This window comes from Macrotis lagotis, chromosome X, assembly GCF_037893015.1.
Source record: "Macrotis lagotis isolate mMagLag1 chromosome X, bilby.v1.9.chrom.fasta, whole genome shotgun sequence".
Classification (NCBI taxonomy): Eukaryota; Metazoa; Chordata; class Mammalia; order Peramelemorphia; family Peramelidae; genus Macrotis; species Macrotis lagotis.
The window spans coordinates 522,138,632-522,210,720 of record NC_133666.1 but is presented as its reverse complement, the minus strand read 5'-3'; the positions used below and the strand labels follow the sequence as shown (position 1 = coordinate 522,210,720).

Sequence of the window (72,089 nt, the reverse complement as noted above, 5' to 3'; positions counted from 1 at the left end):
CAATGGCAACATTGGAAAAATATGGAAGCAACTTTTGTGATGGACTTATCATAAAGAATGTGATCCACCCATGACAGAGTTGTTGGTGTTGGAACAAAGACTGAAGCACATTTTTTGTTATTATTATTTGGGGGAGGGTGCAGGGCAAGTGGGGCTGGGTGGCCTGCCTGGGGCCACATAGCAGGGTGATCTTTGGGTGTCTGGGGCTGGATTTGGACCCAGGTGCTCCTGGCTCAAGGGCCAATGCTCTGTCTGCCACCCAGCCACCCCTACTATTATTACTATTTTATTTTATTTTGGGTCTTTTTTCCCCCTTCTTATTAATTTTTGCAGGGCAGTGGGGATCAGGTGGCTTGCATGTCACATGGCTAGGTGATTGTTGAGTTAGGAGGCTGGATATGGACTCAGGTACTCGGGTGCTCGTGGCTCCAGGGCTGGTGCTTCATCCATTGCGCCACCTGGCTACACTTACAATTATTACTATTATTTTTTTAATTTTAATTTTTTTTCTCTCCCCTTTACTTTTTTCGCCCAAGCAAGTCTATCTATATTCATGGGGGGGAGGGGTATTTTGTTTACTTGTAAACAAGAATATTTTATTAATGTAAAAAAAATTTGTACAAAATGAGAAAAAAAGTAAATAAAAAAAAAGAAATCATGAGGGATAGGATTTCAGAAAAGCCTGGAAAGACTTGCATGAATTAATGAGGAATAAAACGAACAGAACCAGAAGAACATAGCAGTCAATAATCAAAAACGATCTTTTTATAAAAGATTTTATTTATTTTGAATTTTACAATTTTTCCCCCTAAGCTTGCTTCCCTCCCCCCACAGAAGGCAGTCTATTAGTTTTTACATTGTTTCCATGATATGCATTGATCTAAGTTGGATGTGATGAGAGAGAAATCATATCCTTAAGGAAGAAAAATAAAGTATAAGAGATGGCAAAATTACATAATAAGATAACAGGGTTTTTTTTAATTAAAGGTAATAGTCTTTGGACTTTGTTCAAGCTTCACAATTCTTTCTCTGGATACAAATACAGATACAGATACACAAATACCCCAAAATTATGCCTGATTGTTGCAGAAAGACAATTTTAAAAGACTTGTGATGGAAAATATCATTCATATCCAGGAAAAAACTGGAATTTAAATTAAGACCAAAGCTTATTATCTTCAATTTTTAAAAGTTCTCTTATGTATTGTCATTTTTCTCTCTCTAATGATTTCAAATTTGTTTCTTTTTCTCACAACATAATCAATATGAATCTATGTTTAGCATTGTTAGAAATGTAGAGCCTATATTACTTTGCTTTCTGTCGGGGGAGGGAGGAAGGGAGAAAAATGTAAAACTCAAAACCTTGCAAAAAAAAATGATTGTTGCATGCAGTTGGAAAAACAAATTTAAAAAAATCATGAGTGGCCAGACTTCAGAAAAACCTGAAATTATTTGTATGAATTGATGCTGAGTGAAGTGAGCAGAACCAGGACATTGTACACATCAACAGCAACATCTTAAGATGATCAACTGTGATGCACATAGCTCCTCTCAGCAGTACAGTGATTCAAGGACAATCCTGAGAGACATGCTATGGAAAATGCCATCCAAACCCAGAGAAAAAACTATGAAATTTGAATGCAAAGCAAAATGTTCACTTTATAAAATTTCTTTTATGTTCTTTCTTTCTTTCTCATGGTTTTCTCCCCTTAATTCGAATTCTTCTTTTATAATATAACTATATGGAACTATACTAAACACATGTATATGAACAACCTACATCAAATTGCTAGCTATCATGGGGAAAAGGAAGGAAAGTAAAGTGGTAGAAAAATGTGGAATTCAAAAATTTGTAAATATATTTTTGCATTTATTTGAAAAAATAAACTTTAAAAATGTTAATTACCTGATTAACTGATAGAGCTTGCTTATGCTGATGCATTCAGAGTGAGTTCTGCTTACTTGTGATTAGAACTATTCCAGTCCTGACAGAGTTCACCTATTACTAATTGAACATCACATGTGCTATGTCCTTGTCAGGAAACCAAGGTTCAGGTGAATGTTACAACCTGGTTAATGGTTCTCCTTGACTTAAAATCCATCAATAGGTTATATTGCAGCTTCCTCATCTAAACATCTATGTGGCACATTGTATAGAGTATCAGGAAGATCTGAGTTGGAGATTGCCTTAGACACCTGCTAGCAGTGGACAAGTCATTCAAGCTGTTTGTCTTAGTTTCCTCATCTATAAAAATGGAAAAAATAGAGACTCCTACCTTATAGGGCTATGATGAAAAGCAAATGAGATAACATATGTATAGTATTTTGCATGTAAAGGTCATGTTCTTCTTCTTCTTCTTCCTTCTTCCTTTTTCTTCCTTTTTAGATGAAGAAATCCCTCCTAGTTACCAACAACTACTGGAAAGCAATAGCTGAAATAATATCTTTCTACTGACTTTCAGTAAATAAAATGCCATCAAGCAATATTCACAGCTTTCCAACTGTTCTCACTAAGCCTTCAGAGGTTCAGAATTTCAGTAAAATACCAGACAAACCATCATGAGATTGAGAGGGAAAAATTATGCTATTTCTTCCTAAAAGTTTACAGTGGAGTCAAAAAGAGAAAGTAAAATGATCAAATATACAAGTGGAAAAGGAAAATGCTTGAATAAAAATGGAAAATATTCAGATTGATGATAATAGCTAGTGTTTGTGTCAACAACTAGTTGGCCATTTATTTCTAGGCCATAATGTCTTGGCAAATGATCATGCTATGTGGAGTGGAATATTATATTATATGGACTGCTCCCCCTTATCTAGAAGACTCATTATTATGCAGTGAAATAAAATTAAAGGGACCCAATAGAATTTGCTTTTCACAAAGCCCACTTTTCTCCTCTTTTTGTTAGTCTTGTTTTAAAAGTTCTTATCTGAAATCTTCTAGCTTTCCCTGAGAAGGAAGTTTTCAAGGTTGGTGATTTTCTCTTAAGAAAACAAACATGAGTGACAACACAGAGGCAATGTGACTTATTACAGTGCTGGGCTTAGAGTTTGAAAAGACTGGTCTTCAAATTCTCACTGTAGCACCAGCTGTGTGAAATGTGAACCAACTGTTTTACCTCTCTGAGCCTCTGTTGGATGGGAATAAGAAAAATAATAGTCCCCTTTTCACAGGATTGTTATGATACTCACATGAGATGATATAGATAAAGAATTGTGCTGTTAAATCAGTCAGGCAATAAGCATTTGTTAAGTTCTTGCTAAGGACAATGCATTCTGCTAAGCTGGTGGGGATACAAAAGAGCTTCCATTCAAATGGGAGAGACAACGTACAAAAATTGTACACAGAGAAGATATGTGGGATTAAAGTGCCACATAAATATTGGTTATTATACATAGTCCATGAATTTTACAAATTAACAGAAAACATGTTGCTTGAACTGGAGGCATGTCAATTCAGTCCTCTAAGTTCCAAGATCCTTATCCATAAAATGAAGTTGGTTGGGCTTAGTGATGTCTAAGTTCTATGATCTTATGAGTCAGAGGTGACCCTGACATCTTGAAGATATGGCCGTGCAACATCATCTTTGCTTGGTCTGATCAAGCTGAAAGGCTTCAAAATATGGACAATGCCATAGCCTCTGTGTATTAGAAATGCTAAACATGTTCATAAAGGCCACAGCATTCTAGACTGAGTCAGATTAAAGTGTTATTGGGAAATAGTTAACTAAATTTTAGAACATAGATAATGTTAATATGTAGTTTTCTAAGTCAATATGGGGCCCACAGGGATCCTTTTATATGGTTTAGTGACCCCATTTCTAGTTGAGTTTCATACTACTACTATATATTATGCAAATCATCAGCTTTCCAAAGGTCCAAAACTAGAAGATAACATCTGTTACAGATCCTTCAGTCTAGAGATTAAAAAAATATATATTATATACTGATATATCAAATGTTTCATAAATAGTTTCATGCTGGGTATGATGAGATGGAAAGGATGACATATCCAGGTCCTGATTATTGCAAATAATGGATCATTAAAGTGATTGACTGTTTTTGAAACCATATTAAAATTATTTGGGAAAATCTAACAAAATAAATAAAACAAAATAAAACATGAATGATACTAATATATAGTTTTCTAAGTCAATATAAGACCAGTAGGGAAGCTTACTTATAGATTAGTGACTTTTTTCCTATTTGAGTCTGATAGGTAGCAATTGGTCATGGAATACGTAAGTTTAGAATTAGTTGTGTGACTGTTTCTTTGGAGGAAACTATCATCTTTCTAGTCATTCAGATGTACAACCTCAATTATCTTCAATACTGACGTCTGTCTCTCCCTTCTCCTCCAATGGCCAGTCAGCTGCCAAGCCTTATCAATTCTACTTCCACAGGACCTGTTCTTCATTCATGTGAACTCACCAGTTAAGTTCAGATCCAATATAGGGGTAGTAGCTACGTGACCCAATGGATAGAGCACCGGCCCCGAAGTCAGGAGGACCTGAGTTCAAACCCGGCCTCAGACGCTTAATAATTACTTAGGTATGTGTCCTTGGGCAAGTCACTTAGCCCCATTGCCTTGTATAAACTTAAAAAAAAATAAAAGGAAAAAAGATCCCATATAGTTCTCACTTGAACTATTGCAATATTGCAATAGATTTCTAATTAGTGGCAGCTAGGTGGAATAATGGATAGAGTACTGAACCTGGAGTCAGGAAGACTTGAGTTCAAATCTAAACTCAGGTACTTTTAGCTATGTGATCTTGGACAAGTTATTTAATCTCTGCCTACCTTAATTTTCTTATTTGTAAAAATGAGAGTAATAATAGTACCTACCTCCCAGGGTTGTTGTGAGGATAAAATTAAATACCTGTAAAGTGTTTTACAAAATTTCAAGTCATATATAAATGCTAGCTTTTATTAGTTTTCTCACTTCAAGTTTCTCTGCTTTCTAATCCACCCTCCACATAATTATCATTAATATTTCCAGACCACAGATCTCAATCTCTCCTTTACTCAAGAATACTTAAATTATTTAAGGTACCCCCAAAATAAAACATCTTAAAGTATTTGTGTAGTATTAAAACTTTTACTTTCATGACTAAGGTTGTAAATTTGATAGAAATAATTCATTAAAAAATTTAATAGCTCAATTTCCCCCCCTCTCTTTTTCCTCTGCTCTTAGGGCAATGCCTGATACAAAGTAGGCACTTAGTAAATGTCTCTGCCTAACTAAAAGTTAATGGAATTAACAGCAGACAAGACTTTAATTCTGCATCTTCTAACAAGTAGCTTACTCCCCTATTTAATGCTTGTTACTTTTCATCTCAAAAAATAAAATATGGATAAAATATGAACTCTTTAGCTTGGTTTTTAATGCTCTTTGTAGTCTCATTGTGGTCTATACTTTTCCAGAATTTCTTTTTTCCACATTATTCCCCATTCCAGCCGAAATTATCTATTTGTGAAATCATGAACTTGATATTTCATCTTTCTCCTCCATTTTCTTGTGAAGGCTGTTCCACCCCCATCATCCTATGCCTCAAATGTACTTCCCTCTTCACTTTTATTTAGTAGATTCCTTAACTTGTTTCAAGGATCAATCCTTGGATTACCTCCCATGGAAGGTATCTTTAGTTGCTCCCTCTCTTCCCCCCTCAATTATCCTGTATTTAGTTACCTGTGAATGTATTGTATCTCTCTTGCAGAAGCATAAGGGACTGTTTTTCCTTTTTGATTTTGTATTTTCAGGTCCCATGATAGTCCTTTGCATACAATTAGCATGTGGAATTGAATTCTGTAAGTAGGCCATTGACTAGTTAGAGTGGCCATCTTGGAATCCAAGATTTTGGGTTTTGAATCCCATCTCTGTCACTTAAAGTGCCCTTTGTCATGTCATTTACCTCATCTAGACCTCAATTTCTTTATCTGTAAAATGAGAAGTTTAGACTCTAAGGTCCTTCCTAGTTCTAAATCTGTGATCTTGTGATCAGAGCAAACACAAAAATAAACACCAGATTAGAAGAAAGAAATAAAGATAAGAAGTGTGATGATCAAGAACATAGGACTTGGAATAGGAAGGCTCATATAAAATCCCGATACACTTATTGGTTGTGTGATTACAGAGAGGTCACTTAAATTTCTCTATGATATCATTTCCTAATATATCAAATCTGAATAATTTTGTAATATCTTCTTTGAAGGGTGATTATGAAGTGTTTTATAAAATTTCAAAACAATATATAAATGCAAATAATTATTATTTTAAGCTGTTGCATACCAACTCTGGCCCTAACACACTAAAAATGCCTTTGTCACAGGCATCAGTTAGAGTTATCTTAGGATATTTTTCTCCTATAGTCATTCATTGGGGCTCCAAATCCATTTAACTACATAACATCAAAAAATTTGCATAAAGGGATATTTACTTAAAAAATATAACAAGACCAAAATACAAATACTTTCCCCTGTACTTGAAATTAGACTCAAACTTAGCTCAGATCACATGTAGCATTGGTCCCACCAAACTCACATCCAAAGGAAGCAACATTGTCAGATGAGTTTTTATCTTAAAACCACTCGATTAAGGTCCTAAAGATAACTCCTTGCTTCTTAGGATATCAATTCTGCACTGGATATAAACCCAAAATCTGAAATGCAGGGAAAAATTCAGATAGAGACTCCATTTCCTTAATGGAGAATGAAAGAGAACCAATACAAAGGCTAAAGACCAAGACTCATTGCTCAGGGTCACATGGCCTCAGAGGGGGAAAAGTCCCCAAGACCATTCCCAGATGACATATAACCCATTAATAACATGAGAAAGACATCCCTGAAGTTTCCCACCTGGAACACAGCTAAAGATAATGAGGAAAAGAGACTAACTGAAGGTGTCTCAGGCATTTTGAAAATGCCCTCAATTCCAATTCCACAATCAACTGAAAAGGATTTTCCTAAACAGACTGAAATAAATAGCAGCATGCTTATACCTGCTCCACAATCTCTCCAAGGTATTTGGAGAGTGATGACATTCCTTGTCATCATAACTCTCCCCAAATCAGCCTCTTCAGTCACCCCCGTAAGGATGTTGAATTATTCTGCTCATGTACCAAATTCCCCTCCCCCAATAAAAATTTCATAACTATTGTTTCAACCATGATAGAAATTTGTAAAAAGAAATCAAAGGTAAATGAAATTTTCTTTTCACAGATTATAGGAGTTCAGTTCTGCTGGTTTTAGGGTGTAGTTTACTGTCCTGTACAAAGTACTTTTTCATCCCAAAGAATCATAGCATTATAGGTTTAAGGGAACGTTTATTCTAAATCTCTTATTTTTCAGATAAAGAAATTGAGACCCAAAGAAATAAGTTTTCCAATCTATCATAACTAATAAAGTACAAAGTTGAGACTAGAGTCCAGGTCTTCAAATTCCTGAAATATTGATCTTACTACAGACTATTTATTATAGAATCTAATATAATAATAAATTATATACAATTCTAAAATGTAAATATTAGATTTTTAAAATTTCAAATAGAATGGTCATGGATTCTATTGCATATAGCCCTTTAATAAAAATTTAGAAGTATACAAAGACTTTATGAAAACATTTTACTCATTGACTTATGAATTTGCCACAAATGGAAAATGTATAGATAACTCAGATAATTTATTTTACAATTCTCAAGATATTTTCCCTTTCCCTTCGTAGTTCCTCCATTGGTAGGCCAAGACCTACAACTACACCTAATGATACAAGAGAGCTTGATATAAGAGGTGCTTAAAAAATTTGGAGAATTTCCAAAAGGTTTCAATCGAAGCTGGTTTGCCAGAATGTTAATTCAAATCATAGTTCTGCTTCTTTATTCTAATAAGATATACAATGAAATGATTGCTTTGGAGAAAATATTTTTCATTGTGTGATCCCTTTTATATTTTAAATTTTAGTGCTTGATGAAATGATAATAAATATGATGAATATAGAATGTCATGGAATCTCATGAACTAATGTAAAATATAGTAAGTAGAATCAAGAAAACAATGTAATGACTACAACAATACAAATTGAAAGAACAATAACCAGGAACCAATTAAAAATAAATATTGAAATTTGCAAAGAACAAGCTTGTTGCCAAAGAAGAGGTATGAGAAGCCAGCTCCCTCTACTTCTAGGAAGAATTTGGAAGTCCATGGGTGAAGAATGTGGCATATAATGTCAGATTCTTTTTCATTGTATTAATTGATTTTGCTTTTTTTCCTCATTATTTGTTATAAAAATAACTCTGACAGAGGGGAGGAAAGAATACAGGGAAGTTTTGATGATGTAAAAACAAAAGCAATCAAGAAAATTTTAATTAAAAAAGAAAAATAAAAAATAAATGACTACCTATATGAGGAAACATAGATATTGTTGTATTTTAGGTGGGGGAAGCCTATTAGAATATAAAGAATTGGAAATTCAGTATGTTAATGTTTCAATTCAGTCAGCCTTCCTTAATATTTTACTATACATAGGAAGTCTATAAATTAGCTGCCCTGTGGTACAGTGGAAAGAACATTACTAGAATGGGAGTCAGTACATTTGTATTCTATTCTCATTTCTGCAGTCATATCATTGTCTTTATTATCTTGATCTAGACTTTTGGCTTCAAGTTTCCTCATTGAACAAGAGAGTTGGACAAGAGTTCTAAGATTCCATATAGCACTAACATTCTTTGGTTCTTTTTATTCTACTCCATCTTCAAATTTATTCAACCAAATTTTATGTTAAAAATAAGTTACCAGTCATGAGTTATCAGTCAACATTAGATTTAGATACTACAAGAAATTATCACTAAATTAAAAGAAAAATTCTTGTCTTTTGAAGGAGAAATCTGGGGTGTCACAATAAACATATGCATATGCAAATATATGCATACATACATGTACAGATACATATATGTGTGTATTAAGTTGGAAGAAAAATTATAAGTAGGAAGGAAAGGTTGCTATTTTGACAGACGAAAGTTAGTATAGTACTTCAAATGTGAGAAATAATAACTTGTGTGCATAACTAAGATTCATAAATCTAATGTATAAATAAATTAGAAATTGGTGCAATTAGAAAATAGTATTAAATGTTGTTGCTGTTGTTCTTGTTCAGTTTTGTGTGTGATTCTTCATAAAGATACTAGATAGAGTGGCTAAAATTATTGATATTTTATAATGCTATTGAATATTTAATGGAATAACAAATCCTATATCATATCAAAGGGAAAATTAGTATTAATTTTTTGTCATTTGATTATTAATATTAATTTGTAATATTCCCTTTTCTGCTTGAAGCCCCCACTTTTTGGTTTAGTTCATATAGAAAACCACTGCCAGGAACTGACTAAAGAATGTGATCACATTCCAGCCCCTCCCAGTTCCTGGTCTAAGCTTCCCTGTTTTTCCCCCATTAACAAAAGGTAAACTGAACTGGTTCTCCCTATCATGAGTTACTCAGAACCATACATGTGACCTTGGTCCTTTCAGTAGTGTTTGAGGTGGCCTGGACTGTGAAAGATAAACTAAGCCAGAGAAACCCTGTTGGGGCACCAAATTGATAAAGGAGGCTCAAAACTCAAGACCAGTCCATATTCTCAGCTGACTTCACCCTCCCTAATGGGAGGAACTTGGGACTCAGCCACCTCCTCATTAAGTGCCCACCAATTAGGTTGCCTTTTTCTTATCAGGGGAGGTTCCAGTAATTTGCTCTCAGGAAGACAGATGGGCATTTCAGATGATTCAGAGATTACCTGAAATAAATTATTGACCATCAATTTATTGATTATTGATTGGAAATCAATAAATTGATTTCCCAGAATTCTGTATCTCAAATAATGTTTATGTGTATATATGGGGAGAGGAGGATAAAGAAAAAGGGAATTCTGCCTCAGTGTATTTCTTTTTTAATATTTAAAACAATGCAAGAAGTAACTAGTGATAAATTTCTTCATGAAAACATATTATAACCATTTTCTAACTTTTGGTTGTTGTGGAGTATTGCTTGGCCCTAAGATGACCCCCCCCCCAGTTTTTTAGAAACCAGCATAATTTATATGTACTGGTCAACTTAAGTCTTCAAAGATTATGTTGTCCCTCAGGTATCAGAGTAAGACATTGCCAAGGGACAGGAGTTTTATGTAAAATGGTGGGGAAAACACCAGATTTGGAGACAGAATAACTGAGTTCAAGAGCCAAGTTTGCCATTAATTAGTCACATGCCTTTGGATCCTTTATTTCACTTCTCTGAGACTCAGTTTCCCTATCCAAACAATGAGGACATGATATAGTGTATACCTCATAGAGGTGTTGAGAGGAAAACACTTTTTAGACATTAAAGTATTCTATTGCTCTATAAATATGATTTACTATTATTACTAGGAATATTAGACAGGTATTATGTACAGAACTTTTGGGGGGGATGGCATTTGTGATTTCATAGAGAATTCTGTTTCTTTTTTTAGCTGGGGAATTCGAAATCAAAGCTCCCTCTACCAACACAGGAAATGGGAAGGCAATGCTCAAATACAGCCATCCCATCCTACCAGTTTTTACCTATATCAATTTAGGAAGCTGAATTAGAAAGATTCCAAAATCCCAAAGTAAGTGTCAAAAAAAGGTTCATTACTATAAGAATATAAGTTGTCTTTTCATCATTAAAACTTCCCTGTATTCTTTCCTCCCCTCTGCCAGAGAGTCATTCATTATAACAAATAATGAAAAAGATAAAAAGCAAAATCAATTAATATAATGAAAAAAAAAACTTGACATTATATGCCATGTTCTTCACCCATGGACTTCTGACTTCTTCAAAGAAGTAGAGGGAGCTGACTTCTCATACCTCTTCTTTGGGGATAAGCTTGCTCTTTGCAATTTTTCAATATTTTTTAATTGGTTCCTGGTTATTGTTCTTTCAATTTATATTGTTGTAGTCATTGCATTGTTTTCTTGATTCTACTTACCATATTTTACATCAGTTCATGAGATTCCATGATATTCTATATTCATCGTATTTATTATCATTTCATCAAGCACTAAAATTTAAAATATAAAAAGGATCACACAATAGAAAATATTTTCTCCAAAGCAATCATTTCATTATATATTTTATTAGAATAAAGAAGCAGAACTATGATTTGAACTAACATTCTGGCAAACCAGCTTCAATTGAAACCTTTTTGGAAATTCTGCTCATTAGTGTTGCTGCAAGTTTTTTTAAGCACCCCTTATATCAAGCTCTTTTGTATCATTAGGTGTAGGTGTAGGCCTTAGCCTACCAATGGGGGAACTACAAGGGGAAAGGGAAAATATCTTGAGAATTATAAAATGAATTATCTGAGCTATCTATACATTTTCCATTTGTGGCAAATTCATAAGTCAACAAGTAAAATGTTTTCATAAAGTCTTTGTATGCTTCTAAATTTTTATTAATGGGTTATATGCAATAGAATCCATGATCATGTAGACAGATAGAAAGCCGTCAACATTCCAGTATAGGCATAGGAATTATCTATGATCTTCCATGAAAGTGGTTTAGACCCCCCTCTCCCCTCTGACCCCCCTTTGACTAAATGGGGAACGTTAGGAACTGGGAGCAAGTAGAAGAGCAGGTGAGGAGGCGCCTCTTGGCAAAATTGGAATGGTGCAAGCACGCCACCTAGTGATAATTACACAAACCTACTGAAAATAGCAAATTGCATTTTACATACTGTAATATCTAATAATTTAATGTATTACATATTATAATTACATATAGATATATATTATGTAATATAATAATTTATATAGTGTAATAATTGTATTTAATAAGGAAATAAAATATTTTTAATAATATGAGAATATGTTCTAAATAACTGTGAGTTTTCATCCCATTTTCTCTAATCTTATTTACCCCATACTCACCTCTCTGATGTAACTTATAATTCTTAGCTTGTATCAAACAATCTACTAATTCTAACTTGGCCTCAGGACTTCAAATACTGCTTTTCTTTGGGCCATCAATTGAGAAGTTCTCTGATTATAACCTAATCACAATCCTGTCTTGTTCTTGGCAAGAAATTATTTTCACTACATTAGATGACCTGTCACTTCTAGCTTTTAACTTTTTTTTTTAATTTGAAGCCAATATGTTAATAAACTGTTTACTTTTCTTTCCAGAATATAGACACTGAAATATTTTTACATTCTCCTCTTAATTTTTTTTTCTCCTAAATTAGAAAAGCATGTCATTGTGTTTTTTCTAATGAAAGGGAAAAATGCCGTCATGGTCTTTAAAATTTTTTTTAAATAGCTTGCTGTGCAGATTCATATAGAAAAATAAATAAATCTCAAACTGGATTCATCTTTTCCCACAAACCCATTTCTTTGATCTTTCCTTCACACTTTCTTTTCATTTCTTTTCATATTATGTTCTAGAACTTTCAGCTAGTTTTAATGTTAGCCCAAATAAAACATAATTGGGAAGGCACATCCTCTGATAAACAAACAAAAAAACCCAAAGCTTATAAAATAAGGTATCTTCAATAATGAAAGATTCTGTTAGAATAAAGAAGACCAGGGGTTCAAATCTGACCACTGATACACTGGCAATGTCACTTAATCTTTCAGTGTCCCTAGACACACTTTTGAGTGTTTGACTATGAGAAGAGTCTTATCCACATCAGTAGAAGGAGTTTCCCCACTGGAAATTCCTTACACTTCTGAAAATTTCAAGTCTAGTGCCTTATTCTCAGGAAGTTCAAAGGCAAGAGTGAATTCTCTTGTTGACTCTCTGTGTTTCCAAGTCAGAAAAGACTCAATCCAATGATGAACTGTTAGTTTCAAAATAGTTTTTACTCCTTCTAAAGATTCTTTTACTAATCATGTTCATATAAATTTTTAAGACCTGAATTGACCCATAGAGACATTCTATGTAAACAGAGAAAAGGGTTCCCAAGACCAAGCATACTTTGTTTCATCCATAGGCTGTTTGTATTTCATCTCCTCTTTGGCACGTCCTGCAAAAGATGACATCATTTCTAGGTTTAGCCACTTAAACAAATTTCCCTGTTTCTGGTGACTTCTGTAATCCCAACCTCTGTAGACTAGCTTTCTTTTGCAGAAAAGTTACTTCTTCAGTTCAATCAACTTTGCCTGTTCATATTAGCACCTTCTGTTGGGTTGTGTAATACATGGATATCACCTTACAGTCTTTTTTCTAGGCTAACTTTCAAAATATAGGCACTTAAAAGAGCTTTTATTTAAAAGCTCAGTTTTGGTCTCCAGCTATGAATGGAATGATAGAAGTTCTACCAAGAATGATGGATTTGTAATCTAAGGACCTGTGTTCCAATTCCAGTTCTGTCATTTACTTACCATCTGGTAAATTACTTAACCTAGATGGACCTCAGTTTGCTTATTTGTAAAATAAAGAAATTGAGCTAGATGATTACTAATATCCCTTCCAGCTCTAAATCTATGAGCCTATGATTCATCTTGGAGAAATGTGATTTACTAAGAAAATGATCCAAAATAATACCTTCCATTTCTATAGTACCTTAAGGTTTAACAGTGCATTTCTCTTCTATAACTGGGCGAATCACTATATGATGTTTAATGGAAAACCATTACTTGTTGGTAACTTTGACAAAAGAAAAGTTGAAGAGGAATTCAAAGTTTAATGCCTTTTTCATGTTAAACTATCTCCAAGCTTCATTTATCTCCTCCCACCTATCAATACAATTAGAACACAAAACTACAAAGAGGTCTTGACCATTAGTCTCAAAATTGCTTAGACTTGTTTGAGCAGGAATGTTAATCTTAGGATTCAAAACAAGCTTGACCTGTCTAGATGGTCAACCTGGATTAACTATAGATCTCCCTGACTCTGCCTGTGCTCCAGCATTCTAGTCAATCTGCTATGAATGAATCAAGCTCAAATCAGAAAATGAATAGCAATATCTAAAAGAAAAAGTTGATCCTTTTAGACAGAGACTGTTCTAACAAATACAATCTTCTAGTTGAATTTCTTAATTTTTTGTCTTTCCTCCTCCAAAAACTAAACACAAAAGAATTTGGAAAAATGACTAATTGCTGAACCTCAGTTTTCTCATCTGCAAGATGGGCATGATAATAACTGCTTTGCTATCTTGTAGAATTTTAGTAAATATTAAAAGAGGGTCAGGCATGGTGGCCTGAGTCTATGTCCCATAACACTGTGACTCTGAGATTGATGGGTTGCTTGATCTAGGAATTTCTGAGCCATAGTAGAGATAAAGCCAATTAGGAATCTGCATTAAGTCTAGCATAATTATGGTAAGCCCTGGGAATGGAGGGCATTTGGCTTCTGAAGGAGAAGCAAATTAACTTTGATTGGCAACAAAATAGGTGAAAATTTCAGTAAAGATCAAATAAAATTGCTGTTAGTGTGTACAATCTTCTCTTGGTTCAACTCAATTTACTTTCTTTCAGTTCATGTAAGTCTTCCCAGGTTTATTTGAAAGCATCCTGCTGGTTATTTCTTAAAGTATGATAGTATTCTATCACAACCATGTATGACAATTTATTCAGTCATTTCCCCCTAATTTCCATTAAAGTCTATGAGTGGCTATTGTACTTCCAATCTGGATGAGATAGGGAGACTCAGTCTCTCACTGATCAAATAAAAATACACGTACAGTATATCGGAAAATGATAAGAATCACTATTTAAAAGTAGTAGTAGGTCAACTGAGTGGTGCAGTGAATAGAGTACCAGCCCTGCAGTCAGGAGTACCTGAGTTCAAATCTGGCCTCAGACACTTAATAAATACCTAGCTGTGTGGCCTTGGGTAAGTCACTTAAACCGCTTGCCTTGCAATAACCTAAAAAATAAAACAAATAAAAGTAATGTCATTAGTTTTTTAATTAAAAATATATTTGAGGGAGAGTGAAAATGAATTTGGAAGGTAATGTGAATACTTTTAAAACAACAAAAATTATGACATAGATAAAATTTGTTCAGCTCCAGAAACCCTTGGTTCTATCATTTGGCTTTTTTTCTTGAGTCTTATTTCCATGGAGGCTGATCTTAGAAGACTGTCAAAGTTAAACTAGTGTTCACTAAGACATTAGAATTAGGGAATTTTAAAGTCAAAAGAATCTTTAAAAATAACATAGGCTAATCTCCATTTATGGAAAACTGAGTCAAGGTTTCTCAAGGTCATCTAATAATAAATTAGTAACATAATTAGAACTCAGAGTTTTAGATTCCCAATTTTGATGATAAAGTTTTAACATGTGCTATGCTCAAATATTTATATTTTAAAAGGGGATTTTAAAAATTTGTTAAAAATTTTTTAAATTAATTTTTATTTTATTTTTTCTTAATTACATGCAAACAAAATTTTTAACACTTGTTTTTTAATTTGAGTTCCTTATTCTCTTCCTCTCTTTCTCCCCTTGAGCAGACAAACAATTTGAAATACATCTGAAGTCATGTAAAACATTTCCAAATTATTCATATTTACAAAAGTATAAGCAGACCAGAAACAAAAACAAAAACAAGCCAAGAATAACAAGGAACATTAAAAAAAAGTATCTAGTTTCACTGTTGTGTATTGCAAAAGAATGAACTCTGTTTAGAGTCACAGGACTTGAGTTCAAATTCTGACTCATTCACTTACAACCTATATGACCTGAATAAATACTAGCTAGTATTTATATGGCATTTTAAGGTTTGCGAAGTAATTTACAAATATTATTACATTTGATCTTCCCATTTTAAAGAGGAGGAAATCAATGTGGCTAGAAATTAAGTAATTTGTTCAAGGTCATACAGTTAATAGTATCTGAGGTAGGATCAGCTCTTCCTGATTTTAAGTCCAGTGTTTTATTTACTGCATCTGCTCACTGTCTGTAAAATGAACATCTCTATCTTTCTCTGAATCTTCCCCTTGCTATACCAAAATTAAATCTTTTGTTATCTTTTAGACGACGACTGTCTCATTTCATTTCAGCTCTGAACTTGAGGTATCCAACCTTATCTGAAAAAGTCTGATCTGGCCCACTTCAGAGAACATTTCCCAAATCTCTATCTCTGTTGTATAAGTACTGGGCTTTTGCCCAACAATCACTGTTTAGCTCTGAGATTCAGAGTTCTCTGACTGTTTTTTTATTTATTTTTCTTAAAACTCTAAGGCTATATAGTTAGTTTACAAATGAATTAATGAGAAAAAAAGTAAAAAAGGAAATTAATGCCCTAGGGAGTAAATTTATTGCTCCTGCTGGCCTTTTCATATGTGAGTCCCTTAAAATGTATCATAAACTTTAGTAGAGTTGAACAATTTGTTCACAATTGAAAGATCCTCATCTGGTATAAATGTTGCTAGAGAAGGCCATAGAAGCACTGGAAATGAACTTCCCTTTTACAATTTATAATGGCAAGTCTGAGTGAGACCCATCCTTTAATCTTACCGTCTCTGCAATTTATCCCTCAGTTTTGTGGTTGGAAAAGACCACATTCTTAAAAATTCACTGTTTTTTTATACTTGGTCTGACCCTAGACTCCTTGAATATATTTTTATTCATCTTGGCTTTCTCCATTGTGCCTACTTTAGTAAGTGAATTGATTGAATGAATGAATGAATTTAGGCTTCATAGTGCATTTTAGGCCATCCCAATGAAGTTTTGAAACTTTTTTTTGTACTCTTATGCCAGAAGTATACCCTGACCCTTACAATGTGCAAGGAAGTACCAGTATGTAACTTTATTATAAATCTATTTAATCCCATTTTCAATTATGTGTTGATGATTCAGTTTAAATACTGTTTTTTGACACAAGCTTTCTTATGGTTAAATATGACATTAATAGAAATTCTTCTGATAGAGCTCAGAAAAAGTATGTAGAAAGTGTGTTTTGCGTATACTATGTTTCAAAACAACATTAAAAGCAGAGGTTGGGTTTTTTAGATTTATTTCTTTAATTACATCATCTGATAGTTTGTAGACTAGATTAAATATTAATTTATTATATTATTACATTATATAAAATGTAATATAATATATGATATAATATAATATTAATAAATTAATTTTAAATATATCTGAATTGATTATGTGAATATATTTCTTCACTTAGGATATATTTGGAGGCTAGAATTTTGAGTTCAGGATGATAATGTTCAAGTTAATCATATTTTCTTTCTAAAAATATAGCAAAACTATTTAAAAATAAAAACTTTAAAAAAATGCCTAAACTATTTTCATTATTTTTAACTCAAACTGTTTCAAAATTTAGCTTATAAGCTATACAAAAATTTCAGTTTTTAAAAAATAATTTAACCCAAACCTCCAAATAAAGCAATCTTAATTTAAAAAAATTATTCTACTTCGAAATGTAGTACTCTCATAAGTAAAAATAACCAGAAGATGAATGTATAAAAAGCTATATATGTGTATATATGAGATATAAATATATTTATATGTGGTACAGAGGATCGAGCACTGATCTTGAAGTCAGGAAGATGAAAGTTTGAATCCAGACTCAGACATTTGAAACTTACTAGTTTGGGCAAGTCATTTAACCCTGATTATCTCTCATCCAGGGCCATCTCTAGTTGTCTTGATTCATATTTGGTCACTGGACCCAGATGATTCTGTAGGAGAAACAGACTGGGGGCTTATCAAAGCCCCACCCCACCCCCCCACTCAAATTCATAAAATCTACTTTATCACAGCATTACCCTTCTTCAAGAACAAAGGGCAGGGACAGCAAGGTGGTACAGCAGATAGAGCACCCACTTTGGAGTCAGGAGACCTGAGTACAAATCCAGCCTCAGACACTTAAAAACCTTGGGCAAGTTTTTTAACCCCATTCCCTTGCAAAATATTTTTAAAAAATCTTGAAAAGAGGAATGAAGGGCAAACATCATCATCAATTTATACACATATATCTCCTGATGATAATAGATCAGTAAATAAATAAATAAAAACGTGTGTACTTTATAAATAGTTTTTGCAAGGTGCTATGGAGGGCTTAGAGCTTGGTCAGACAGGAGAGATGCCAAGGTCATCCATTGGATCCAGCCACCACCAGTCATTCTGACTTTGTCTTACCATTAGACTGGTAGCTCTGGAAGAGAAACTAAGGCCAGCAACTTTGTGCAGCTCTGCCTCACTTAAATGCAATCCACCAGCAAGTCAAGACATCACCTCGTCACACCATTGGACCTCTTCCAAACAAAGTATGAACAATAGTCTTGCATGTAGTAGGCATTTTAATAGATATTTATTGACTGATAGATTCCTATTTTGTTTCCCCACAGCATTTGTTTCCATATTACAGCTCTGTCTTCCCCTTTTCCATTCCTACTCCTGACACTTAAGAGTATAGGATCTAGCCTCCAGTTTCACTGAGAAGACAGGTCATTTGACATGAAGTCCCTCCTCTTCTTTCCTACATTCTCATAATGTTTCAGCATCCTCACCCACAGTCAATGCCTCTGTATCCTTCTCTCCCACCACTCTGTAGAAAATTGTCTATCATTGTCTTCATAGTGTTTTTTGCTCTCCCAACCATCCCAGTTAGTATTTTCTATCATGTATCTTCAAGCCACAGCTTTCTGGGAAAATACAGTCTTTTTCCTACTGTCACTACTATTCATAAGATGCTGAATGAATGGCTTTCAGTTTACATGTGTAACTGAAACTTTGGGAAATAAATAAACTAACAGAGGCATTCTACCAATTAGCTTTTTTTTAAAAAAAATCAAGTTTTTGTTTTATATCAGAAGATTTCTAAATATTATATAAGTATTTAGATTCTGTCTGATCAGGCATTAAGATAAAAACAAACAAATGAAATAAATTTGTCACGAAGAGTTTATATTCTAATAAGAGACAAGTTTATTACATATATATTAGTAGTAATAATAATAATCTTATGTCTATGTTATACTTTAAAGTTATAAAATATTTCACTCACAAAAAGTCCTGTGTGGTAATTAGTACAGACATAATTAAGAAGTTCAGGAAGGGAGGAGATAAGTATTACTAAGAGCTTACTATATGTCGATAACTTATGCTGAGGGCTGGGAATACAAATATAAGCAAAAAGTTCCTTTTCTTGTGGAATGTATATTCTAATAGAGAAATAAAACACACAAAAGGAAATGAAAAATGGAAGAAAAAAAGGAAAGAAAAGAAAAGAAAGAGTTCAGACAAAGGCTATGAAGGGAAGGCCAGCCTAGTCTCATTACAAAATACAGGCCCTATGAGGAATTCACCAGTGGGAGAAAGGGGCAGAATTTACAGAGGGCTATTCCAGTTTGGAAGGGCCTAAGGCATTTCTTGAATGTTCTAGAGGAGGCCTCAGGTGCTGATCCATGAGACCACAATAGAGGCATGGTTTTGTACCCTGGAAGTCAGAAACAGGACTGAAAGGGGACTGGTTACTCTCAAATATTTATGACAAATTTAAGACCCACCCTCACTGACCTTAGTTCTGCCCTTCAGAAACTAATTCTGAACCAAAAGCAGAGTACACACTATCATTATTCTTTCCCCAGAACCACTGTAAACAGAGATAACAATATATACACAACCATCCACCCACACTGATATACACATCATAATTATAATCTATATCTATATACATAAATAAAAATATATTCATTCAAATTTAGAAATCTGATATAGGCCACAGACAGAACAAGCATAGATATGAACATTGATAAATAGCACATAACTAAGATACTTAATATAGAGAGCTTTTTTAGTGATCTATACAACTCAGTGGATGAGAAAGATTTGGAAAGGCAGGGACAGTGGAAGGTAGCAGAGATGTGAGTTAAAAGTGAGAAGGTAGGGGCAGCTAGGTGGCACAATGGATAGAGCACCAGTCCTGGAGTCAGGAGTACCTGAGTTCAAATCTGACCCCAGACACTTAATAATTACCTAGCTGTGTGGCCTTGGGCATGCCACTTAACCCCATTGCCTTGCAAAAATTTTTTTAAAAATGTACAAAAAAAAGTGAGAAGGTAGAAGGTCAGGAGAATGGTCAGTGATTTAACAATAGAGTGTGGGCTTTAATCTCTAAAAATCATAATGGCAAAAATTACTGTGGCTTTCTCCAAAGACAATATGTTGCTCAATAGCTATATGATAGTTTGTTTGAATGATTCTAATAGAAAATTAGAAAAAAACCAATTTGGGCAATACACAGACTAATAAGTTAAACTAGAAAGAAATTTATCAGCATGTATGTGACAAGATTATACTTGTTCTGACTATTTTATATACTTTTCTTATTTTTGGTAAGTTTTGGTCAGTTCTAAGTTGGTGGATTCTTTTCCCCTCTTCTAACAATGGAAATCCTTTTTTTTATGGAAGTGGTATTTTGATATAGAGTTTATCTCTGGACCACTTTTTGTCTAATATGTGTACTTAATTATAATAATTGGGATGTATAAGGGAAACATAAAATATGATATTGTAGTCAAATTAATTTAAAAAATTAGGCGATGGTTACCCAAAAGTCAATTTTTTCTTTAGTCTTTAAAAAGATTAGTTAATTCTTATCAAGAGAATTTGGTGGATATAGAAGACATGGTCTGGAGAGAGGGTTGCTGCTTTTTACAAGCTGATGTTTGTTCAGCAATATTAAGAAGGTATGAAGTGAAGGACTTCAGAATATCTTGGAAAGACTTGCATAAACTGATGATGAGTGAAGTGAACAGAACCAGAAGAACATTATAACACACTAATAGCAACATTAAAGGATGATCAACCATGATGCATTTATTCATTTCATCAGCACAGTAATCAAAGGTTCTAAAAGACTTGTGATAGAAAATATCATCCATATCTAGAAAAGGAACTGTGGAGTTTAAATGTGGACCAAAGCTCACTATCTTAAATTTTTAAAAGTTATCTTAGGTATTATGCTTTTTTCTCTCTGGTGTTTTCTTTTTTTCTGTTTCAATTTCTTTTTTCAATATGATTAATATGGATATATTATATGTGTATAGCCTATATTAGATTGCTTTCTGTTGGAGGAGAGGAGAGGGAAAGGAAGGAGGGAGAAAAATGTAAAACTCAAAACTTTGTAAAGAAATGATTGCTGAAAACTGCCATCCCATGTAGTTGGAAAAATAAATAAAATATTTTTTAAAAGAAGGTATGAGGAAGAAGAACCTAGAAGGTCTCAGCTCATAGACTTTCTCTGTCTCCTTTGTGGGAGATGGAATGCCAGAAGATAGGATTTCATGGAAGGTTAGATGACAGTTATCTGGGTTATTAACAAGAAGTATATATCTTTTTGTCCCTTATACATCTGTGTGGAGCAATATGTTTTCTATTGTGAACCTTAAAAATCATTAGGGTCAAAAACATATGACAGAAAATATAGGTTAGACCTGAAGTTTTATTCTCTAGGATTTACCAAACACCTATACCTGGAGGCCATCATGATAATGACTTCTTTAGGCAGAGGGAGACCAGAATATTTATATATAAACAAGAAAAGACAAAGCTTTAGACCTAGGTGGAGGGCATTCAATATTAGGTTGTACAAAATCTTATCAAAGCTTATCATCCTTATTTGTGGCTAGGTGGCCCAGTGGATGGAGCACCCGCCCTGGAGTCAGGAGTACTTGAGTTCAAATTTGACCTCAGACACATAATAATTGCCTAGTTGTGTGACCTTGGGCAAGTCACTTAATCCCATTGCCTTAAGTAAAAAAAATTTAAAAAACCCCAATAGCTAAGAAATCAACATTTGACCAGAAATGTAATTTTGAAGAACATTATACTTTGACAATATGCATTAATGATTTTTATTTTTCCAAGTTTGCAAGGGAAGTGAATATTGATTTGTTTTTCAATCAGCAAAAATCTACCTTCTTTCCCTCATACCTTTACCATTCTCCTAGTTGAAGAAGAAAGAAAAACAAAACAGATATGTTTAGGCAGGAAAAATCAATTTCCAAATTGACCATGTCCAAAAAAATGTATATCTCTTTTTTTGCACTTTGAGTCTCCTTCACCTCTATATCAGGAATCCTCAACAACTGTGATTGATTATTACCCTGATAAGATTCTTAATTCTTTCATAATTGTTTTTTGTCATATTGTTGTCATTGTATATAATTTTTCTTGGTTCTGATCCCTGAACCACTTTCTTTCTAGATTTCTTTGAAGTCATCCCCTTTGTAATTTCTTATAGCATAATAGTATTTCAGCATATTTATAATTTAATAAATTATTCAGTCCTTCCTTAATTTATGAGTATTCCCTTCAATTCTCATTCTTTGTCACCTCAAAAAAAACTGTAAATATTTTCACGTTAACTATAGGATTGTTTTGCTTGGAACTAATACCTCCCTTTATCTAACTTCTCTCTTTTTTCCCACCTTAATTCCTTTCCCTCCTGTTTCCCTGTTGAGTAAATTTTATTTCTATGCCCAGCTATGTGTGTGTATATATGCATATTCCTCTCTCCTTTTCCCACTTCAATTTTGTTTGTATAGATGTCTACTTGTATATTCTGATTATTGGAGATATTTTCTCCTAACCTTCTCTCTCTCTCTCTCTCTCTTTTTTCTCTTTCTTTTCTTCTTAAGAATATCAAGATATTATCAAATCACACTTTGTCTCATTGAACTCCCTATATGAACCTTTATTATGATGGATTCAAAGTGAGGAGGGATGTGTGTGGGATAAAGTTTTGAGATTTCTTCAGTAAAATATTACAGATTGAATCTGGTTAGCTATGTGCCCCTTCTCCCTTGACAAAGCAAACTTCTGGGATATTGTTGAAGAGTCAACTGACTTCCTCTTATCTGTTGATGTCAGGAGAATCATTCAATTACTGGGACTAAAGAGATAATCGATTTCCCTGGATTAGTTTGGTTTGTTTGAATTCTATGCCCCTTTCCCTAGGGTAGTTCTCATGTTTAGATAGTAAGACCACATTCCTCATTAATGAGGGTGGGTGGTAGTGGGGGGAATCGAGTTAGAATAAATGCGATTCTTGAACCTTTCACTTTTGCCTCAATCTCTCTGATTGTGGCCCTTTCTCAAGAAACAAATAAAGCCTTTTCTTCATACCTTGAGAGATCTCCAAAATTTATTTAAGTGACATTTGTCCCACACAGATGGAAACCAGTATCCTCTTCCCACAGTAGAATGTAAGCAACTGATCTTCGTTTATTCCTTTATCATTGTTTGTCCATATTTACCTTTTTGTGTTCCTCTTAACTACTGTATTTGAAGTTCAAGGTTCTGGTTTTTTCATCAGGGATGGTTAAAAGTCCTGGATTTCAGGAAAGATCCATTTTGTCCCCTGTAACACTAGCCTAAATTTTGCTGAGTAAAGTATTCTTGTTTGCAAGTCCATATCTTTTGCATTCTGGGATATCATATTCCAGTCTCATCTCTCCTTTAAAGAAATGGCTGCTAAACTATGAATGAGCCTGACTGTAGTTCCTTGGAATTTGAATTTTCTACTTTGACTGCTTAAAGCTTTCACTTGAAGTTCTAGATATTGGTGTTCTTAGAAGTTTTCATTTTGGGCTTTTTTTTTCAGTGTAATTGGTGGATACAATTTCCACTTGTTCTCTGATTCTAAGAGATCTGGACAATATTCTTTGAAAATTTCTTAAAATATGGTGGCTTTTTTCCTCCTTGATTTGTTTTCTAGATCAGTTGTCTTTGATATCAGATATTTTATATTTTCTTTATTTGTATTTGAATATTAACTTTTTTTCCCAATTACATGCAAAGATAGTTTTTAACATTCACCTTTTTGTCTTTTATTCTTCAAAAAGTCTTTTGACTTTTTTTTTTAATATCTCTTAATGTTTCAGGGGGGTGATTGACTTCTATTTGGTCCATTCTAAATATCAGAGAATTTGTTGTTTGGGCAAGATTTTATGTCTCTTGGGCTAAATTGTTAATTCCCTTTCTAATTTTTTTCTTCTATAACTCATTTATTTTCCATTTCCCCCTCCAGTGCTTGTATTTCATTTATGAGCTTACTCTTTTAAAAGAAAAACTTATTGCTTCATCTTTTCCAAAATTCTGATTTTTTTTTTTTACCCAATTTTTTTCTTTGTTGAGGCTTTGTTTGTAGCTGTTTAGGGGCCTTTTTTTTTTTAAGGTTTTTGCAAGGCAAATAGGGTTAAGCAGCTTTGACTTCTGGGCCAGTGCTTTATCCACTTAGCCACCTAGCCAGCCCAGCCCTTTCTTCTTAAGCATCCTTTTGTCTTGAACTTCCTTATCATCATAACAGTTTTTATAGTGGGACTTCCCCCTCCCCATTCTTTTTTTTCTTTTTTACTTTGACAAATCTTTTATTAAATGTTGATGATGGTTCAGGGTTAGAGAAGTTATTCACAAATAAAGAATCACTACAAAAATTCAGGAATATTCACCTTTGGAAATAAATCAAACCCTTGTAATAGGGGCATGAGCTGGGAGGTCTTTCTTGTATAAAAACAATTAACAATACATTGCAAAAATAGAGTACAGAAACCACTCTCCCCAACCCAACATCCTCCAGCAGCTTCTGGTTTAAACCTGAACCCAAGCAACCCAAGCAATCCTGACCCATCCCAAACCTTCCCACAGACAGTAAAGAAGTTAGCAACTTTGGTTCCACAGACCACAGAATGACCCATGGAAATCATATCTTTCAGGATGGGCTCCTCATTCTTAAATTTTACCCACTGGATATCAGAAAGGCTTTAATCTTTTAGCTCTGGTAGTCTCTGGAGACTGGGGTCACCATCTGCTTGAAAGAACATTGGAAGCAGTTATCAAAGCTTCCAGGACTCCTCACATACAGAGTCAGGTGCCAGTAAGAACCACACTGTGTGTGTTCTTGGGGGACTGGGGTGAGGGGAAATCCAAAACCTATGGCCTGAAATTGAAATCATAGAATGTGCTGGGAAGGCCCTTGGGGTTCTCCCCTCCCCCCACCTCATTCTGTTTGTCGACTTCTTCACTTTGGATATATTAGGTAGTCTCTGGGCACTTCTCGAAGGAAGGTTTGAGGTATTCCCATTATTGCTTTCTTGGGATATTGAGTATTGTTATTACAGGATCTCAGGGACAGCTCAGGCTATAAGCTTTCAGTTCTCCCAAAGGGACTGATCCAGACTAAAGTCTGATTGCTGCCCACCTGGTCTGACCTCTGGATGTTTCTGATCTGGGCTGAGGTCTGAGCTCCAGTCTTGACCCTTGACTGATACACTCTAAGTCAACTGGAAAGTTCTATTAGTTTAGAGCTATGTAACTAGACTCCCCTTTGGCCTGGGATTCCTACTCTGCTTATTCTTTTGCAGGCTTCAGATCAAGACTGAAAGGGTCTGTTCGGCTCCTGGGGTTGAAGTCATAGTAATGCTGTTTGCTTGTGAACTTATTCCTTTCAGTCTATGGTCCCTACCCTGGAAAGACACTCTCAGTCTACCCTAGAGCTATGAACTAGGCAAAGTCATTGGTTGGTCCGTGTTCTCATGAAGTGCTCCAGGATGAATCTGCCCCCCCCCCCCTGCTCAGGGGGACAATCCCTCCTAGAGTACATATTAATTTGATCTTATTGTACCTTAAATTCTCATGAGACAAAGTAGAGCAGCTCCCCAAAAAGACTTCTCTTAACCTCAATTCTGTTGTCACACACAATCTTAGATTTTTATAGTAAAGTGGAAATTTACAGCATTTGATCCTTTAGATAAAAGCTTATTGTTTAGCATGCCATTTTAAACAACTTGATCTGTAGGATTAGGTTAACTAAAAGTGTTTTTCATTTTTTTTCTCCCATTTCTGGTCATCCAAAGGGCAAGTTTGCCCCTGTTCTGATTCATATGGACATAAGAAGTCTTAGTTCTTAAACCCATGGCAATTATAGATTAGCAAAGAAAATTATCTCAGGGGGTAAATTCTATTCCAATCCCTCATTTTACAGAGGAGAAAATGGAGGATCAGGGAGGATAATCTATTTGTGCATTGTCACACAGGTTTGATTTAAACCCAGGTGTTTGACACAGTCGCAGCAAGAAGACTCAAGGCAATCACACTGCCTGATGGAACACCATTTCCTTCATATATATATATGGATTCCATGTATACCCATCTTTATAGGTCTATTATTAATTGCAATACTCATCCTAATAGTGGAATGACTATAAAGGAAGGATTTCAGAGAAATTCCTTGAATCAGATTGTGAACTCTGTCCAAATTTAACAGGACTGCCTCTCCCTGAGACATACAAAAGGCTTCAACATTGTGAAATCTTTGGAAAATGCAGCACTGGGAGTTCCAGGGAGACATTAGAATATATACAGGGAAAACAGATACAAGATGGGTCAGATAGAATTCCAGGGAAATTAACAGTTTTGCCCCTCTTATCATACACAGGAATATATGTTAAAGATGGTGAGAGAATAGTTAGTATAGGTGACCCATAGGTGAACTCTAACAGTCTTAGTTTATTGGGAAAGAATAAAAAATCATAGAAACCGTAGCGTCTACCAACAAGGGCTGAAAGGAAAATTGGTTATTGAAGAAGTCAATGGATGGGTGGATAAACATAACTGTCCTCACTATAGGTTGTCAAGAGAGCATATCGAAAAACATTACATACGCGGCACAAAAACATAAAAGCATTCCATTAAACTAATTATATCAAAGATTATTATCAGGAAAGTTCTACTTAATTAATAACTTTACTATGCAGCAACAAACTAGGCAACAGACAGGCTGAGGTCATCATGGTCTGAGCAGGGACAAGAAAATTAACTACATGATTGATAATCACACTTGTAACCATTATATGATCAAACTTGTAACCATAGGAACTATATGATTAATGATGAAAATTGTGCACTTTTGTAACCAAGGAAATGATTTTAGTTCGCTTGCTTGATATGATTCTGAGACTATAAAAATAAATCCAAGCAGCTGACATTCAGTCAACCTGCTTCTGCCTTTGCCCCTTTGTTGACTCAACTCATTTCGCCTACTTTATCCCTCCTGTCAGGTTCCAAGGAACCCGAGGAGGCTGGACTCCCCCCCCCTCCAGGTCTTCTGATAATCAATTCAATTCAATAAACATTTATTAAGTATCTACTATAAGTCAAGTTCTGTGGTAAGGTTTAGGGATATAGAGGACAGTCCCTGACCTCAAGGAGTTTATAATCTAATGGGGGGGCATGCAAACAAATATTTAGGATGCATGGGGGGGCAATTAGATGTACAGTGGATGAAATGTCAGTCTTTGGAGTCAGGAGGACTTGAGTTACTCGGTGTGTGACCTTGGGTCAGGACCATCTCCAGTCATCCTAATTCATATCTGACTACTGGACCCAGATGGCTCTGGAGGAGAAAGTGAGGCTGGTGAATTAGCACAGCCCAATTCACTTAAATGTAATAGCATCACCTCCTGATGTCATGGTCTTCTTCCAGAATGAAGGACAAACATTATCACCATTTACAAAATAAACCATCTACAGGATGAACAAGAAATAAAAAAGAGAAAGCACTGGAATTAAGAGGGGTTAGAGAAGAGGTTCTGTAGGAGATGGAATTTCATCTGAGATTTGAAGCCAGGGAGGTCATTAATCAGAGTGGGGAACAGTCAGAGAGAAGGCCTGGCACTGAGAGATGGTATGTCTTGTTTGTAGAACAGTCAGGAGGACAACATCACTGGATTGAAGACTTTCTCAGAAATTTCCTCAGAGGTAGGATTTTACCACTTGAGATAAGATATGAATTCAGGTTCTCTGATAATCCACAGTAAAAATAAAAGGTAAGACATTCCTAGACATTATATCACTGAAAATGAATAACTGGAAAAACCCAACTTTTCCCACTGGAATCTGAGAAATGATGCTGAAATGTATAATCCAATGGCATGAATTTCACTCTTATTAATATAGAATGGAAATCTGACGCTATTTAGTTTTGTTTTTGTTAACTCCCAGTTACTTTCATTTTCATGAAGGGCAATAATATGATATTCTGTAGACAAAACAATGAGTTGTAAGAGGAAGAAAATAGAATGTCTAAATTTCAGAAGTTTTGTCTGTTTATTTGGAAAAATGATAGTACCTTGTCTTATGTATTTCTTCATTATTTTCCAGAAAATATTCAAACTTCTTTAGAGTACTTATCCTCAAATAAATTCAAAAAATCTTTATTAAATTGTTTCTAATTGTGAATCCTATTTTATTCCAATCATGATTCAGTTTAATATGATTCCATCGGGATAGTGATTATAAGTTTTGTATAATTAGGACCCAGAGCTGTAAATTCACTTCCTTAAGCATAGGAAGCTGACTAGAAAATCTCTATCCTTGCTTTTTCTTATTATGGTGACTAAAGCCAGCATGGCAGAGATGATTCAATTACAGGGAAAGTCCCCCAGTTATCTGTGTTGCCCCTCAACACCTTACCATTCCTCTATTATCCAGAATGAGGGGATGAGTACAGGACTTGACCAACATGTGGCTCTAGTTGCTGACTTGTGGTCTGCCTTTCTACCTTGAGTGTGCTCATCAGGACCTCCTGAAAGGTCATGGTACATTTGTTAAAGTCAGCTCACTAGCTTATTTGTCAAGCAATGGGATTCTTATTGTGTGCAGACCCTCCTGGAGCATCAAGGGCAGGGTCTATCAACTAATGAGATACTATATTTTTTTAGTTTGCTTCATTTGTATTGTCTGGGGGAAGGGGTCATCTCTTCTTATGAAGAAGATGTGAGGTCCACTTTATTAGATGATGACATCTTTATTCTTTGTATTTCTTTTTTTTAATTTTAAGGAAATGGGGTTAAGTGGCTTGCCCAGGGTCACACAGCTAGGTAATTATTAAGTGTCTGAGGTTGGATTTGAACTCAGGTACTCTTGACTCCAGGGCCCGTGCTCTATACACTGTGCCACCTAGCTGCCCCTTATTCTTCATTCTTGAAGAAGACCATGATGTTAGGGAAGTGATGCCATGACATGTACCTGATTTGGATTTGAGTGAGGGGGAGTGCTGGGCTAAGTCACCAGTTTCACTCTCTCCTTCCAAGCCATCTGGGTCCAGTAGCCAGATTTGAATCAGGATGATTGGAGATAGCTTTGGGACATTAGGTAATAAAGTGTCATTTTCTCAGAGCCCTGCCTCAGTTTCTTTTTATTGTAGTTTGAGCAATTTTGGACCTAATATAATATAGGGCATATTTAAAATTTTTACAAAAATTTCATTAGAAATCATTTAAAATTTATCTATCAGAATACAAACTATAGTCTTATCATTTAAGAAGGAAATTATTTCCCTAAGTGAGGTTTTGTGCAACTTGGGTGCTTTCTGTGGAAGTTTAAATCTATCTTGTGAGTAGCAGGGTATTTCAATCATAGGGTAACAGAAATATTCTGAGTTACTTTTTGGAGGTATCACAGTGGTTATCACCTGTGATTTCAGAAATGTCAGATGCTGAAACTGCTAACAACCGTGGATTAGCAATTATGCTGTAACTTTTAATTTTAGAGTTGCCTTAGGCTACTTGCTTGCCCATGGTCATATAACTAGTACATATTAAAAGTAGAATACGAACCCATCTTCTTACTTGCAAGGCAAGACTTCCACACTGTCTCTCATTTTTAAAATTCCAAAGCCCCTTTTTTAGGGAATAAAAGACAAATATGACTTTACTTTCAAAAATTTGGGATGTGGAAAGAATGGTAACAACATTGGAGAAGAGAGAATAGATGAAATTTTTGTTTTGGAAGAGTTGTGTTTGAGTGAATAGAGTATCTAAATGGACATGACCACTAGCTAGTTGGAAATAAGAACTGGATCACAGTTGGAAGATCTGGGTTTTTATTATAAATTTTGGCAGAGATTTCATACCAATGGTTTTTTGAGTGAAAGAGAATAGAAAGAAAAAAAGCTGAGAGCTAAGGACAGCTTTTAGGCTTAGAGGGTTTAAGGAGTTCTTACTCCTTAAAAAAAAAAAGCAGGGAAAGAAAACTAGTATAATATAAAGGAAGGAGAGAATTTCAAGAAGGGGGAAGAGTGTGATGGAATGAGGAAATCTGGGCTGATCAGTGTTAAACCTGTAATAGGAGATGAAATCAAATAAGATATTCTTTAAGTGCACTATGGGTGGTCAGCCTTTTCCTAAACATCCTGACAATAGGCTCCATTTTCATTTAGTAAAACATTTAAGAGGCTTATTTTAGAGTCTTTATTGTGCATAGAACCATGATAGCAGCAGTTGAGGACAAAAATACTTGCCCTTAAATTCACAATCTACTTGGAAAGGGTAAGGCATAGGATAAGAATAAAGGACACTGAAAGATTTTTGTATGCCTTGAAGTTGTAAAGGTCTTGGATTTAAACAGTGTAGTTGCTTCCAACTAACCTTGGAGTTAGGACTGGAATTTGAATCTGAACTCAGACATTTGACTCTTACTAGCTGTGAGACTTTGGGCAAGTCACTTCATCCTGATTGCCTGGACCCCCTTCAGTTATCCTGATTCATATCTGGCCACTGGAACCAGAGGCTCTGGAGGAGAAAGTGAGACCGGCGATTTAGCAAAACACCCTCCTCATTCAAATCCAATTCAATTCTTTGTCATGACATCACTTCCTTGATGTCAAGGCCTCCTTTGAGAGGGAAGGTGAGATATCATCTTTTTCATTCTTTTCCAGGCAGGGTCAACAGTGGGAGCAATAATGAAGCAGGAAATCCACAGTAAATTGAAAGGGTAATCAGCTTGACTGGAGGGAGTATAGGGTTGAAGATGATGATGTTTGTCCTTTGTTCTCGAAGAAGACCACAACCACAGGGAGGTAAAGCCATGACAAACACATGAATAGGGTGTGTGTGTGTGTGTGTGTGTGTGTGTGTGCTGTCTCACTTTCTCCTCCAGAGTCATCTAGGTGCAGTGGTCAGATATGAATCAGGTGAGGCAGAGTTAAGTGACTTGCCCAGTCACATAGTGAGTGACAAGTGTCTGGGGCTGGATTTGAACTCTAGTCTTTCTGACTCCAAGGCCAGTGGTTTATCTACTGCACCACCTACCTGCCCAAGGGTTAAAGAAATATGATTATGCCCAAGATCCACTCTAGTTTTCCAGATTTTCTCCCTTCCTTTCTCTCCTTTCATTCAAGACGTGTTGGACTATTTAAAGCCCATAGTATGTATGGGCCCTAGTTTTTCCCCCAGCCTACTTGAAATGCCCTCTCCATCATCTCTATCCCTCCAATTCCTAACATCCTAAGAGAAAGGTCTGATACCAGATTGCTTGTCTTGATCCTGTTAGACACCACGTAGCACTTCTTTAATGTACCTATAACAGAATTAGGAGTAGGGGGATGGGGGGGCCCTCTTCAAATATTTTAAAAGTTGTCACTGAAAATAAATTTATTTGACTCTAGAAGGCAAAAACTATCGGTGAGTGAAAGTTGAGGAGGTCGAGTTAGATTTGGTATCTAGGAAAAAAAAATCCCTAGCAATCCGAACTATCCAAAAATGGGTTTCGGCCGCACCGGGCGGTAGCGAAGTCCGTAAGGGCTCCCAGGGGCGGGATGGGACCTGTGCGCCACGGGGGGAGGTGGCGTCCGGAGGGCTCGGACACTGCTGCCCACCTCGGGTTTGATTCCGGGCAGCCTCCCAGGAAAGCCGGGCCGCGGGCAGGGCGAGGGCAGTGGCAGGAGGTGAACTTAGGACAAAGCCCGTCCTCGGGTCACCCTGCGGCGGCCAAAGGCAAGCTGCCTGCCACCCGCCCCGGGCCCCTGCGCGGGGGGAGGGGAGGGAAGCGCGTGGGGGGGGCCGAGGCGCCTCGTTGTCCCCCCGCCCTCAGCCGCCCCTGTGTTGGGCCTTGGGAAATCGCAGTGAGGCTCGAAGGTTAGGAGCGGGCCGCGGACGGCGAGTCGGCCACCGGCCCGGGCGCGGCGGCCTCGTCAGTAGGCACAGGGAGCCCGCGGCGGGGCAGCCGTGAGCCCCGCGGTGTTCTCTGGGAGTCGTAGTCCCCGGCGAGTCCCGGCGACCCCTTCTCCACCGGCGGAGAACTGCATTTCCCAGCTGCCCTTGCGGCGTGGCCGCCGGGGAGCGAGGCGCTGTGACGCCGTCTCGAGCCGCCGCGAGGGGGAGCGGACCGGAAGGCTACGGCAGCGCCGGGAGGCTCCGGAGCCGCCCGAGCAGCTGCGGGGCGGCGGGTAACGGCCGCGCTGCCGCCGCCGCCCAGCTTGGTGCCCTTTTCCCGCTCCCATCCCGGGGCGCCGCCTCCCCTCCCCTCCCCCACCCCCGCAGGGGCGCGTCAGGCCCGTGACCCCCAGCGGCGCGGGGTCGCGGACTCGCCGGAGCGATGAGGGGGTAAGGGGCGCCGCGGCAGCCGCCTCGACTCGGAGCCCTCCGTCCCCCCGCGGCTGCCTGCGCCGTCTCTCCGCCTCCCCCGCCCCGCAGGGGGCGCCGCTGAGGGGGCCGTGGGCCCCAGGCCCTCCGGCCGCCCCGGGCCGAGCCGCCGGCGCCGCTGAGCCAGGCGCGGAGCTGGGGCCGCCGCCGCCCTCCTCCCCGCGCCCCGGCCCCGGCCCCGCCGCGCCATGTGGCTGAGCGTGGGGCTGACCCTGCTGGTGATCGTGGCCACGCTGCTGTGCGTGCTGCTCTTCGTGCTGTGCGGTGAGTCCGCGGGGCCGCGGGGGCGCCGGGCCGGGGGGCCGCGGGGGCGCTGGGCCGGGCGGGCGGAGCAGGGCCGGGGGCGCCGAGCCGGGCCGGGCGGGCGGAGCAGGGCCGGGGCCGCGGGGGGCGCCGGGCCGGGCCGGGCCGGGCGGGCGGGCGGAGCAGGGCCCGGGCCGCAGCATTCACCCTCGGCCCGCTCCGGCCCCTCCCGGGCCGTGGCCGTCCGCGCTGACGAGGCGTTGAGCGCCAGGGCTATCCGGCGCGGGAGCGGCCGGGGAGCCCACCCCGATGCCAGGCGATGCCCTGGGGCCGCTCGGGCACGGCGGAGGCCGCGGGGGTGTTGGCCGAGCCACCTTCCAGTGTGGCTGCTTTCTCTAAAATACGAAGCATTTGCTTTTTTTAAAACTTCAGACAACGCTGATTTCCGAGCGATTTGATTTGCCCTTCTCGCCTCCGCCGGTCTTTTTTTTGACACCTGGTAGGATCAAGCCCAGGAAATGAACACATTGGCATTTTCAAACCCTTGCCTTGACTTTTCCACATTTCTTTTATAGGTGGGGAATGGAAGTGTTTTTGCTAGGGTTGTATTGTAGACGATCTTTATTTTTCTGTGATGAGTATTCCTAACAGGAGTTGTGCATTAAAGTCCAAACTTGGCTTCAGTTTGAACCCAAAATAGGATTCCAAAAGAAATCTTTATTTAATTATTTTTTTAGGTTTTTGCCAGGCAATGGGGTTAAGTGGCTTGCCCGAGGCCACCCAGCTAGGTAATCATTAAGTGTCTGAGGCCGGATTTGACCTCAGGTCCTCCAGGCTCCAGGTCCGGTGCTCTATCCACTGCACCACCTAGCTACCCCAAAAATCTTAATGTTTTGCAAAGTTAATTTAAAAGTGTAGCTCAAGTTAATTTTATTGTAAAGTGCTTTCAACGTAAAGGTCAGAAAATCCAACATAGGTTGTTGATAATGATGATGCTTGAGCTAATGGATTTCTTCAGAAATTGGGCTAAATTTTATTCTTGGTTAAATATTAGCACAATTTTAGACTCTTTTGACACCTTGATACTGAGACCTACTATTAACTAACTAAAAATGCCACTGTTATACCTCTTTTTATTACACTTAGCTATATTGAGCATCTCAGATATTATGGGATTTTTTTGTGGCAACCCTGCCTCAAGCAGTTGCCATCACTCACATCATTTCTCTGTTACATTTTGATATTTTGAAGTTTTTCAAATTTTTCATTGTGATTTTATTTGTTATAGTGATCTAAATTCAGGTATCTTTGATGTTACTATTCTAACTATTTTGTACCACAAACTGTACCCATGTAAGATGGCACATTGTGTGTGTTCTGATATAAGTCATTCCTGTCTCTTCCTCTCTTAGGGCTTCCCTGTTCCTTGACATAACAATATTGAAATTAAACCAATTAATAGCAATTAATAGTCATATAGGTATACTTGTATATACAAAGGAAATAGAATCAATTCATTTCTTATCTCCTTATCCTTTTTGTTTTAAGAAATTCAGGTTTGGAGCTGTGCCCTTAAAAATGATGTAACAAAACCATAAGATAGGTCACAGATAAAGTTTATATAGTCACAGCTTTTTTCTTAATTGAAAAATAAATTTCTCAGTGCAGACATACCTCAGAGATATTGCAGGTTCAGTCTAGACTACCACAATGAAGCAAATAATGCAGTAAATTGATTTTGATTTCCCCCTGCATATAGAAGTTATTTTTATACTACACTATTAAGTAGTCTATTAAGCGTTCAATTGTATTATGTCTAAAACCATGTACCTGCCTTAATTAAAATACATTTTTCCCCCAAAATGCTAATCATCATCGCAACCTTGAGCAAATTGTAATAACTTGCTGGGGGCGGGGGTCTTGCCTCAATGGGATGGCAAGATCAGGGTGGTGGTTGTTGAAGGTTGAGGTGGCTCTGACAATTTCTTAAAATTAGACAACAATGAAATGTGTTGCTTCCTAGAGGCTGTTATAGAATTTATTAATTAGCCTAATTTCAGTATTGTCAGTCTTGTATGAGTAAGGTTTGTGGCACCCCAAACAATTACAATAATGATATCAAAGATCATTGATTTTAGATCACCACAACAGATATAATAATGAAAACTTGTGAAATATTGTGAGAATTTTCAAAATGTGACACAGGAATACACATGAGCCATATCTGCAAAGTGCAATAAAAGGGAGGTTTGCTTGTACTAAACCTCAGGATGCTATCAAATTTTACTTAGGTTCATTTTTTTTCTGATCATGACTTTTTTTTCTAGTTCTACTGCTGCTGTTGACTGTGTTTCATAGTTTCCTTTGAAGGATGAGCATTCTCTTTCCTTTGATTGTCCTGGGCTCCCTCATCTCTCTGTGATAGGTGTTCTTAACCTTTTTTGTCATAGACCTTTTGCCAGCCTGGTGAAACCTATGGACCTCTTCTCAGTTTTAGTATTTTTAAATGAATAAAATGAAATATGGAATTACAGAGGAAACCAATTTTATTAAAATACAGTTATCAAATAGTAAGCAAATCCACAGCTCCCAGCTTATAACTCCTGCTCTGAAATCTCGACAGCTGGAATGAGTTCATTGATCACCTTTATGAAAATTTCCAGATCTTCTATATTTAGCCTCATTTTCTGAATTCTAACCACAAATTGCCCATTGTATCTCTCCAACTGCATATTTCATAAGTCATATTCATCATGTCTAAAGCAGATAAATTCTCCAACCCTTAAGTCTTGTCTTTTTCCTAGAGTGCAAGCTATCCTTCCATTTACCAGGTTAAATCTAGAAATCATCTTGTCATTTTTGTCTTCTTCAATATCACTTACATCAGTTCATGTCATTTATATGACTTTCACCCTCATTTGTATCCTAATCACTACTCCTTTGAAGAATTGGAATATCTTCCTAATTGTTTTTTCTGCCTACAGTCTGTCTCCTTTCAGATCCTCCGCACAGTTGCAAGTTGATATTTCTAAAGCATAGATCTAAGTTTGTCATTCCTCTGCTTATGCAACTTCAGTAGTTCCCTCTTGCTTCTAAGAAAAAATATAGACTCCTTGATTTGACTTTTAAAACCTTTCATGGTCTGTCCTCTACTATTCTAGGCTCTATTAACTTTATCTCCTTTACTTCCTCTCAAATTCCAGCCAAACTGGCCTACTGCTATTCTAAAACACTTAAGATCTTATCACTGAGAGTGCTTTTGGATTAGTCTGCTACTCTGCCTCAGAATCTGTAATTCAAGTGCCACTCCCTATTGAAAATCTTTTCTGATTCTTCCCAGGTGCTGGTTACATCTTCCTCTCATTATTTTGTATATATTTGTATATATTTTATGTTATATATTCTAAATAGAGATTGTGCTCCTGCTTCCACACTCACCCATATAAGCTCCTGAGGGCAGGGGTTGTTTTTCCCCCACATTTATCAAGTATTTAATAATAATAATAATGCTTGGTAATTGAATAATATACTTGTACTCAAACTGCAATTTACATAGATTGTGGATAATTAGGATTTTTAGAATAAAGATGACTGGGTTTTTGGGGAGGAGGGAAACTTGCTTTACTCTAAGTTGTTCAGTCACTAACCCCCATTTAGGGTTTTCTTAGTAAAGAAGCTGGAGTGATTTGCTGTTTTCTTTTAAAACTTTTTATAGATGAGGAAACTGAGGTAAACAGGGTAAAGTGATTTCCTTAGGGTCACATAGCTTTTAAGTGTTTGGTCATATTTGACTGACAGGACCCAAAGTAGTCCCCATGTGATCAGGCAACCTTTTGATCTCAATTTGGTTTCTAAATAGGTTCTCCTACTGTAAGGAGAATTCAGCTTATAAATTATTAAACTGGCTTTTAGTCAGGTAAGCTATATGAGCCATTCCCATCCCTACTCCAAGTAAATACAAGGATTCCAGATGAGTTAAAGATAATTTTCATTATTATCATCAAATTCCTACTCAGTTATCTAATATTTAGTAAACTCTTGATCAATGCCTGTTGATTTGGTGAGGAAGCAGAGAAAAGCTTAGCATTCTTGATGCTTTACTTCAACTGCCAAATTAGGTTGTGTTCTAAGACTTATCTTTGATAGCTTTTTCTTACCCTTTAATGCTGAATGGTTTATAGTTTATTGCTGTTGAAGACTTTAAATCCTTCTCTAGTGCTTAAAAATGTATTAATAGAACTGAATAAGATATTTGAGATAATATAAAAGATTTATAGAATGAAGGTTGTACATTATTAGTGCCTATCAATTAATGTCATTCTCTCTGCCAGGCTCCCAGAAGATTTGGTTTTTTTTATGAGGGTCTGGGAGAGGGGCTCTAAGAGTAACCTTTTCTTTCTTTACTGAATCAGTTTGCATTACTGGACAGCATAAACTAATACAGAATTAGGTGATTACTTTATATTGATTTGAAATGCATAATTTATGAAGACTAGGAATTAATTTTGTGTGCAGGCAGGTGTATTTATATAATTTTTATCTTTATGCATGTACTGTGGTGCAGTAGATCAATTTTTATATAAATTCAGCATACATAGTACTGTACATATTATAAAATAAGTTGCCTTAATTGTTTTTATCTTTACATAAACCTGTGCCTTGCATAATTATTTTAATGTTTATTTAGTTTTGTCCTTGCTCATTCAAATTGGGGTCAAAATTATTTTTATAAAAATATTAAAATGTTATTTATTTATCTATTGAAATATTTATTCCCTTTTCCAACTACATATTTGTATGATAACTGATTTGCAAAAATATGTAAAACAATGTAATTTTTCTCAGTAATATTTTTTTGTTGAGAAAATCACATTTTTCATAAAATGTTACTCATGTTAACAAGTAGTGTGTATTTTTAAATGAGTTAATACATTCTAATAAGTTAACAGTTTTAGTTACCAGTACATATAAATATCAATAAGCAACTCCCATAAACAGAAGAATTCCAGTAGACTTGAAAGACAATTTTTTTTTTGCAAGAGAACTCAGTAGGTATTGAATTAAAATTGCAGCCCTGATTGAAACAAAGCTGGTAAATGAATAATAGCTTACCAAAGTTGGAGCTGACCTCAGTGATGGAGAGAGAGGGCTACGAAGCTGGCATAGTTTTTTAAATTAAAGGTAATGTAGTCAGCAAGCTTGTATTTCCCCCAAAAGGAGTGACCATGTGATTACCACTTGCTAGAAAGCACGCATGCCACCATTGTCAGTGCATATGCAGTGAAAGAAAAATGTTATTATGAAGACCTGGAGAACCTCATTATCAGTTGCCAAAAGAGGTAAGCTTGGTGACTTTAACACCAGAAGGGGTACAGACTATCAGACATAGCAGGGAGTCCTTTGCAGGAATGAAGTCAGAAACAGCAATAGTCACTCATTGAAATCTTGTGCATCTTATAACCACATCACTAACACTCTTCCATTTACCTGAATGTATTAAAACCCTGTGGATATACTGTAACAGTAGATATTATTGGTTTGATTAAAATGATGGAGAAATTTTGAAGCTGCTAAATGAAAAGTGAGAACTCCATAGGATTTACTTGCAGGATAGTTCATCTCTAAGAAGATAGTGTTTAACTCCTTGAAAGTGCAGTTCAAGCTTAGAGAGAATTGTAGGATTCTTCACTCAGTAGGAAAGTAGATGAAATTGTTTTATGTTTATAGTAACAATCCAAAGTACTTTTATGATATCCTGAAGGATATTCATGGATTAAAAGACTTTGGCAATTCAACTACTCAACACTGATGGTGCCACATTAATTAGTGATATGGACATGATCCTGGAGAGATGGACCAAATACTTCAATAGAGTTCTCAACAGACTGCTATCAACCAGTCCTGAAGGCATTGATTGTTTACCTCAGCATTTGGAGTCATTTTGGAGTCAGTTCCTCTTTAGCTGAAGAGGTTTTAAATGCTATTAGACCCCTCCTGTATGGCAAAGCTCCTGGTGCTGAATCTATTTCAACTGAGGTTTATAAATCAGGTGGTCCACTCATATAAAAGCGAACTGAAATCTTCTGGATTATATGGGAAAAGGAGGTTATCAACCCCCAGGAATTCAAGGATGTCTCTACTTCCTCTATAAAAGGAAAGGAAATAGATTATCCTGGGGGGGTGGGAGGGGTCTCTTAGTCACTGCTGGCAGTTTTCTTGCCAGGGTCCTCCTCATTTGGATAATCCTTCACTTGGAAGATGGCTAATCTACCCAAGAGCTAGTGTGGCTTCTTAAAGAGTTGAGGAATGGTTGATATGGTATTTGCTGCTCAACAACTTTAGGAGAAATTCCAGAATCTGAATAGAGATCTACATATAAAGTTTCTTGATCTTGATATGCTGAGGGCTCCTGAAAGATCTTGGCAGAATGTGATTGTTTGAAGAAGTTTGGCCATGTTGTATTCCAGTTTAATGATGGCATGCTTGAACAGGTTCTGGATAATGGATAATGCTTTCTGTTTTCCCATGTCATCAATGGAGTGAAGTAGAATTTTGTGCTTGCTCACAACCATGCTTTTTAGAATGATGTTTTCAGTGATGTCAGACTCCTTCAGCAAGAACAAAAACAGCATCATAGTCAACCTTGATAATTTGATGGCAGATTATTTAACTTGAAAAGACTATAAGCCAAAACTAAAGAGGAGGAAGAGTTGGTGTGTGATTTGCAGATAATTTTTTTTTTTTTTTGCAGATGATTGTGTAAAGAGTGCAACCTCTGAGGCTGAGATGAAACAGAGTATGGATCAATTCTCTGCCACTTGTGCTAATTTGAACTTGAAAACAGGTTCTCTACCATACCATCAACACATAGAACCACTGGTTATAGCAATTGGAGAAATTTTGAATACTGTAAATTTAAAGTTCCCGTACTTTGGCAGTATACTTTAAAGGGATCTACACATGATGTGCACATAATGACATGTGACATATGCCAGTGGTAGCTCAGTGTTTAGGAGGCTCAGATAAGTGTGGAAGAGAAGAGTTATGCTGCTGGTTTATAGAGCTGTAGTACTGACCTCATTTGTTCCTATGAAACCTGGACAGTATACCATAACCATGCCAGGAAACTGAATTACTTTCATTTGAATTATTTTGGGAAGATTATGAGGATCACCTGGCAAGATAAGGTGCTGGAAGTCCTTTCTCAAACTGAAGGTCAAACTCTACTGCAGAAAGTTCAACTCTTATAGGCTGACATTGTTCGAATACCAAACATACACTTGTCTAAGACTAATTTATGGAGAACTAACACAAGGCAAGTACTCCCATGGAGGTCAGAAGAAGCTATACAAGGATACTCTCTCAAGGTCTCTGAAAAACTTAGGAATCAATTGTAAGACCTGGGAAACATTGGCTTAGTATGCCCAGTATACCTCCATCAAAAGAAGGCACTGTGCTTTATGAGCAAAGCAGAATTGCTTTAGCCCAAAAGAAGTATCAGATGCACAAATTTAGGGACATTCCCACTCCAAATGTTCATAAAGAGTATTTGTGCCAAATAAATCTGTGATAGAGCCTTCTGAGCTTGTATTAGTCATCAATCACAATTGGACAACTCTGTACCTTGACCCTGAGATAGTGATGTCATTTTAGTCCTCTTTCAGCACATGAAGGACAACAGCTGACCAAATGACTGGCATAAATTTAGGATTCTTTTTTTTTTTAAGGAAAGATTTTATTTATTTTGAGTTTTACAACCCCCCCCATTCTTGCTCCCCCCCCCACAGAAGACATTCTATAGTTGTTTACATTGGTTCCATGTTATACATTGATCTCAGTTGAATGTAATGATAGAGAAATCATATCCTTAAGGAAGAAAAATAAAGTATGAGATAGTAAAATTACATAATAATGCAATGCTTTTTTTTTTTTTCTAATTTGATGGTTAATAGTCTTTGGTCTTCATTCAAAGTCCATAATTCTTTCTCTGGATACAGATGTTTTTTTCCATTGCAGATAGCTCAAAATTGTCCCTAGTTGTTGCACTTGAAGGGATGAGCAAGTCCATCAGGGTTGATCATCACCCCCATGTTGCTGTTAGGGTATACAATATTTTTCTGGTTCTGCTCATTTCACTCAGCATCAGTTCATGCAGATCTTTCCAGGCTTCCCTGAATTCCCATCCCTCCTTGTTTCTAATAGAACAATAGTGTTCCATGACATCAAAAAGGATTCTTTTTAGAGGTAGAGGTTAGGAAAGAATGTATTCCAGACAGAGAGTGGCCATATGCAGTTTTGTGTATGAAAAACAACAAGAAGGCAAGTTTAGACAGTTTGAAGAATACATGATTGAAAGAGTAGGAACTACTTTGTTGAAAAACTTGGAATGCTAACTAACTGCCCCAGATAATATAGGTATCTATGTATCCCTCTCACTACACACACACACACACAGGTAAACATAAACATGCAGATATAAACATTAAGGAACTAAACAGTACTAAATATTTGGGAAGACCAGAGAGGCCTTTGGAGGGGGTTTTTAAAGGATGCTAGGGATTCTGTAAATTAGAAATAGGGATGAAGTATGTCCTAATTGTGCAATACTACTTGTAAAAAGGCACAGATGTGGTACTTGTAGATTTCAGTATGGACAGTGAACAAACCAGTTTCTTCTCCAGGATAGAAGATGGATAAAGGAGTCTGATGACATAAAGCTGAAAAGTATATAAGAAGCTAGAGTGTATTCAGTTTTTAAATGCCAGGCTAGACTTTTGTATTTTAGTAAAGACTTAGATAAGAAGCCATTGGAAAATTTTCTTTGTGGAATAAAAGAGTTACTTGGTCAGTTTTACTTTAGAACTATTTTGGGAGGAGCTTTGTGGAAGATGATGTGTACATACACAAATAAAAAAAAACATTCAATTGGGTATAGGAATCTATCTTACCCTACAGAGAAGTAGGACAGAAAAGGATAAGACAAAGGGGTGGGTTGATAAAAGGGAAAGTGAGTTAAGGGAGACAGTAATCAGAAGCAAAAACAGATTTTTGAGGAAGGAATTGGGGGAAAAGAAAGAAGGATAAACAGAAAGAAAATAGGATAGAAGAAAATAAAGAGTAATCACAACTGAATGGGAAATGAGATTTCCTTCAGTGAAATAAGAGGGAGGGGAAAGGATAAGAGAAAGGGGTGGGATGATAAAAGGGAGGGTGAATTAAGAACAGATTTTTGAGGAGGAATTGGGGGAAAAGAAGGATAAACAGAAGAAAATGGGATCGAGGGAAATAAACAGTAACTGAATGTAAATGAGACAAAACAAAAAGGGATAGCAGAATGGATCAGAAACCAGAATCCAACAATCTTGATGTTTACCAGAAACAGTACTTGAAACAGACAGTCATGATCTCTGACAAATCAAAAGCAAAAATAAACTAATTAAAAGGGATATGCAGAGATATGACATCTTGCTAAAGAAAAAGAACCAAAGACAATGAAGTAAATCAATTCTAAACATACATGTACCAAATAGCATAGCATCCAAATTCTTAAAGAAGTCAAATGGACTACAGGAGCAAAAAGTAAAACTCTACGAGTAGGGGATCTCAGCATTCTCCTCAGTTATTCACCATAAAGTAAATAAGAAAGAAGTCAAGGTGATGAATAGAATTTTAGAAAAATTAGATGATAGATATTTGGAGAAAACTAAATGAGAATAGAAAGTATACTTTTTTTCTAAATTGTATATAGCACCTTCACAAAAATTCCATCTTGTTATGGGCATAAAAACCTCACAATCAAATGCAGAAAAACAAATATTAAATGTGCCTTTTCCAGCCCATGCTGCAATAGCTATTACACTTAATAAATGACTGCAAGCATAAATTAAAAAGATATGTGGAAACTAATATTAATGAAAGAATGAGTCAAAGAACAAATCAATAATTTCTTTAAAGAGGATAACAACAATAAAACAACATTCCAAAATTTGTGGAACCAAAATAGCACTTAGGGAAATTTATATCTCTTAATACATATATATGTATATATACATATATATATTATAAAAGAGAAAGTGCATGCAGATCAATGAATTGAGCATGCAATTAAAAAACAACTTAGAAAAAGGAACAAATTAAAACTACCCAATTAAATGCCAAATTGGAAAATCCTAAAAATCAAAGGAAAGATTAATAAAATTGAGAAAAAACACACTGAACTAATAAATAAAACTAGGATGTAGTTTTATGAAAAAATAAAATAAACTATTGGTTAATTTAATTTTTATAAAAAAGAAAATTAAATGGTCAAAAATAACAGGGTTGAATACTACCAATGAAGAGGAAATTAAATAAATTATTAGGAGTTATCTTGCCAGTAAAATTGACATCCTAAGTGAAATAGATGAATATTTACAAAAATATAAATTGCCTACGTTAATGGAGGAAAAAATGTACTGAATTAACTTTATCTTAGAAAAAAGGTTGAACTCCCTAAAAATAGGACTGGATGGATTTTCTAGTGAATTCTACCAAATATTTAAGGAACAGTTTATTCTAATACTATGATAATTATTTTGAAAAAAAGGAAAGAGTCCTGTAAAATTCCTCTTATGATACGAACCTGATTTTGATAACTAAATCAAAGAGACCAAAAACAGTGAAAGAAAATTATAATTCAATTCTCCTAAATAATATTGATGCAAAATTTTTAAATAAAATTCTTACAAAGAGATTATAGCAATATATCATAAAGTTCACACATTGTGACTCTGTGATTTTTTACCAGGAATGCAGACATGATTCAGTATTAGGAAGAATTAGGATCATAATTTGACCATATTGATATATAAAAACAAAAAATCATATGATTATATTGGTGTAGAAAAAAAATTAACAAAAAACCACCCATTTTTGTGAAAAACAATAAAAAGCAAGGGAATCCTTAAAACATTTCCTGAAATGACAAGTATCTCTAAAACCCAAAGTAAGCATTATTCATAATGGGGATAAATTTACCCAGATTCAGACTTTACCCTATATCAAATCTTTCTGGGACCACTGAAAACTTGCAGATTCTCAACCTGTCTGAGATCCTGGAATAATACAGTGTTTAATATCCTAAGAAAAGACCAGACATCAAGTCCAGAGTCAGGAAATACAAAAATAATTGGAGGTCTTTTTTTTTCTTAGGTTTTTGCAAGGTAAATGGGGTTAAGTGGCTTGCCCAAGGCCACACAGCTAGGTAATTATTAAGTGTCTGAGACTGGATTTGAACCCAGGTACTCCTGACTCCAAGGTCGGTGGTTTATCCACCGCCACCTAGCCTCCCCGGAGGTCTTTTTAAGATTGTTAAAAATTGGGAATTTGAGCAGTGGTTCATAAATTGAGGAATGAATAAATAAGTTGCAGTAGAGAAATGTAGAGAACTATTATCAGGATTTAATAATTCATGATTTGAGAGAATCAATGATGAAACATGCTACCCCTTCCGTTAGGTGAATGAAGAAAGCAGAAATTATTTTTGGACATGGTAAATGTGGAAGTTGTTTTAATTAACTGTACATATTTGTGATGAATTTTGTTGTCCTTGTGTTCTCAATTTGAGGGGATGGAGAAGATAGAGTAGGAGGGTAAAAGGAGGATCTGTTTAAAATAAAACATTTTTTAAATTTAATATTTGTTTATTCTCATTTTGTACGATGATTTTTTAATACATTAATAAAATATTATTGTTTAAGAGTAAACAAAATACCCCTCCCCCAAAATAGGCTCACTTGAGCGATAAAGGGGAGAGGGAAAAAAATTAAAATTAAAATAATAATAGTAATAATTGTAGGTATGGCCAAGTGGCGCAGTGGACAGAGCACCAGCCCTGGAGCCAGGATCGCCCGAGTCCATATCTGGCCCTGTACACCCAACAATTTCCCAGCCGTGTGACATGCAAGCCACCCCAACCCCACTGCCCTGTATAAACCAAAAAAAGAAAAAAAAAGACCTAAAATAAAATAGTAATAATAGTAGGGGTTGGCTGGGTGACAGACAGAGCACTGGCCCTTGAGCCAGGAGCACCCAGGTCCAAATCCAGCCTCAGACACCCAACGATCACCCAGCTATGCGGCCCCAGGCAGGCCATCCAGCCCCATTTGCCCTGCCACCCCCAAATAATAATAATAATAAAAACATGTGCTTCAGTCTGTGTTCCAACACCAACAACTGTGTCGTGGGCAGATTACATTCTTTACATTTTTTAAGATAAGTTCATCACAAAAGTTACTTCCATATTTTTCCACTGTTGCCATTACTGATCACAACTCCCTCCTTTGGTATTTCTCCACTACCATGTGCTATATTTTCTCTTTCCTTTCACTGACTCTGCTGTAGGGTAGCTGAGTGGCGCAGCAGACAGATCCCTGGTCCTGGGGCCAAGAGACCCGGAGCCCCCATACCACCCTTTAGGCCCATCATCCACTTGGCCCTATGGTCCTGGCCAGGTCATCCAATCCCAGCCCCTTGCAAGAAGTAAAAAAGAAAATGCATTATATCTGACCACTCTCACCCCCATGGCCCATCCTCTCCTCCATTCACATCCCCCCCTTCCCCCATCTCCTTCTTACTCCAGATTCCCATACCCCATCGAGTATATATGCTGTTTCCTCTCCTAACCACCTCTGATGAGAGCAAAGATTTTCTCATTCTTCTTGCCTTCCCCCCTTCCATATCATTGCAATAGCTCATTGTAATAAAGAAAAATCTTATATGAAATATCTTGGCCTATTCCCCCTCTCCTTTTTCTTTCTCCCATTACATTTCCCTTTTTTCTATTGACTCCATTTTTACACCATATTTTATCTTCAAATTCAGCTTTCTCCTGTGCTTCAACCATAAAAGCTCCTTCTATTCTGCTCTATTAACTGAGAAGGTTCATATGAGTATTATCAGTGTCATTTTTCTATGCAGGAATACATGCAGTTCATCCTCATTAAGTCCCTCATATTTCCCCCCTCTCCTCCAATCTCCATGCTTCACCTGAATCCTGTATTTGAATATCAAACCTTCTGTTCAGCTCTGGCCATTCTAACAGGAGCATTTGAAATTCACCTGGTTCATTGAAAGTTCATCTTTTTTTTCCCTGGAAGAGGACATTCAGCCTTGCTGGGTAGTTCATTCTTGGCTGCATCTAAGCTCTTTTGCCTTCCGGTATATTATATTCTAAGTCCTGTGTAATCCTGACTGCAGCTCCACAATATTTGAACTGTGTCCTTCTGGCTGCTTGTAATATTTTCTCTTTGACTTGGGAGTTCTGGAACTTGGTTATAATATTCCTGGGGGTTGGTTTTTTGGGATCTCTTTCTTGGGGAGATTGGTGGATTCTCTCCATTTCTATTTTACCCTCTGCTTCTAGGATATCAGGGCAATTTTCCTGTAGTAATTCTTTGAAAATGATGTCAAGGCTCTTTTTCTGATCATGACTTTCAGGTATTCCAATAATTTTTAAATTATCTTTCCTAAATCTGTTTTCTATATCAGTTGTTTTTTTCAATGAGATGTTTCACATTTTCTTCTAACTTTTCATTCTTTTGGTTTTGAAGTATTGAGCCCCGATTTCTCGTAAATTCATCAATCTCCACGAGTTCTATTCTTTGTCTGAAGGATTTGTTTGCCTCAGAGAGCTTTCTTATCTCTTTTTCCATCTGGCCAGTTCTGCTTTTTAAAGCATTCTTCTCCTCAATAACTTTTTGAACTGTTTTATCCATTTGACCTAAGCTGGTTTTTAGCATGCTATTTTCTTCAGCATTTTTTTGTATTTCCTTGACTAAGCTGCTGACTTCATTTTCATGTTTTTCCTGGATCTCTCTCCTTTCTTTTCCCAGTTTTTCTTTTAACTCCCTCATTTGATTTTCAAAGTTTTTTTGAGCTCTGTCCTAGACTGAGCCCAATTTCTGTTTTTCTTGGAATCTTTAGATGCAGGAGCTTGTGCTTCCTCATCTTCAGACTGAGTGTTTTGATCCTTCTTGGGCTCACAGGCAAAATATTTCTCAATGGTGTTCCTCTTGTTTCTCTGCTTGCTCATTTTCCCAGCCTTAGCCTGTTTTGGGGGTGCTTCCTGAGCTTTTGGGACACTCCCACAAGGGTCTCAGTGTGTGAGGCTCTGTCCTCCCTCCTGGTCTGTGAATGACCATAAGTGCCCCCCTCTGCCACAGGGCTGAGGTAGGGGGACCCTGCTGTTCTATGGAGGTCCTAGACTGCGATCAGGATCTGAATGTGGTTAGAACCCCAGATTCCTGTACCAGGGGCAGGGCTAGGCAGTCTCTCTCTTCACTCCCCTCCCTAGGTTCAATGGGCTCATGCCCTGGGGGCTCCTGCTTACCATCTCTTCCTGCGTCTGTTTCCTGGATCTGGACTGCCTTGGCCACACTGTTGTGTGCCCTGAGTGCTCGGCTTCAGAGGTCCCCGGCTGTTCCCCAATTTGTGCCTGGTGCTCCCTGGGTTGTAGGTCAGGAGACTCCCCTGCTGCTGTGAGCCGTGGCTCCCAGCTCCCTGGGGCTGCCTCCGGGAGGCTGAAGTTCTTTGGCTCTGGCAGGCCACCCCTCTGGCGGGCGCCCCTTCGACCCCGGGGAGCAGAGCCTTTGCTCTTTTCGGGGTTACCTTAAGTAGGAGAATTGCCTCACTGCATCCCTTTATGGGTTCTGTCTCTCAAAAATTTAGTTAGAGTCCTTAGTTTATAAGTTTTATGAGAGAGCACCGAAGACAGGATCCTCTCTTGTCACCATCTTGGCTCCACCCCTCTTCAAAAATATTTTAAAAAAATATAGACTTTTTTAGTGAACTTGAATCTTATTTAAAGGAAATGATCATTTTTGTTTCAATAATTTAAAGGCTCAAGTTTATCTAATTCTGTTTTATCTAATTCAGTTAGCCAAACCTAACAGAAAAGAAAGTAAAAGCAGCTAGCTATTTAATCCTGTCCTTTACATTATTGAAAAACTGGAGGCCACTAGGAGCGAGCTCTCCTATTAATATTCTTCATCTCAAGACCCCTTATTGCTGTTATTTTGTATTTTTCCTAGTGTCTGGCAAAGAAAGTGATCTTTCTTATCCAGGCCACCATCCCTCCAGATATATTTGATCCCCTCCCCTCCCATCTTCTCTGTAAAATTTCATCCACAATCATCCCCCTCCTCTGAAATCTTCAACCTTCCTTGTCTATAACCTCTTTGTCTATGGTTTTCAAACACTCCCAAGTTATCCACTGAAATCCCCTTTATTTTATATTTTCTGCATGAACCCTTTCCTGATCCCTTCTAATTACTAGTGACCTCTCTCCAAAACTGCATGGGTGAACATATGTAATTCCTACATCAATTAGATTTTTGGTCAAAAGTTAAAACTGTTGAATTCTCATTCTCACAATTAATTAACAAAGTATATTATGAAGATAGATATTTATATATAAAGCTGTTGTATAGAGATGGAAAATATTGCCATGATATAGCTATGGTTATGAAGATTAGAAAGAATTGAAAGGAATGTTAGGATCATCTTTCCAAACCCCTCATTTTATGAATGAGGGAAAAAACATCAACAGAAGTAATTGTCCAAAGTCAATCAGTTAATTAACAAGTATTTATTAATTGCCTACTTTGAGCCATGTACATGTAAGCCCTAGATACAAATGCAAAAATGAAACAATTTCTACAAATAAGTTTCCCCATTCTAATGATGGGGAAAACAAGTACATATAAAACTGTATATGACAAATATGAAATGAGTAAGTCCAAATATATACAAAGTAGTTAGAAATGGAGGGCACTGGCATGGGTGATCAGGAAAGGCTTCAAGCTTTGAAGTACAGAATAATGCTGAGATTACAAACTGGAGATGGAAAATTGGAAGAGGATTATAGAGAAAGAAAAAGCAGAATTCCACAACTGATTGGATATGGAAGTGAGAGAATGTAATGAGTTGGTAATGCTAGAAGACTGGAAGAATATACTGTGGCTTTCCTTTGACAGAAATAAGGAAATTTAGAAGGGGGAGAATTTAAGGAAAAGGTAATGATTTCAGTTTTGGAAATATTAATTTTGAAATGTCCCCAAGGACATTCATTTTCAAATATTCAATAGGCAGTTGGTGATGCAAGACTGAAGTTTGGGGGGGGGGAGATAGACTGGAATAAAAATCTAGGGGTTAGCTGTATAAATATGATTTTTGAAGCCATTGAGTACTGATGAAATTACCAAGAAGGACAGTGTGAAGCTGATGATAAGCTGATAAAGGACAGCGAGAAGGCGATCACTTTTCTTTGCTAGACACTAGAAAAAAGACAGAATAACAGCATTAAGGGGTCTTGAGATGAAGAGAATAGGACAGTTCACTCCTAATGGCCTCAAGTTTTTCAATAATGTAAAAGACAGGATTACATAGCTAGTTGCTTTTACTTTCATTTCTGTTAGGTTTGGCTAACTGAATTAGATAAAACAGAATTAGATAAGCTTTAGCCTTTAAATTATTAAAACAAAAATGACTCCTTTAAGAAAGTGCAGAACCATATCAAGTGCAGCAGATAGATCATGAAGATTGAGGACTGAGAAGACTATCAGATTTGGCGATTAAGAGACCATTGATAACTGGATCGAGAGTTTTCAGTGAAATGATGAGGTTGGAAGCTGAAGTGAAAAGAGAGGAAATGGAAGAAGTGACTATGTAACAGGTTATATTCTAGGAGTTGGGCTGATAGAAGGAAGACTGGGATGTATGTCTAAAAGGTTTTTGAGGAGGAGAGATTTGGGCATGTCAAGAAAAAGGGCCTCCTCTTTGCCAGAGATACAATGGTAGAAAAGAATGGGAAAAGAAGCTGACTTTTTGATTTCAGTTTTCTAAGAGTCAAGACTTCCACCTCCCACCCCCAAATTGAAAGGGAACAACAGTGAGCAGATCAGAAACTATGGAATGGTTGAAGAAGAAAGAGAAGGTTGGAAATTGCTTCTTTGAGGAGTGAAATAGGGAATTGCTTAGGGAGGAATAATAAAAGGTCTACCTTGTTGCATTAAGGGGCAATCTGAGATAAAATAACATTTTATAATATACCAGCCAGCTTGGTTATGAGACCTCTTCCATTTATCTTAGTGGTTAATTTATAGTGAAATAGAGATTATAAAGAATTATATAGTATATAAAGCACATTAGATATTTCATAGGCTGGGGTAAGATAGTAGAGTGGAAAAAAGTGTAGACTTAGAATCAGTCACAGAGACTCAGTTAATCATTTAACTAGCTAACCTCTCTGCATCTTCTTCTGGAAAATGAAGATAATATTTGAGATTATTATTAGTCTTTAGCCAGGCATCATATTGGGGAAATGGGGACTTTAAGATAAATTTGACATAGACTGTTTTCTTAAACTTAGAATCTGACTTTTGGGGTGTAAGCCTAAATAAAATTGCAAATGTTGAAGACTGATAAGTGCACGTGTATTCACACACATAGAGACAGCCATAGATACACAAGACACACACATATATACCCCCCACCCACACACACACCCTTTTCTTCCTGACCCATGTTCTTCTGGGCTCTCCTGGACTCTATAGATTGTCTTTTCTAGAATGAAAGGAAGGTTGTAAGGGGGGAGAACTGAGTAAAAGAGAGATTATAAGATGGAGGATTTCATTCAAAACTTCCTTAATGATTGTAACACCACACATGATATTGTAAGATGGATGTTCTTCCTTTTGAGTGTCCAGACAACCCTCTCTAAATATTCTTAGTTAAATATTTCCTTTATTTTCTATCCAGATGCTTTCCTTTTTACTTCTTCACTATGCCCTTAAGCACCATCATCTAGTAAGATTGCATCAACCCTAGGATGTACACCCCATCAATATTCTTGACCCTTGGGACCTCTCTGATTGGAAGAAGAGAAGAGGCCCTCTCAAAACCTCCTATATATAAGGAGGGTGCCCAGGCTAGCCTTTTCTTTCTTTCTCACTACCAAGTCCTTTGGACTTGTCTCATCATTTTCCTTTCTCCCTCACTCCTTTCCCCAAGCTTTTCAACTTCCTTTTGAGTGTGCTCTTCTTTCACTAGATCGTAAGTTTTTTGAGGGGGAGGAAAGACTCTCTCATATGTGTATCCTCACTGCTTGGCTTAGTGCTGGCATTTAACAAATGTTTGTGCCAACTGTACTGTTTTAGGAGCATGATTCTAGTCCAGGATTTAACACAGTCTAGTGATCCTTGATATTTATGGATTGAAGACATTAGAAAAAGTAAAGGATTGCCTTAGACAAAATGCTCTGAGAAATTTGAATAGGAGATAATTCTATGTTAAGCCATTGGTCCATAAAACTTTTAGCAAACATTAATAAACTATTATTATTATGGTAAGAATTATGTGCTAGGCATCCCCTGCTAGGCTTAACACAACAGCTGTTTTACCAGAAATTAGAAGGTGAGGTGCCTTTAGAATTTTGAAAAGTTCTCTAAGCCCAAGTAGTTCAGTGGATAGAATGCTGGACATAGTTGCAAAGACTTGAGTTCAAATTTGATTTTAAATACTTACTAGCTGTTACCCTGAACAAGTCACTTAATCTCTGCTTCAGTTTCAGTAAAAATTTTAGTAATAAAGTGATCATTTTTGTAAAGTGCTTTGCAAACTTTAAAGCACTATGTATATGTATATGCTTGCTACTATTGTATGGTAGCCTTTGGTTAAGACATGCTCCTTATTATAAGAAACTCATTCTTTTACCTTGATATCTTTGTCTGTACTTGGCCTTTTACTCCTCCATAACAACCCCTGCACTTCTCTTGCACAAGATTCTCTCAATATTCAGGACTGATTGACTGATTTTTTTTGGTTTCTAAGGATAAGCCTCCTTTGCATCTCTAGATTCTGAGTGTGCTTTAGAAGAATGAGGAACAGATCTTTTATACCCAGAAAGAAATTTAACAGTAACTGGGAAGGCATGGATTATAAATGGTGAATGGATTGACAAGGGTCTTCCTGTCCTCAGCACAGTAAATCTGCATTATATCTTGCCTTCCAATATTAAAAACCCTCCTTAGGGAATCTGAATTCCTTCATATGTTACTTTGGAAGGAAAAAATTTGAGAATGCACCAGAGAGCTTTTTCTCAAGGAAAAAAAATGACAGTTCTTGCCCCAGTTATAAATAAAAGTTTTATTCTGTGAGCGCCCTGCATTATTGAATTTATAAGCAATAACTAGAACCTCTTCTTTCCTTGTAGAGTCTTCCAAACCTGGCCAGATTTCTCTTATTTGAAATTGATTTGTATTTGCTGGCACCTAAATATTGGATGAATAAAAGTTTAAGTAGTATATCCATATCTTTGTACCTATTAATTTAGTAGGGGGAATAAAAAAACACAGAAAACTGAGATTCTGGATAAACAGTCTAGATTGGGGTCTTGGTACAATAGGGGTAAATTGAAGAGTAGGACATGACTGAAACAACTGAATAATAATAGGGTTAAAATCAGGCACAATGGGTAAAAGGTACAAGGTGGCAAATCTAGTTTTGATGTTGAGAAAAAGAAAACTAAACAAAGCAAAATGAAATGCTTCTTAACAATTAGAGCTCACTTAAAATAGAAAGAACTAGCACCAAGACTTTTTTTTTGGTGGTTTTCAGGCAAGGACTGGATGACCCTTTGTTAAAACCCTTGTGTATGGGTTGATCTAGACAACCACTGAAACCCCTTGCAACTCTCAAAAATCTGATTCACAAATTTTATAACCAAATAACTACCAAGGCCTTCTGTGAATCTGAAATTTGAGATTTTATGAGTATGTAAAACCTAAAATGAGAGGCAAATGTGAAGGTGAATGTCCTTTTGAGAGGCATCTGAGACCCATAAAACATAAAAAGTACAACTATTCATTTGGTCAGTTTATTTTCTTAAGGAGGAAAGCCTGACTGCTAATGTGAAAACAAGTCATCAGTAAAATAATACCAATGCAAATGAAAGAATTTAAGTAATTGCCATTTATATCAGAGTTTTTGCAGGTGTGCTTAAAGAACAAATGGGGAAAATCTGGGTGCTACTCAGATTTCTTACAAAATGCTAATCATTGGACTATGCAGTAGTCTAGGGGCTTTTGTGTGAAATTGTATAGTTTGAAGTAAACAATCAAAGAAATGACAGCTAGAAAGAATTCTTGGAAGCTTTTGTTTCCTTTGCTCTGAGAGTTTCAGGGCAAGCAAAAGGAATTAAGATTTTAGATAAATGCTGTAATGTCTGATTTTTTTTTTAAACTTTTAATCAGTTCTCAAATTTAGAGTAATATTTGATAAAACTATTACTACCATGAAAAGAGATTAAATAATAAAAATGAAGAGTAAAAATTCTCCTCTCAATAGTGTTACAGTATTGTAATGTCCTAATCTCATAATAGGTATCTTTAGCAAAATTTTGGTCTCTATGCAGTATTTTCATAATAATTCCATTAGAATTTTGAAATAATTTTTATATGACATTGCCAAAGATTCAAGTACCTTAGCTTTGTTAATATATCCTGTACACATTTTCTCATTTATTTCCTAAATTTAATTGGGGATGGAGATGAGGATATAAAAGGATTTATACTGTGTTGAATTAGATTTCATTGAATCTTTTAAAATTTAAAATTTGGAAGTTTTATTATAAGGACTTTGGGGGAAAAAACACATCTTCACACTGAATCTTGGGAGTTGGGGAGTTAGGAATCTTTTCCTAGCACCGTGTTTTTTAAAAACATTTCTGTGTGCTTAGTCATTTTAATCTTCCATTGTTTTTTAGATAAAAGAAATTAGCTTGCTTATTTGAAATTAAAAGGAAGTCTTGTCTCTATCAAAATTTCAGAAATCATTCTATCCTAAATTGATATTTCATGAAATAATTAAAAAAAATTTTTTTTATTTCTACAGGTTGGTATGTTGTTTGGCATCTGTTTTTGTCCAAATTCAAGTTCCTCAGAGAGCTAATAGGAGACACAGGATCACAGCAGGGAGATAATGAGCCTTCAGAATCTGAAGCAGAACCGGAGTCTCCACCTACTCCCCTGAGGATCAGACCCAAATCTGTCTGGCATCGGAGGCCACCTGTAGAGGAGACCTCGACCTAACACAGTAGCACCTTGGGCATTTCTCCTTAAGAAATGATGAAAGGGGGCTGCTTCTATGTGACTCAGTGGGTTTAAGATTTACTGAGATTCTGACTAAAAGAATCTGTATTCTTGGATTTTAAGTTAGGCATTTAGAAGACGTTTGCATGAAAGCCATATAGAAATAAAGGGAATATAAACCAAACTAGACCATTGCAAGTTTTTCCATCTTAAAAAAAAGTAGCCATGTGTACCACTTCCTGGTTCTTTTATTTCCTTCTATTGATCTGACTATGGTAAAAAGCATAAAGTAGTTTTCTTTATAGCACAAAGAATATTTGTTAGCAAAATTAATTTGACCCTTTATTGAATTTTTTTCAAATATTTGTTTCTATGTGATTTATTTTTTTTAAACCCAGGATCAACTGAAGGATATTTCTTAAATTCCAACTTTAGAAAGAGGTTTTCATATTTTTTTTTTTATGGAAGGACTCTTGATAAATTCATTAGTTTTGGAGATATTGGTCCTCAAAATATAGTGAGATGATTGCAAAGGTCTTTTTTTTTGAGAGAGAGACTAGGTTAGATAATGGTTAAAACTTGCATACATGTACAATAATTGTTTCTAGACTTCCATGATTGTTTTACAAGAACTTCAAACAAAGTATTTACCAGAGACAAAAAAGATTTATGGGCTACTTATCTTCACTGTTCATTTTCCACAGTTATTACTTGACTTGTTCAAGTACTAATAACATATTCATCCCACTATATAATGTCTAAGTATTTTTTAACATTATATATTTGGTACCAAATATCTTTTTTTCCTTGTTCCTCTCAAACTAGTTATCTTATATTTTTACAAAACTTCATATACCCCATTTTAATCTTTTATAATATTATGTAATTATTTTGGGTAGTTTGTGTTTCATGCTGGTGGTATACTTGTTTAATGGTGCAGTAAATATTTCTTGAATTATTACTATTGCACACAAGTTTTGTCAGTGAACTGATTAAAATTTTTTATTGTGACTTCAGGAATTCTGAAAGAAGATTGATCCAAAGACCATATTCCCTTCCCCTCACCCCAAACTTTTGGGGAAAGATCAACCTTAGAATTTATGTTTTGGGACAATCTGTCTTATGCTTGATTTTTTTTTTTAAATAATCCCTGGTTGATTTCTTACTCTTTGTCTTATTGGTGTTAAAACACTGTTTTTGAATAGGTAAATATATAAATCATTAGTCCCAGATTTCTGGAGTGACTTGTGTAAATCACAAGGGAAATAATAAAACAACCACCTAAATAAATCCTTTAATTCTGAGAAAAGAATAGCTAAAGTGAAAATTTTAGGTTAACCTATGCTTACCATATTTAGCTGAGAAAACACTAAATTAGCTAATAGCCTTCCTTTTGTACTAGTATTATTGTAGAATGAATGTCTTGGCCCTTCCCTAGTTATTATAAAGAATGAGCATTCCAAAATAATTGTTTCCACATGGAAGAGGAAAAGAAGGGAAAGAGGGGATTACTTACGCTATAACTATTCTTTGTTTTTGCAAGGTTATAATTTTCAGGAAATTTTGTACTTAACCTTTTTTTATATTGGGTTAGAAGGAGGGAACCCATAAAACCATTGATAATTACAATCCTTGCTCCACTTATTAAGTCATGGAATCTGAATTGACTTCATTATCTCCTAAGACTACCTGACTTTTGGGCCAGCTCTGTTATTAGGAGGCTTATCCTTCATTTAGCCAATATCTAGCCAATATAATTTTGTGGAAAAGGAATCACTGATTCTTGGTAATATAAAATTCCTGTAAGCTATAAATTGACACTGACTGGTTTGTTAATTCAAGATGTTAGATTCCCATATTTCTGAGGTCACAGTGTAGCTTAATTGAATTTTTCTAGTTTTATTTATAAGTGAACCCTTTCTCTCCCAAACTGTCCCTTTTTTCCAGATTTATTCATTTTTAAAGGATGTATCACACTTCCATATTATATCATATTATAGTTTTAACATTCAGAACACATTTGTAGCCATTTTCTTAAGTGGAATCAAAAGAAAAATGGATGGCAAATACTGTATGCTTATTGGAATATTAACTTCTTTCTAATTCTGTTGGCAATTATTTTTTATCTGAATAATGCACCTTCTTTACTATGTTTTCTAATCTTTTAAGAACAGTAGAAATAGCCCATAAATATTTTCAAGTTTTGGAAGTTCTGCTGTAAAATATGTAAATCAGAATAACATTTCATTAGTTGAATTCTTGTATGCTTAGCATGATGGTGACCTTGAACCAAACTTCATTTTTATGAGAAAGCAGATGCTGATTCCAGAACTGAATATTTACTTTAATCAAGTGTATAGTACTATGGAGAGTAATTCTGTAGTTCAGAACTGAATCTTTGTTTGTCTTTCCCTGACTCTATTTCCAAATACTCCTCTTCCTTCTACCTAAGAGGATATGTGTAGCTTTGTAGATTAGGTAATTTGAATGAAGATTGGCCAAATCAGTTGCAGTGCTGTGAATTAGATGCCAATAACACTAATCCTTTGAATAACACTGTTAAATGATGCTCTTGATCTTGATAGTAAGCTAAAGTTAGACTTTGAAATCTTTCTAATGAATTGATAATGAAGATGTAAATGCATTACAGGAATAAGAGAGAGAACCAGTTAACAGACTTTTGGCCAGTGTCCTATGACACTTAAATGTAATGGACTGCTGTGTAACTTCACAAAATCATGTGGTTCTGTTTTAGTACAAGTATAGCTTTTCATAAGGTCTGCTTTTAGAATATTTTAACATTTTTACCAAAATACATTTTGTAAAATGCAAAACAACTCATCTTTTTATTTTCACAAAAGAAAAATCTTAAACACAAATCATTTAATCAGTGATGTAATCTTCTAAAAGTGGCATTTGTCTTTGAAAAAAGTATGCCTTAGTGTCATATCCCATTAGTGAATGTAACTTTAGGTTTTCACTTACCAGACTTCAAATATTTCCTTATTTGAAGCTGCCTCTTAATAAGGTGAACAGCAATCAGAATATATACTGTTCAAAGCAGTTATTGGAATAGCTTTTTGCTATGAAATCTAGACTAAACACTGGGTATTATCTGCTTTCAATGATTAGATAAATTATGGTTTTGAACCTAGAAAGCATAAAGAGTTTAATTCTCTTTTAAAACCATCAGTAGAGGGTTTAAAAAAATATGTTAACAAGCACTTGCTGACTTTTATTTTGTGGTGAATGTTTAATGTATATCCAAAAGCTTAATTCTATGCAGCTCATTCACCGAATACTGCTGCTGTGGCTACTTAACAGTAAATACTGTGTGATGTGCTGCAAAACATTGTCAACTCGCTGCTTGATGTTAGGTTTACATTGATTAGACTTGTGTTATTAAAGTACTTTTTTGTACAAAGATTATATATCTTTTGGAGATTTTGAGGAATGTGTGTAAGTGGTTATTTTGCCTCTTCATTGTTCAAAGTGATAACTGTTAGCTATTGTACCTGATGCTTTTGTGGTTTGTCTTTATCATGTTTCTTTCAACTGTTTCAGTTTAAACTGACTTTACATAAAATAAATAAAAATGGAAAGCAACTAAATAATGTAGATGTCTACAATTCTTAGGGTACAATTAATAAGCATTAGGTTTATTCATTGGTCCTAGAATAAATTGAAAGCTTGTTTCTTGGTCCTGGAATTATCTGAAAGTTGCTTTTAGTTTGTTGGTTTAACAATTAGTACTAGTGATTAGCTGATCTAGCATTGATCTTGTTAAAGCCAAAAAAATCCTTGAAACCCAAACCCAGAGTAGTCCAGTCTAAAGGTTATTACATTTCTCAACTATAGGAGTTTATACTTTGTTGATATAATACTTTTTAATTTACTAATGAATCTTCTAAATATATTTAGTGACCTTTATCTCTCTGAATTTCTATTAATGAAATAGGCATCCACTTTTAGGTAAAAGGTCACCTGAATACATATAAACAATAGAACACAAACAACAGAAGGGATCCAGATTTTTTAATAAATGACATATGGCCCATCATTTTATCCATTGAGGCTTGTTTTCTCATTCATCACAGTTAACCTGTGTGGTAAGGGTCTTCATTTCAGATGACGTGACCAAGATCAAATGCAATATCCCATATTGGAAGTGGACCTTAGAAATCAATCTTAAAATAGGGGGCCACCTATAAGAAATCTATATGTATAGTCTACAATATCAACTTCAATTAATAATTGTTCCAAGCTATCCAACATGATTGAAGACAGTGTTTGTAGTGATGGACATATCATTAAGATCTGCCGGCCTCCAAATTATCTGATATATGCTTACCAATTAGGCAAAAATATTTCACTAACATGCTTAAGCCTTCCACATCTTATCCTAAGGCCCAAGTCACTTTACATTTGAGGAAAGTGAGGGATTAGATAACTTGTCCTATTTCACAGAACTATATGCTTATAAATTTAAGAAAGCAATACATAGGGCGGCTAGGTGGCGCAGTGGATAGAGCACCGGCCCTGGAGTCGGGAGGACCTGAGTTCAAATTTGGCCTCAGATACTTAATAATTACCTAGCTGTGTGGCCTTGGGCAAGCCACTTAACCCCATTTGCCTTGCAAAAACCTTAAAAAAAAGCAATACACAATATACTTATTGTGATTTGCTGAGAATATCTGTGCCTGTGCTTTTGACAGGAAGGTGATCCTGGATTTTCAAAAGCTTTGCCAGCAGCACATTCTGATAGGTTTTTTTTTTTTGCAAGGCAATGGGGTTAAGTGATTTGCTCAAGGCCACAAAGCTATTGAAAGGTTGGATTTGAACTTAGAGCCTCCTGACTCCAGGACCAGTGCTCTATTCACTGCACCACCTAGCTGCCCCCAGGTTCTACCACTTTATATCTATTTACTTTTTTTTCATCTTTTTTGCAAGGCAAATGGGGTTAAGCGGCTTGCCCAAGGCCACACAGCTAGGAATTATTAAGTATCTGAGGACTGTTTGAACTCAGGTCCTCCCGACTCCAGGGCCGGTGCTCTATCCACTGCGCCACCTAGCCGCCCCTCAGGTTCTACCATTTTGAAAGCGTTTCAGATCTATGACCAACAACAGATTGTGATTCATGGATTGGTCTTATTTAGTACATAGAATTTCATCAGCAGGCTTATAAGTGGGGGTGAATTCAAAGCAACCCATGCAACAAAAACAATTGTATTATTGTATTATGCACACACACACACCCAATGGATGCATATACAATTTATCTTTCATGGGTTGCTTTGAATTAATCATATTTACATACACACATAATTCAGTCCTTTTCATTATCTTTGGATCCTAACATCAATACTGAGGTCCCAAATGACCTGTATATGACTACTTCTCTAGTGATGGTGGAAAGTGACAGAGGTGCTAAAATTTAGTTTTTATATCAGTAAATATTAGCCTTGTTATTAGTCTCTAAATTTGAGAGTTATTTAATGAGCATGAAGTCATCCCATCACTAGAGGAAACTGAATCTTGTTGATATTGCTTTTCTAGTATATGAAGCTGAAAGGTAAAAGGCAATTGCTGTTAAATGAAGGGATGATTCACAAATTTCTTCCTCAAGAAGCATAACAGAACTTTTGGTTGGTTTCATTATATATCCAAAGGCAACAAGGAATATTTCATGGGACTGCAATTTAAAAAATTTTTAAATACCTAATTATTAAAAAATTTTTAATTTGTTTAGGTTCAGCCAATAGAATTTGAACATTAGCATACAACTATGTGAATGAGTGTAAGAAAAGAAAATAAGAAAACTACTTTTTTAGGTACTGTGGATGATGCAGAGATGACAAGGATGTCTTGTTCTTGGCCCTTCAATAGTACTCTCAAGGAGCTTACAATATATTCTAATAGGGAAGATAAGACATAGAAAAATCTATAACATGATGAGAATAAAAGTGTATATAGCAGAGATATAAAAGCACTGAAAAAATTGAAAGGAATTTTTGGTGATTTGAGTTTTGGGTTTATGGTGTATTAAATACAAATGAAGAGGAACTAGGAAGGCTTCAAGGAACTGATACTCTTCAAAGCCAGTAACTTAAGTATATACATTCACATATCCCTAATTTATTTTGAAAAATTGAATTCTTGAATGAAAATGTCAATTCAATTCTGGTTTGATGATCTTTTCCCCTCAATTTCCCTATCTGGGCATCACTCGAGGCTAGATCCTGGGCTGCCTGGTCTCCATTGCTATGAATTCTAGTCTTAGCACTAGGAAAAAATGTTCTATGGGTCATCATAATTGTGAATCATAGATGATGCCAGTAGAAACACTTTGGAAAAGAAAATATTCTAATGCAAGAATTAAAATGTCTATACACAGATTGGTAGAGCTATGTAGTAATAATATAGACAGAGTGCAAAGGGAAAATTCAGCCAAATGTTATAGGAACTTGGAGGTGAGAGGGAGACTTTTTCATATGCAGTGGGGCAGCCAGTGGCACCTGAGATGGGGGTCCTAAAGGAAGGAAAGTACTTGCAAGTATGAAGATAGGTATTTTATTCCAGCCATGTGTAATGAAATTAAGATAAGAATGACATGTGGAGACAGAGTGTTAACAGTACAGAAAAGGAGGGAAAGAACCAGATCATAGAATACTTTGAAAGCCAGGATCAGGAATTTATGTATAAATAATGGAGAGTCCCAGGAGAGTTTTGAGAAGAGAAAGAATGTGACCAAAGTACATTACAATGATTAGAAATGGAAATAGACTTGATGGAAGCAAGAAGGTCAATTAGGAAGCTTATTACAATAGTCTAGGAGAGGAGAAATGAGGACTTTTAAGGTGGTTGTAGTAAGAATAGAAAAAATGGAGGACAAAAGGAAAAAAGATGAGAAAAATATGTAGAATCAAGATTTGGGAATCAATTATTGGGGTTGATAGATAAAAACCAAAATTTCTCCTAAAAGCTATCAATCCCAGTAATCAATTCAGTAACTGAGAAGCTTCTGGTGCCTTTAGCCATTTGGGAAAGAAGCAAAGTTGAGGTTTGGTTGGAATATGAGTTCAGTTTTGAACATAACTGAATTTCAAGGTATCATTGGAATAAAAAGCAAACATTTGAAGATACTAGACTGGAGATTGAGATAGAGGTTGAACTTAGAACTGGGAGATTTGGGCACTTTTTTTCTTTTTTCTTTTTTTTGCAAGGCAAATGGGGTTAAGTGGCTTGCCCAAGGTCACACAGCTAAGTAATTATTAAGTGCCTGAGACCGGATTTGAACCCAGGTACTCCTGACTCTAGGGCCGGTGCTTTATCCACTACACCACCTAGTTGCCCCAATTTGGGCACTTTCTTATCTCCATATTAAGATTGAGACCATGAGAGTGATGAGATTTTGGGAGAGACTGAAGAGAATTAAAGAAGTGGTCCCAGGACAAATATTAGTATTTACCCATGTTTACATAAAATACTTGGGAATTTACCCCCCGAAGACAAACCCAGAAACTTTATGAACACAGTTACAAAATGTTTTTCACACAAAAGATCTAAACAATTGGAAAAATGTTAAATTCTCATGTTTAGGCCGAGGTAATAACAAAAGTGACAGTTTTACCCAAATTAGATTACTCAGTGCCATACCAATTAAACTACCAAAAAACTTATAGGGCTAGAAAAAAATAGTAACAAAATTCATCTGGAAAATATTAAAAGGTCAAGAATATCAAAGGAATTAATGAAAAAATGCAAAGGAAAGTGGTGTAGTTGTATCTGATCTAAAACTATTAGAAAGTGGTGGTCATCAAAACTGCCTGGTACTGATTAAGAAATAGATTAATGGATTAGTGGGTTAGAGTAGGTACAAAAGAAGCAATAGTAAATGATTAGTAATTCTTAACAACCCAAGGACAATAGCTTCTGAGATAAGAATTGACAAAAACTACTGGGAAAACTGGAAAATAGTATGGAAAAAACTAGGCATAGCCCCATATCTCACACCCCATATCAAAATTAGGTATAGGATTGAGCAGGATTTGGTTATAAAGGGTGATACTATAGACCAGTTTTTCAGATTAAGAAATAGTTAGATTTGTGGAAAGGGGAGAAATTTATGACCAAACAAGAAATAAGAACATTATAAATTACAAAATGAATGATTTTGACTATTTTAAAAAGTTTTGCACTAATAAAACCAATGCAGCCAAGATTAAAAGGAAGGCAAAACACTGAGAAACAATTTTCACAGCCAGTATTTCTGACAGGAGTCGTCTCTTAAATATATAAGGAGAAGTGAATCAAATTTATAAGATTATAAGCCATTTCCTGATCTATAAATGATCAAAGGATATGAACAGAATTTTCACTTGAAGAAATTAAAGCTATTTATAATCATATGAAAAATGCTCCAAATTATTATTGATTAGAGAAATGCAAATTAATACAAATATGAGATACTGCCTCACACCTGTCAGATTGGCTGATGATAAAAAAGGAAAATTATCAATGTTGGAGAGAAAAATTGGGACACGCACTGTTGGTGGAGTTATGAACTGATACAGTTATTCTGGAGGACAATCTGGAACTGTGCCCAAAGAGCCATAAAACTGATCACATCCTTTGATTTAGCAATAGTCTATATCCAAAAGAAAATATTAAAAGGAAAAATCTCATGTTCAAAAATATTTATAGTAGTTCTTTTTGTAGTGGTAAAAAATTGGAAATTGAAGGGATGCCCATCAATTGGGGATTGGCCAAACAAGTTATTTTATATGAATGTAACACAGTGCTATTGTTCTATAAGAAATCACAAGAGGTTGGACTTTAAAGAAGCATGAAAAGACTTGCTTGAACTGATACTGAGTGAAGTGAGCAGAACCAAGAGCGCAAAATCTATGTACATTTAACAACAACTTTGTGAGATTATCAATTATGATGGATGCAGCTTCTCTCAGTAGTTCAGAGATCAGTGACAACCCTGGGAGATCTGTTTTGGACAAAACTATGGAGTCTGAATGCAGAGCAAAGCATATGATATTCATTTTTTTAAAACTTGATTTTTTTTCCTTTCTCATGGTTTTTTCCCCTTTCCTCTCTCACAATATAACTAATTGGTAAATATATTAAACACGAATGTACATATACAATGTAGTTTGTGGAGATGGATCTTTCTAGGAGTTTGCCTTTGAAGGGAAGGAGAAAGATACCATTTTTATGCCATCCAGGAATTTGAATCTCAACTAACACCCCAGGAATTCCCTACCATCTTTACCCCTTGTCACTCAGCAAGAATGAATACCAAGTCCAGGCTCCTCCCTGTCTTCTTGAAGTACCTGGTCCTGCTTGGGTTTGATAAAGTCCTTATTAACCAAATGTTCCCCCCAGTAATACCAGTTCTGAATACCCTTCTTTACTGGGGACATTTCCCCTTAGTAAAGTGGCTTACTTTATTCTCTAATGATTGTCTTGTGCATGAACTTCCTTGTTTTGAACCTTGGATGTTAAATCTAACTGAAAATATTAAGACAGACAGACAGACACAAACAGATACACCACACACACACACACACACACACACACACACACACGCACACAGAATGGGAGAGAGAGAGAGAGAGTTTATGAATAGGGAATAACTGAATAATTTGTAGACCAAGAGAGAATCCAGTAGACAGAGATTAAGATAAGAGAGGTGCTGATTAAATGAGCAAAAGGTCATGGAAAAAAATGGAGGCTATGTATCAGAAGTTACACACAACAAGTCTTAACTTTAGCAAAGTTAGTCCTATAAACTGTCAAAAAAATTAGCTGATAACCTGGGAGTTAACTGGAATACAAGTTGCATGTTGGAATGCTCTGGTTTCCATTCTTGGTTCTAGGATTTGCTGGTACTATTCATAGTTCCTAAGATTTAGACATGTAAGAGACCTTGGAGAAAATGTAGTCCAAATCCCTTATTTAATAGGTGAGAAAACAAGTTCGGACAGGGTTACCTTGCCTATGGTCACATAGGTAATGAGTATCAGAACCAACATATGAACCAAGACCCTCTGATTCCCAATATAAATCCTTTCATTATCCCCCCTGGCCAAGTTACTCAGCATCTTTAACTTTGTTTCCCATCTGTGATGCCCCCCCCCCCCCACTCTGACCAAACAGTAAAACAAGAAGATGAAAGATTATCAATCTCATAGGATTATTATGAGGAAAGCATGTAATGTAGCCTCTACAATGCTGCTAATTGGCTCAGACTTGGAGTCTTCCTGAGATCAGATCTGACCTCATACCTATTAGTGGAGTGACTGGGTAAGTCACTTACCCCTGTTTACATCAGTTTCCTCATCTGTAAAATGAGCTGGAGAAGTGAATTGGCAAACCATTACATTTGGTTGGTTGGTTGATTGGTTCTTATCCTTCATTATCAAAGAAGACCACTATGTTTGAGACAAATTACAATGTCCAACTGTGGCTGATCAGACCAATATGAGCTTGGAATGCTGTACCACTAGTTGGGCACAAAGAGCTCATGTGAACACCTTGGGTGATATCACATTTCCTTTGAGCCACATCAGTTCTACCTTCCTCACAGAGTGCAGTACCCTCACTAATGAGGGTACACCATGCTGGGAAGTCCTGTGTAGTGTCTCCTATGCTGTACAATCATTTCTAAAGTTCTTCAATGAGACCTTCAGGGTATCATGGTATTGCTTTTCTGACCCATTGTGAGTGCTTGCCCTGTGTGAGTTCTCCATAAAATAGTTTTTTTGTCAAGCATACATCTGAGATTCTAACAATGTGTCCAGCCTACCGTAGTTGCACTCTGTAGTAATCTTAGAATGCCAGGTTGTTTAGCTCTAGAAAGGACCTCAGTGTCTGGTATCTTCTGCCAGGTGATCTTCAGATTTTTCCCAAGACAATTTAAATGGAAGTGATTCAGTTTCCTGACATGGTGCTGATAGACTGTCCAGTTTCACAGGCATGTAGCAATGAGGTCAGCACAACGGCTCTGTAGACTGAGTTTGGTAGTCAGTCTAATACCTCTTCTCTCCCACACTTTCTTTCAGAGCCTTCCAAATACTGAGCTAGCTCTGGCAAAGCCAGTGTCAACCTCATTGTCAATATGTACCTCCTTGGAAAGGATACTGTTAAGGTAAGTGAACTTGTCCACAGTACTCAAAGCTTCACTTCTTGCTGTAATCAATGGTTCCATATATGCATGATGTGGTGCTGACTGAAGGAGCACCTGTGCTTTATTGGTGTTAATTATTAGACCAAGATTAACATAAGCAGCAGAAGATCAATCCATACCTCAGCTTTAGAGGTTGCATTAAGTGCACAACCATCTGCAAACAGAAGATCATCTAGCAACACTCCCTCCACTTTGGTCTTGGCTTGTAATGTTTTCAAATTGAAGAATTTACCATCAGTGCAGTAGCTGACCTTGAGACCATGTTCATCCTCAGGAAGGGCATTTGATAACATGACTGAAAACATTATGCTCTCCAAGATGGTGGAGAGAAGCCAGGCACTGTCCTAAGGTCTCCTGGCTTTCCCTCAGAACTAATATGAATCAAGCCTCTTAACAGAATTTGGATCCACAAAACCCAGAAAAAAAATAACCTAGAACTTCTACCAACAAGGTCTGTCTCAGAGGATCATGGGTGAGCTGGGGGGCAGAGAGCAGAGAGCTAGCTCAGGGGTGGCAGGGTGAGGCAACAGGACTAATATGAGAACAGCCACAGAAACTTTGGCTGTATGGGCAGTGGGTGGGAGAATTCCAGGGAAGCTGGAGGGAAAGTTCCAGTGCAGGGTGCAGAAGAGTTCCAAAGTGTATTTAGACATCAATCCACTCAGTTCAGTTGGTCTGGAAGACCATGGCCCTGTATTTCCAGTGGAGTCCCCCTGTTTCCAGTTGAGTCCCCTCCCCCTCCAACCCTGTGGGAGAAAGTGACTCCTCCCAGAACAAACTCAGCAGCAACTCCCCGCCTCCCCCCAGGCTCAGGTGTGGGCAGGAGAACTCCCCTCAGTACTGAGTGAGGATTAAGGTGATTAACTATATAGCCTGAGGTTGCAGCTCATATTGTTCAAAGATAACCCAGATATTGCTGCTCCCCTGAACACTCCCTCCACCCAGGCCTAGGTCACAGACACTACAGAGAAAGCCTCCAGCACTTCTTACTGGCTGACCCGCTTGGAGTTTCTAAGCCCAGTGAGTGAAGCCTCTAGGGATTTCAACACCAAAGATCTGTGAACCAGCCCCTCCCCCAACACAATGAAGAAATGTCCATGGGAAGGGGGGGGGGGGCGTCCATTGAAAATTACCTAGAAGACAAAGATACTAACTTAGAGAGATCTAGAACTTCAGAAGAGAATATGAATTGGTTTCCAGCCCAGAAAGACTTCTTAGAAGAGATCAAGAAAGAATTTAAAAATCAATTGGAAAAATTGGGAAAAGAAGTGCAAGAGAAAATTAACACCTTGTAATAAGAAAACATCCTTGGAAAACACAATTAGACAAATGCAAAAAGAAAATAATTCTCTCAAAGCCACAATTGGGCAAATGGAAAACTCCTTCAAAAATAGAATTGACCAATTGGAAAATTGGTAAATGAAGGTAAATGAAGAAAATTCTTCTCTAAAAAAAAAAGAATGAAATCTGTGGAACTAATGACTTCAGGAGACAACAAGAGTATGTTAAGCAAAACCAAAAAATCGAAAAAAGAAGAAAATGTAAAACACCTCATTGGCAAAACAACTAACCTAGAGAATAGATCCAAGAGAGACAACTTAAGAATCATTGGGCTTCCTGATCAGGATGAAAAAAAAATGCCTGAACTCAATATTTCGGGATATAGTGAAGGAAAATTGCCCTGCTATTATGGAACCAATTATTGAAAGGATACATCAATTCTCTCCTGAAGGGGATCCCAAAATGAAAACACCAAGGAATATTATGGCCAAATTCTAGAATGATCAGAAAAAAGAAAATTCTGCAAGTAGCAAAAAAGAAACAATTTAGACACCAAGGAACCACAGTAGGAATTACACAGGACCCAGCTGCATCAACATTAAGGAATTGTAGAGCCTGGAATGTGATATTCCAAAGAGCAAAGAGCTTGGAATGCAGCCAAGAATTCACTATCAGGCAAAACTGAGCCTTCTCTTCCAGAGGAAAAGATGGACATATAATGAAATAGGAGATTTCCAAGTTTTCCTGATGAAAAGACCAGAGCTAAATAGAAAATTTGAACTTCAAACAGGACATTCAAGAGATGTGAAGAGGGAAAAGAGGAAAAGAAAAAAAAAACTTATCCAATAAGATGAAACCGGCTATATCCCCACCTGGGAGAAAGATTCTCATAACTTTTGAGAATTGTAATTCTATTAGAGAGAGTATACTCAGCCAGAAGTAATGGATACTCATGACTTGTCTGTGATTCTGATAGAATGATGTAAAAACAATATCTCCTTTAAAGGGGGGACAGTAAAGAGAGGGGAGGATGGAGGAGATTGAATGGAGAAAATCTTATTACATGAAGAGGTACGAAGCACCTATTTGTAATAGTGGGGAAGAATGGAGGAGGTGAGAACCTCCTGAATCTTACTCTTATCAGATTTAGCTCAAAGAAGAATTAACATACACACACTCAATTAAGTTAAGAAACTTATCTTAGCTCAAGTATTGAGAAAGGAGGAACAGGAGGAAAAGAGGAACTAACAGGAGGAAGGGAAGGAAGAAGGGGCAAAGGGAAAGGAGAAAAAAAGGAAGGGGTTAGATATAAAGGGGCAAGCACACTGAAGGAGGTGGTATTCAGAAGCAAAATACTGGGGAATATGAATAAGGTGAAATAAGGGGGGAAAATACAAACAGAGAGAAGACAGTATGGAGGGCAATAAGGAATTAGTAATTATAACAATATGAATAATGTGAACTTGCCCATAAAACATAAGCAAATAGCAGAGTGGATTAAAAACCAGAATTCTGTAATATGTTGTTTACAAGAAACTCATTTGAAGCAGAGAGATACATATAGAATAAAGGTAAAATGCTGGAGCAGAATATATTTTGCTTCAACTGAAGTGAAAAAGTCAATCGTAGTAATCTTTATCTCAGACAAAGTAGCTGCAAAAATAAATCTTATTAAAAGAAATAAGGAAGGAAATTATGTCCTCCTGAAAGGTACCAAAGACAATGAAGCAAGTTCAATACTAAATATACATATACACCAAATGGTATAGCATCTAGATTCTTGGAGGAGAAGCTGAATGAGTTACAGGAAGACATAGACAGCAAAACTTTACTGGTAGGAGACCTCAACCTCCTGCTCTCAGATTTAGATAAATCTAACCATAAAATAAACAAGAAGGAAGTTATGGAGCTAAATAGAATGTTAGAAAATCTAGACATGATAGATCTTTGGAGAAATTTGAATGGGGATAGAAAGGAATATACTTTATTTTATGCGGTACATGGCACTTACACAAAAATTGACGATGTACTAGGGCAAAAAACCTCCTAATCAAATGCAGAAAGGCAGAAATAGTGAATACTTTTATTTGATTAAGGAGTTTTGGTTTTGATTTGCTCCTACAAAATGACATGTTCACACCAACAAAACTAAAAAGAGTATATTTAATAAAGTGATTATAAAACAGGTAGAAATAAATCAGTTTTACAGCAAAAGTAACCAATAAGAGCAAAGCCTATATAAATATAGATATTAAGAAAAAACATCACCATTTGGGGGAGCTTCAACATCTGAATCAACAGTGACTGGGGAGTCCTGGGGGTACAATCTTCAGAGTCCTGATCAGAAAGGCCCCAGGCCTCCTCTCCATGGGTGAAAGTCTGTTAAGCTGGGGTTTAATTAGATCTTATATAGTTTGAGAGCAAAGAAGTCTTCTTGTCAATTTTTTTGTGTGGAACAAAATCAAATTTTCCAGGTTGTCCGAGGAGGGAGCCACCCCTCCCCGAACCCCAAGAATTATGGTGTTTACATTCAGGAATGGCTAGTTCCTGAAAAGAGAGGCAATGTTAATCGAGTACAGCCCTGAGAGTCTGGCCAGGACCAGTCAAGGACATTCAGTGTCCCTTAAATACTCAAGCTGTTTTAAATATGTGCATGAGATCAATCCTGCTCATCTCCATCAGGGATGATTTGGGGGTCAGTGATTCTCTGTATACCAGAGGTAAACTGAGGGTTAGTAATTCTCTGTGACTAAACTATAAGGCCTTACCATGGAAAATCTTATACCCTATGTATTAAGCATACAACTTCCTTCTCAGATCATAATGCAATAAAAATCACATGTAATAATGGGCCATGGAGAGATAGACCTAAAATTTATGAAAACAACCTCATTTTAAAGAATGAGTGGATCAAATCACAAACTAATTAGAATGAATGATTTCATCCTAGATAATGACAATAATGAATCAGCAATAATGAATAATGAAACTTATGGAATACAACCAGGGTAGTTATTAGGGGATATATTATATCTTTAAATGCTTACATGAATAAAACAGAGAAAGAGGAAATCAATGAACTAAGCATGTAATTAAAAAAATTAGAGAAAGAACAAATTAAAGACCCCTAATTAAATATCAAATTAGAAATTCTAAAAATTAAAGGAGAAATTAATAAAATCAAAAGCAAGAAAACTATTGAACTAACAAAACTAGGAGTTGGTTTTGTGAAAAACCCAATAAAATTGGTAAATCTTTGGTTAATCTGGTTTAAAAAAAGAAAGAAGGAAACCAATTACTAGCATCATAAATGAAAAAGATGAACTCACCACCAGTGAAGAGTAAATTAAAGTAATAATTCAGAATTATTTTGACCAACTGTATGCCAATGAATTTGATAATCTAAGTGAAATGGATGAATATTTACAAACATAAGTTGCCCAGGTTAAATGAAGAGGAAATTAAATATCTAAGCAAACCCTATCTCAGAAAAAGAAATTCAACAAGCCATCATTGAACTACCAAACAAAAGATCTCCAGGGCCAGATGGATTCACAAGTGAATTCTATCAAACATTTAAGGAATAATTAGTTCCAATTCTATATAAACTCTTTGGAAAAATAAGTGAAGATGGAACTCTGCCTAACTCCTTCTATGACACCAATATGGTAATGATACCTAAACCAGGAAGAATCAAAACACAGAAAGAAAATTATAGATCAATTTCCCTAATGAATATGGATACAAAAATCATAAATAAAATCTTAGCAAAGTGATTATAGCAAGTCATCACTAGGATAATATACTATGACCAAGCAAGATTTATCCCAGGAATGCAGAGTTGGTGTAGTATTAGGAAAACTTGGTATATCAATAACAAACCTAACAAATCATATGATTATCTCAATAGATACTGAAAAAGCCTTGAGAAAACATGGCATGCATTCCTACTAAAACCACTAGAGAACATAGGAATAAATGAATTATTCCTTAGAATGATAAGCAGTATTTATCTGAAACCATCAATAAGCATTATATGCAATGAGGATAAGTTAGAATTATTCCCAATAAGATCAGAGGTGAAACAAGGATGCCTGTTAACTCTACTATTATTGTATTAAAAATTAGAAATATTGTATTAGAAATGTTTGCTTCAGCAATAAGAAAAGAAAAAGAAATTGAGGGAATTAGAATTGGAAAGGAAGAAACAAAACTCTCACTCTTTGGAGATGACATGATGGTATACCTAGAGAATCCTAAAAAAATCGTTTAAAAAACTACTAGAAACAATTAGCAATTTTAGCAAAGTCGCAGGATATAAAAAATCCTTATCATTTCTATATATTACTAGCAAGATACTGCAGTAGAAAGTGAAATCCCATTTAAAGTAACTTCACACAATATTAAAATACTGCCAAGGTAGACTCAGAAACTCTTATAAAACAACTATAAAACACTTTTCACACAAATAAAATCAGATTTAAATAACTGGGCAAATATCAACTGCTCATGGATAGGCTGAGCTAATAAAATAAAAATGACATTTCTACCTAAATTAAACTACTTATTTAGTGCCTTACAATCAAACTTACCAAAAACTACTTTAAAGAACTAGAAAAAATCATAAATCGTAAAACTCTCCATTCATATGGAGAAACAAAAAGTCAAGGATTTAATGAAAAAAGTGCAATTAAAAAGGGGGGGGAGTCCTACATGTTCAAAAATATTCATAGCAGTTCTTTTTGTGTGCCAAAGAATTGGAAATTGAGGAAATGCCCATCATTTGGAGAATGGCTAAACTCATTATGGTATATGAATACTATGGAATACTATTGTTCTATAAGAAACCATAAATGGGGGTGGCTAGGTGGTGCAGTGGATAAAGCACCAGCCCTGGAGTCAGGAGTACCTGGTTTAAATCCGGTCTCAGACACTTAAAAAGTACCTAGCTGTGTGGCCTTGGGCAAGCCACTTAACCCCATTTGCCTTGCAAAAAACCTAAAAGAAAAAAAAAACCCATAAATGGCTGGACTCTAGAGAAGCCTGTAATGATTTAAGGGATGTGATGCTGAGAGGAAGGAGTAGAACCAAGAAAACAATATACATATCAACAACCACATTGTGAGATGAACAACCATGATGGAAGCAGCTCGTCTCAGCAGTCCAAAGAGCTAGGACTTAGATTGGCTATGGACTCTTAAGAACACACTAGTTCATTCCCTCCTGCTTTTTACGTAGATGAAGAGTAGTCTTGAGTTATTTGGATATTTTTTCTTTTTATTTAAATGTTTTTCTTCTGGTCTCTTGCTGACCTTATTTCTGAATTCAGTTCAACCATTATGTACATTAAAATTTGTAGTCTTATTTTTATTTTGTTTTTTCTGGAGCTGATCTATGACATCTTCCAATTGGTATTTCATTTTCTGTGTTTAGAAGTTCTGGGAAGGGGCAGTTGGGTGGTACAATGGATAGAGCACTGACTGGAGTCAGGAGGACCTGAGTTCAAATCCAACCTTACACACTTTATTACCTAGCTGTGTGACCTGGGGTAAGTACCTCAAATTGTACTTTCATGAAAGGTACCTTGCATGGAAGGAAGAGATGAGTTTGGAAAGGAAGGCACCCCAAGGCATTGACAGGAGGCTCTGCTGGGGAAACAAGGCAGGGAGGAAGTAGTGATGGACAGCTTGCAAAAAAACTAAAAAAAACTTTTCAGAAGTTCTCTTGTATTATTTCCTCCGTCATGTATGTTATTCAGATTTTTTCTTGTTGTATTCTGAAATACCTATGATCCTTGGGTTATCTGAATGCTGCTGATATCATGGCACCAGTAAGCTTCTGCAAAC

The 72,089-nt window shown here is 36.3% G+C and overlaps 1 protein-coding gene across 1 annotated transcript; it reads left to right on the top strand.

Moving 5' to 3' along the window:
* The first annotated feature begins 32,299 nt into the window (after positions 1-32,299).
* On the top strand, positions 32,300-57,376 carry SMIM13 (small integral membrane protein 13). The gene is made up of 2 exons (XM_074208031.1): positions 32,300-32,658; positions 53,566-57,376. Exons 1-2 carry the CDS (start codon positions 32,583-32,585, stop codon positions 53,760-53,762), a joined length of 273 nt encoding a protein of 90 aa, XP_074064132.1. The 5' UTR covers positions 32,300-32,582; the 3' UTR covers positions 53,763-57,376.
* Positions 57,377-72,089: the final 14,713 nt, after the last annotated feature.

Coding starts and splice junctions, on each gene's coding strand:
- SMIM13 (XM_074208031.1), top strand. CDS start 32,583: ATGTGGCTGAGCGTGGGGCTGACCCTGCTGGTGATCGTGGCCACGCTG. Junction 32,659..53,565: donor GCTGCTCTTCGTGCTGTGCG/GTGAGTCCGCGG, acceptor TTATTTCTACAG/GTTGGTATGTTGTTTGGCAT.